The sequence below is a fragment of the Drosophila mojavensis genome, unplaced genomic scaffold (assembly GCF_018153725.1).
Source record: "Drosophila mojavensis isolate 15081-1352.22 unplaced genomic scaffold, ASM1815372v1 contig_81, whole genome shotgun sequence".
Taxonomy (NCBI): domain Eukaryota; kingdom Metazoa; phylum Arthropoda; class Insecta; order Diptera; family Drosophilidae; genus Drosophila; species Drosophila mojavensis.
Genome location: NW_025318907.1, coordinates 1,602,361 through 1,674,449, shown reverse-complemented (window position 1 = coordinate 1,674,449; position 72,089 = coordinate 1,602,361). Strand labels below are relative to the sequence as shown.

Sequence of the window (72,089 nt, the reverse complement as noted above, 5' to 3'; positions counted from 1 at the left end):
TATTTTAAGGTAAGATTAAATGGAAATTATAAAGAATAACGGATATTATATTACATTATAAATTAATAGCTATAGCTGGTATAAACGTATATGTATATGAAACAAGATGTAATTCCTAATAAAGGTAATAATAAGAAGATAAATTAAAAAATAAAAAATAATAAAACACAAATGTTTTAATAATATTAATATTGAGCAGAATATTCATACAGAAAATTTAAAAATATTTTTATAATATTAATATTATAAACAGAGTCTTATATTAATAATATTGCATTTAATTTTATTTATATAAACAGGTTTATGATTTATTTGTTTATTGAGAAGGTTAAAATTAATTTAAATTTAAAGTATTTTATGCATGAATATTGTTTTTATTTTTTTTTTATTTTTATTTTATAATCTTATTATTTATTGGTTTATTGAGGAAGTTAAAATTAATTTAAAATATTTTAGGCATGAATAATACTTCTGTGATTTTATATTCTTATGATTTATTTGTACGTTGATGAAATAAAAATTAATCTAAAATATTTTCTGCATAAATAATATAGTTAAAGGTATATATTTGACTATATATTCCACGCAATTTTTATTATTTAATTTATATTTGAGATAAAATTAAACAATAATACCAGAATTTTGTAATAAACCAATTAAAAAATTAATTTGTCTTTTGCATAATGTACACTTTAAATTATTTGTTTATTTTTGCTGCTTGATCTATTTTTTATTACAGCTCCATTACAAATGGACATACAAGTATTTTGAGCAAGAGAATTTAGTTGACTTTTATGACCCACTTTGGGTATTGACTTTCCTGAGAAAAAACCCTAATCATTGAATTATGCTCAGCCAGTAATGGACTTTCCTTAGAAAAACTACAATTATTGAATTATGCTCAGGCAGTAATTGGAATAAGTTTAGCGGCCATGACATCAAGCGCAACTATTAAGTACTACTATTAAGTAGTTGTCATCATTTAGATCATGCAAAAGTCGGACTCATTGTTGACCTGCTCTCCAATTCCAGCTAAATGCCGCTAATCGAATGGGACAGCTGCTCAGCCATAAACTGACATCATGCGCGCTGAAGATGACGTGCCAAAGAGCTTTTGTTATAGCAGGAGTGGTAGTAATAGCAGTAGCAGCAGTGGCAGCAGTGGCAGCAGCAGCAGCTACTCTCACTGCCCTCAATTGCCCTCCAGCCCCAATGCAAATTTTTGCGCTAGCAATAAAATTGCAAACTTGCCGCAATCGACTCTCAATGGAACAATGAGCCAACGTTCAGAATGGCAACTGAGCTCAGTTTTTGGCGGCAATCGCCTACGCGAGACCCATACACACACACACATTGATTGTGGCAGCCAATTGTCTGTGTGTGTGCTGTTTGGTCTGAGTGTTGGTCATGGCACTCTTTTTCGTTCTTGTGGCTGCTTCAAAAATCATTCATTGAGAACGCCAGGCACACACACACAGTCAGACAAATGGCCTCGTGTCTGTGTGTTTGTGCTTGTGTACATTTGCCTATGTGTGTAGTGTGTATAGTATATGTCGCTGCTTGTTGGTTTAGCTAGTTGGCAGAGCTAGCTGATTGCACGCGTGGGCGTTTTGCGTTCTGCGTTTTGTGTTGTTTTCCTATCCCAAATACATATTTGTACTATCCAGCAATTTGTTGTAAACTACTATATACATATCTATCTGTATGTCTATCTATATATCTGTGTGCTTGTGTGTGCTTGTGTGTGTGTGTGCCATTAAGTTTCATTTTATGACAGCGTCGCTAGTAACAGTAGCAGAAACAGTTGACGCAGCGTCTCCACTTTCAAAAACTGGAAATTCCATAAGCGCGTGGGCATCCTGTCAAGGCAACTTGCTTTGCCCTCCTCGGCCCTTCTTGCCCCCTTTACCCTCTCCCTCTGCACGTCCCCCTTTCTGCCCACATCCACTGATACACCCACTCGCTTTGCTATCCATTTTCCCGCCGGAGTTGGAAGCTATTCAGTATGCCCGTCGCACGTCGCTGATTTTTCTTAATGGAATTTATGCGAGTGTGAAATTTATGTTGGCAAAAATATTAGCGGCAAACTATTTTTAGTCATCATCTTGGCTGCAAGAAAAACAGCAAAGTTTATTAAAAGGCAATGCCGGCTCTTCGACGCACGTGTTCGGTCTAAGTTTCGACTATTTCCTCGGAGTGGCTGGCATTAATTGCGGCGCGTGGGAAAGTCGTTTAGTCGTTTAGTCAGACGGCGCATCATTTCACCCAGAACGTTGTCATAATTTGTATTGGCATATTTTCTTCATATTTTTATTTTGCTGTTTACTAGTTTTATCGATGCAGCCAGTGTGTTGAGGCTGGAGATTCCATCATCATATACGGCTCATATTGAAATAAATACACACGCGCTTGGCCAACTACGCATAAAGTTTATTTCTGTTCACGTGATTTGAATTTACGTCATTGCTTGTCTCTGATTTTTGTTTTTTGTTTTTGTGCTTTCCTTGGCGACTTCTTAATAACTCTCCCAATTCAACTGAAGGCCACTGACTAAATTCTGCGAATATGTTAGGCATAATATCATCAAATATATCATCATCAATAATTTCACTGAATATGTGTTTTCTATGCGCAAATACTCTGTGAATTTAATGAAAGCACATGAAAGGAGAAGAATTTTATGGCCTATGTATGATATTTTAATAGATTGTAATATTTATTTATTATTATTATTTATTAATGTATTCATTAATTTATATCATATTTAAAAATATATATGTAAATTGAAATTTAAGTTAATTTTAGTTTGTTAATGTTATTTTGTAGGTTATATAAATCGAATATATATATGTTTATATCATATTCATTTTAAATTATAATAAATATATCTAAATATATATATTTAAATTTAATTTGATTGTAGTTAATGCACAATAATTAATAAATATAAAAATATTATTTAAACTTTATTTATGTATATAGATTCTATATTCCATTGTAAATATTAATTATATTGAATTTTAATTAGATTATTTAATATCATTTATATTCCATTATAGACAGATTGCATTTGTAAATAAATAATTTTTTAGATATACTACAAATTTTAATTCATAGATTTAGAAATAAATATTAAATAACTATGTATATATAAAATATTATGAGTATTTGAAGAAATTTTTATTAGTTTTGATTGTTATTCCATTTAGTATAAAATTGTATAATATTATTTTCATTACCTGAAGTCCTTTGTTGCTCTGGCTTCAAACTTTGTTATCTAGAATTAATTCTTTGTAACAATTAAATAAATAAATAACTCTTAAGTCTTAAAACAGCAGAGATGAATTTATTATTTAAAATTGCTTTTAGCATTTCAGAAGCTGAATGATCATTTGGAAAGATAGGCAAATATGGATAGTAAGAGCAAAAAATCCGTTTTAAAATCTGTTGGCTTCAAACAGAATATTGGAGAGCATATTTAAACAGCTGAAAAAATGTATAAAATATATTTGTCCAATAGAATCACCTTTGCCCCTTTTATGCACTCGCATAACTCAATCGTTAACCCGTTAACGTTTTATAGGGCATCCAAAGAGCTGGGTATAGCTGGGGGGCTCGCTCGTAATGTGCCGCAACCTTTTTGGCCATTCAGTTTGGCAGCTGTCAATAAAATGCCATTGAGAGTATCTTTAAAGTGTTGTAGCCCTCGGCGAGAGCTAGTATATAACGCATACAATTGTGGCTAGAGCAAGGGAGTACACTAAGATATACTTATATGTAAATATATATATATGTGTGTGTGTGTGTGTGCCACCTAGAGGCACCTAGAGCTGCATGAGGCTGTCAATAAAAGCCATAAAATGTGAGACCCTTTGCCACAAAATGTTGCATAAAATGTCAGCGGGACAGCGAGCGGCGGGGAGGGGGGTAACAGCTAAGGCGTGGTCGCAGCGGGGGCTGCAAGCCCATTATAAAAGCCCATTTTGCAATTGCAATTGTGTGTGTGTGTGTGTGTGTGTGTGCGGGGCAATTCACAATAGTTAGATATGCGCTTTTATTGTCATCATAATTTATGGTTTAGTGCGCTCGGCGCATTGTAGCGTGTGGGCGTGGCTGCCGCCATCGCCCACTTGGCCGCATATGTCTTGTGCGGGTCGCGAGTGAGCGGACAAATTGCTTTTCAATCAATTGAATTTGCAGTTATTGCACTCAAAACTCCCCTCCACACAAAAGGTTATGCCTTGTGGGCCAAACAAATATTACACATACGCCATGTCCGCCAAGATGTGGTGGGTGTGCGTGTGTGTGTGTGTGTATGAAAGACTTGGCGTTATGTGTGCTCACAGAGTGACTTTTCATTCATAGCTGATATCGACTTTTTGGGCTTCCCCCATTGACTGGCAAAAGGCTGCAAACGCCCCCGAAACGTTTTGTATTACAAATGGAAATTTGTCGAGTCTGCCAAAAAAATATTATATAATATATATAGAACTCTTTTTTAATATATATATTTTTTTCTATTTCCATTTTGCCATACATCTGTGTGTGTGCAGACGCCGACGCCGACGCCAAATGGCGCGGGTGTTGGCTTATTTATGATCCAGTTGATAAATAAAATAAATTTCATTTAAAGCACATTTTCTAACTATGTATTATACTTATTTATGCGCGCTTTCTGTGTCCACAATTTTTTCGGCAGTAAATAATATTGAAATGGCCCGAGACACACCCACTGCTGCCTAAAGTCGTAATACAGAAGACTTGCAATCTGCATTTGACAGCGGATGCGATAAGACAACTCGGGATGCAACTACCCAAGTCCAAATTTGATCGACTGTCAGCAATTGTTGCGCACTGCAGCTGCTTATAGCACTTGTGCAGTGCAGTCTATAACCCCACACGGTTACAGCATCACGAGTAAATCAATGTATATGCGGAACATGGCGTGGCACACCTGCCTTCTGTTGAGTAACCACGGACAAGCCCTCGTCTAAGTATGAAGTATGAATAGGCATTCCCGTAACACGTTATAACAATTTTGCAACCGCATTAGGACGTGGCAAAAATCAACTCTGATGACACATTCAATGGGCCCTGATTGCGGAAGTATACGTAAGTGGATTGGGCTGAAAAGAACTACAAGTTTAGTGAGTTAACTTAAAGTTTGAAATTAGCTAATATTACTTATGGATTGTGCTTTATATTATAGTGGTTACTATCAAATATTTGTGGTAATGTAATTTTGCAAATATAAATAAAACTGTAGTAAACATAAATATATATTTATATGTAAATAGAATAAGTTGGAACAGAAAATAAATATAAAATAATAGAAATATAAAAAAAGATATATAAAATAATGACATGTAAAAAAAAAAAAAAAAAAAAAAAAAGCATAAATATATCCATTATATAAATTTATATACAATAGAAAAAAATGTAAAAAATTAAAATTAAAAAAAAAAAAGATAACAGTATAATAACTATAATTTTTTATAATTATGATTGATAATATTTATATTTTTTTACATTTTTACATTTAATATATAATTATACGTATTTATTAATTTTGTCAACAAATTGCAAATAACCATATGCATTTTTTTATGTTTCTATTTCGTTTCTATTTTAATTTTGTTTTTTACATTTTTAAATTAATGAAGAAAATATATCACTTTTTCTTTTTTTAAATATAAAAGTATCTATATACAAATTTTACATACCTTTATACATATATATTTTAACATTATTATAATTTTGTTATTTTATATATTTTTCTTGTGCAGTTTGTAGTACTTTAGGAAACCGTAATAAATTATTTGAATATTCATACCGCTCAAAATTCATTGAAAAGTGTCAACCCATTAAATTTGATTAGTTGAACTTACAAAGATTATCGTTGGAGACATTGTTAAATACTAATCTTTTAATTTACACTTTAACAGCGATAATATCAAATTATTACTATAAGACCCCCCCTCTCCACCCACTGGGGTCTATGGTCTATGCTTATAACCTGTTTGGCAATTTTATGGCCGAAACGTGTTCGCAAAATGATGACAAACAGCCATAAAAGTTTAAAGCATTTTAGCACTCATTTAGCGGTCGACCAGAAGCACTCTGAACCACCTGCAAACCACCAAAAACCACTCAGCCAAAAAACCCAAAATAATTCAAGCCTTTTTAATGGCTGCCTGTAGGTTGTAGGTTGTTAGGAATGGGCTGTTGGTTGTTGTCTGTTGGTGTTTCATTTTTCATATGGGCGACATGTTTCTCTAATTAATATTAACTGCGGAGAGAGTTTGTTTTTTGTTGTTAAATTTCAAGAGTATTAAATCTATTTCTAGTGAAATAATTATTTGCAGACTTTTATGAAATTTATTAAAGAAATATTGTTGAATCATTTAAATGTATGTAATATATATACATATATATTATAGTACTAAGTAGTAATGAGAGGCATTTGAATTATATTGTAAGGAATATCGCTTCCCCTGTGGTGGTTTGTATTGGCTCTCCCCGTGGTTGCTTCCTCTGCATTGACTGTCCTTGTACTCGCTCTGTCCAGTGCTCGTTCATACTATATTCCTTCTTTCCCTGTATTAGTTCTTCGTGTGCTCGTGCCCACTCGCTCTCCCAATACTCGTTCAAACTGTGCTCGCTCTGGCTGTACTCGCTCTGCCAGTATTGGTTCTTTCAGTGCTCGATCAAACTGTGCTTGTTCAATTTGTGCTCACTCGATCTCTGCTTGCTTACTGAGTGCCCCCTTCAGCTCAAATAGAATAAATACATTATTAAATAGAAACTAAAACCAGCTTTAGTTTGTTTTCGTGGATTTCACAAACTATAAATAAATAAAATAAAAGAATAATAAATAAAAAATAACAAAAAAAAAAAAAAAAACCGCTCAGCAATTATAAAAAATATAAGAACTCATTATTTAATTTAATCATTTAGCTGAGCCTCTAATAATATTTGTCTATGATAAGCTGCTAAAAACTTGAATTTATTCTTTAAATTTAATCATTTTGATGAGCTTCTAATAATATTTGTCTATTAAAAACCGGCAAGAACAGCTGCTATATGTGTTTTCATGTTTACTGGGTCTCACGCTCATAATTAACAAGAGCAGCCAGACATAGACAAAGCCACAGCTGGAACACACCGCAAGTCGGTAAACGATAGCATTAGAGAGAGAGAGAGAGAGGGAGGGAAAGAAGATAGAGAGGGAGAGAGAGAGATATACAGACTGAAATCAGTTGTGCGCACTTTGCTTATGCGGCTTTTGAGTTGAATTCGTTAATTTGGAGATAATTTAAGCGTTAAGCAATTTCATCGTCAGCTCTGCTATAACAAAGGGCACACACACATACACAGACACACACACACACACACACGCATACACAATAGACATACCCATTGTAAATTAGTTGGCGTTAAGCGTCTCGTATTTAACAGCTTTTGTCTCCTGCTGTGCTGGACTAGGCAAATTTCTGGCCAACTCTGCCCTATTGCAATTGGTTAGTTTACACGTTATGTGTGTAAGTGTGTGTGTGTTTTCTGTGTCCAACATGCCCAATTAAAACTAACGGGATTAGTCTAATGCCAAACGCACTCGAGCGCAGTTTGCTCTAATTAAATCGCCTGTCGCAGGAGTCTCAAGTTGTCAATTAGCCGCACAATGAAAATAGGGGCGCTGGGCTACAAACGCAATGTAAACAAATTGATAAATGTAAAATGCCTATAAATAAGCTATTTTCGGATATTTTTAGATGCCGTTGCCCATTATTATTGCACGTGTTGCGTTTCGAAGAAGTGCAAATATTTGTCCACGTAATTGAGCAACGGATTGGATTGCAAAAGGCCCAAAGTCTAGTGGGGCCAACAGACAGCTGGAGCTATACGGCTCTAGAGGTGCTGAGCCGAGAGTGGGTGGAGAGCGGAAGCCGGATGAGGAGCCGGCTCGATAGCAGCTGCGTCTAGACGCCAAGCGACGGAAGAGTCAACTGTGTAAATGCGATAAATATACCAACAGAGTAAAGTCAACAACTCTGGGGGCTGAGGCGTCAGACCCACTGTACGGAACGAGAGCAGAGCGCGTGTAATAAGTGTGTGTGTGTGTGTCCAAAAATGTTCATTGGCTAATAAAATAGGAGCAGGGGCAAACGTATGCTTTGAAAACTTATGCTTTGCTGAAACATTTCAGGAATTTCCTTGATGCCCCAGCCACAGCGCGTTGTAGTCAGCTTATCTAATCAGCAGCAGTAGATAATTGAATGATCTGAAGGTAAATGACGTCTCTCTGGTGCAAATAAATGTGCTTTTACTTATTCTGTTTGGCTGCTAGCGCAGAGTTGCTCTGTTGCTCTTTAAGAGCTCAAACAACGCCCACAAAGAACTCAAACATTTACTTATAATGATCTATGTGACTAGTTGCAAAAAGCATTGCCTTTCAGGCCTTTTCAGGCGAGCCAGACAAGGACAGTGGGGCAAGAGCGGGGAAATATGTGAGAAAGTTTATATATATATAAGATATGTTCTTTACAGTATTGAAATCTAGAATTTCAAGTGAATTGATAATATTTATAGTTAATAATAAAAAAATATATTTAATTTCAATTTCAAAATAATAGTTTTATTTTGTCTTAACCAATTTATTTTCTTAGAAATGACCTTTAAATATACAATATCAAATGTATACAGTATTAAAAATTATTTTTATACTAATATGTATTTATTTTATTTATTACTTAATATTTATTATTTAATATTTTATTGTTTTTATTTTCATTTGTATATACCTTTTATGCATTTAAAAAATTAATTAAATGCTGATATTTGTAGAAAACAGTATATATATTTTATATTATATTTTTAATTAATTTGATTTTATTATTTATTAGTAAACAAAAAATATGTTTATTCCCCTAAAATAGCAAAACAATCATTTTACAGAATTTAATGCCATTATAATTCCTATTTAAAAATAACACATTTTGATTGCTAAAATAATATAAATAATAGCTATATTTATATTATTTTAGCTTTAAAGGGTAAAAATATTGACGTAGACCAATTTTGTTATTATTATTATTATGAAGATTATGATAAATATATTTTTTAAATTAATTTAACACAAAATCCATCTTGAGGTAACTATAGCTTCATCTATTTTATCATTATTTGGCATACGTTTGCGCACTATTTGCAACCACTGTATTTAGTCGGCGTTGCTGTTGGGCGGCGTCGTTTAGCTCAAAGTGAATTATGTTGTTAGTTGTTGGGCTCTAGGCCGTTGTTTATCATCTGCGAATAGGTAGTTGTTGCTGTAATTGGTTTAGTTTTTGGCCATTGATTTGAACGGCTTAAGGAACTTAATGCGCGGTGGGCGTAATTTATGAAGTTGCCATTGTGGGCGTGTGGCAGCTAAAGGCCAAATGTTGCGCATTATGCTAATTTGGCTGGCTAGTGCTCGCATAGTTGGGCCTGACGTCACGCGCTTGATGAGTAAATGACAAGTAAAATATATTGTGAAAGTTGTTAAACGCGCGCAAATCAAATGCGAATAGAAAAAAAGTTTTGCAACGCCCACGAATTTGTGTCTAGTACCATGTCCTTGACCAGATGTGCCTGTGGCCGGGTGGCTCAAAAAGAAGCAAAGCCTAACAGAAGAGAAAAAATTACAAAAAATTATGACACAACAAAACAGTAAAGCTGACAAACAACAAAGCTGTCGACGGCATGACAACCAACAAATAAAAAAGTTTTACTGAGCCGCCGCCCTGAAGTTTGGCCATGGATGATCATGATGATGTTGATGATGAACGTTGTCAACGGGCAAATCAAGCGAACAAACAAATAACAAGCAGCTCAGCTAGAAATGAATGCTCACACATACTCACAAAACAATACGCACATAAAACTCATCAACGTCATCAAAATGGCTGCCACTTGCGCCGTTACCAAAAAGCAAACAATGAACAAACAGCAACAGCAGCAGCAGCAGCAGCAGCAGCAGCAGCAAAATAATAACTATAATGAAACGTTAGAGTTACATTTGCCATTGCTCATCGCGTCCTCAAGTGACAGACAAAAGCTGATGCCAGAGTTGTCAACGGAATGCAAACAACTGCCGACTGCAAATTCATCTTTAGCTGTAGCTGTTGTTGTTGCTGCTGCTGTTGTTGTAGTTGTTGCTCTCATTTGTATGCCCAACTGTCGAGTCTGTGTGCCAGCCGCACTTAGCATTAGTTAAAACAAATACTGCACCACAATGACCACGGCATTTGCATAAAGCGCAGCCTCGCCCTCAGCCTCAGCCTCGCCCTTAGCCTCAGCCTCGGCCAGGGCTTTTGTTCTCGCAGCAGCTGTAATTCGATTTAGCGCCAGCTGCACAAACCGCCTGCCTGTGGGCTAAGCGCCACAGCAAGGATAAAGGATACAGCCTGCTGTATGGTGTCCTGCATGCCTTGAACTTGAACATTTTGTCTATTCGGAATTCACTTGGAGCTCTTCACTTCCCCTCCTCAGTTTCCACCCAACAACTGCTGGTATAACAGTTTGTGTTTATCTTCCTTCATTTCTCTTTTATTTAACCAAAAAGTGCTTACTATCATCGCTCCCTCCAAGTTAGTTTGTTAAAACTTTGCCAACTATGCGTTTATCTCTTGCAACGCTCTTCATCGATATCATTAACTTGGAAACTGAATTTTTAATACGGTTTTGGTTATCTTTGTTAAACAATTTGTGTTTGTATTGACAGAAAATAAAATATGTTTTTTAATTATCATTATTTTTTAATTATTTCTTCATTATATTATACTTATGATTTATATCTTGTTGCTTACTTTACGGAGCAATTAACTTCAATAATTCAGCAACGGAAAAAACTAGAGAAAAAATTGTTTATTTATTTTTCATTAATTTTTTGTAAAGTATTGTGTTAATAATAAAACAACTTTTTTATATATATATTATATATATATTTTATATTTTTCATTCATTGTAGATTTTTTTTTTTTGTATGCCTTTTTTTTATTTTTATAAGTATGCCTTTTATTCTATTTTATGCATTCTATTTTTCGTCATTTTCATTTCATTTTAGATAATAATTATGCATCATTCTTTCATTATATCAATCATATTTCGAGGACGTTTGATTGACCGCTTTCAATTTATCAGCAAAGGAAAACTGAAACAATTTGTCAATCAAGTACAATATTTTATCAGATATATATATATATTTTTTTTTAAAGGTGAATTAAAAATTATAGGGCTTTATAAAATAAATTCAAACCCAACATTTGTAGGTCAACTAAGATTCACTTTGAATATTTCGATATTACTTTTTTACAATATTTAACCTTTTCTCATGCTCTATATATCCAATGTACTTCAATATATATATTTAATTAAATTCGCTTGGTAATAATAAATTATTTATGCGTTCATTCTATTTTCAGGGCGAGCCAGAGTTACTACATATATAAATGTTCTATGTTCGATGTCATTACGCATTAGCCCCGATTTACGTTCTTTTCTGGGCTGCAGTTTGAGCTCGCGCACAGCTCTGTAACCAAATACTATTTCTAAAAATAACGGCTTACCATATTTAAATTCAACTTTCAATGTCAAACGCTACACGCTTAATGCGCGCTCTCTCATCCTGTCCCAGAAAAAAAGCAGAAATAAAAAAAACCATGTAACTGGCAGGCAAAGTTTTTGAGTGCCAAGTGCTAGAGTGGTCTAGGGCCTAGGGAGTAGGGAGCAGGGCGCAGGGAACAGGGAGTAGGGTATTGCGGTGTAGGGTCTAGGGTCTATAAATCAGTCGCTGGATTGCAGTTCGTGGCAGAAATGCTTATATGTGGCATATGCCACATGGCCATGAACTGCCGCTTCAGCTAGCAGCAGCAATAATCTCATTTCGTTTTCGGTGCTATGAAGCCGTCTTTAATTACATTTACTCCATACCAAAAATCGACTTGCTAGCAACAATGACGACACTTTCTGACGCAGGCCTAGTCAGTTTTGATTGGATCTATGCAAGTATGTATTGTAATTGTACGACAGTCTACGTACAATTAATGACGATGTCTCTGACACAAAAATGCGTTATACTCATATTTAATACAAAGAGGTCGCCACCACCAATAATCAATATCAAATGCAGAGATACTTGGATGTTCTGTATAATGGTTGGAAAAGTATGCGCAATTGGATAAAAAATATATATTGTTATTTTTAAACTGAAATTTGTAAGAGAATATTAAAATTTAATTTGTATGGAATATTTGTAGATCAGTTTTTAATATCATTAAATTAAATATATGTATATTTATTGGTAAGTTTATCATTTAGTACTTAAGCATATCGAGACTAGATTGTACATATATATATATATTTTTTTTAATATAAAAACATCTTTTTTATTTAGGAAAGAGTTTTTAATTGGGCTAATTATCCCTCTAGTGTTTTATTTATTTACATCTCAGATTTAGATTATCTTCGTTTTGGGGATTAATTCTAAATAAATTACCCAGCCATGTATTGTTATGGTACTTATATAATACAAAAATAATACTAATACAAAAAATAATACTAATAAAAGTTTGATTAACGAAATTTAATGAATTTTGAATTTATAAATTGATCAGCAAATTGCTGTTTATATATTATAGTATACATATATATATATATATTTTAAATATATATTTTAATCTTATTGCTTTTTCAAACCTTTTACTTCAGTTATCACCGCATTATATCAACGTTAGCAAGAGATGCAACTAGCCTGAAGACTTTTTTAAATTTCACAATTAAGTTTTTAAATAAATTTTTAGCAAACAAAACAAATTCTTGAATATTTCTAATAAACTTGATCAACAAATGTGCCACATATCTTCTCCATTTGTATTAACCTTTAAGACCGTTTTGCCCCACTGTGCTGTGTGTGCTGTGTTCAATTGCATTTACTGCAGCAAACGAAATTAGCTTTCAGCTGGCAGCCAGGCTGCTTGGTGGCCTGGCATGTGAACAATGTCTGCTGTTTACCCGTCTCTATCACACGGTGAGGCCACGAGGGTCCGGTGAGGGGGGCATGTGGCGGGCACACTTATTACAAGTATTTCACCATTATATGTATCAACAAATAGGCATATTAGAGAAAGACAAACAAGCGCTGTCGCTGAGAGAAATCAATAAGTGAATTGAGCCCACGACGCGTGCGAGTAATCAAAAAGAAATTTGTTGTGGCCGCAACGACAGCGCATTAAAGTATGCTATAAGTTTTTTCACTGATTATCGCTGGACGGTGTGTGGGCGTGATGCCGCCGCATTGATTCGCGCAAATCAGCTAGCTAATCACTAATGAGAATGTTAATTGGATCAAGATGTAAGTGTCGCCGGTAAATGTCAAGATATATAGACGCTTATTGCCGCATTCGCGACGGCTTCATCAATCAAATCTACCATGGGTTCATATAAAAAATTTCCATGTGCATCTCAATAAAGTTTAATTAATTTTTGAGGCAGTCGCTGCGCGATGTGCGCACACCTGCAATAAATTCCAATTAAGTCAAGTGAGCGAACAAGTCAAAGACGTCGCCAAAAAAGCCGCAATACCCAAGGCCAACTCCTTGTTGTGTGTATGTGTGTGTGTGTGTCTGCGTGCATGTGCTTATATATGTATATGACTGGCCTTATTCATTTATGTGCAATTATGGTGATTTACCTGTGCCCATTGTGCGCGCCTGCTGTTCGTTATGGCCCACATTCTGCGCAAATGAACAGACAATGTGTTTTGCTCAACTGTAAATGGGCAAATGGCCAAATAGAGGAATTAACAGATTAATTTCTTGTTACAGCAAATAAATTTGTGGCTTTTGTAGGAGCTTAATATAACACAGTGTAGCCACAGTGGCAGCAAGAGTTATATCGAAACTGTTTAGAAATGTGTTTAATATGAAAAAATATATATATATATAAATATATATATATATATATATATATATATATATATATATATATTTTTTTTTTTTTAATATCGAAACTGATTAGAAATTTGTTTAATATGAAAATATATTATAAATATAAAAAAGTATTAATAAATTTATATTTATTTATTTATTTATTAATTATTTTATATAACAGTAGTACTTCAATATACATTAATTGAATTTATAATAATAATATAAATACATATTATAACAATTTACTATATAAATAATAAATATTATATATTATTTATAATAAATAAATAAATTAATATGTTATAATATTTTATATATTATTTATATATAATAAATATTCTTCATGGGCCTTTATGATGTTCTTATAAAATTAAATAAATAACATTTAAGCTACTTTCTATAGCTTCTATATATACATATTTCTATATACACTCATGATGAAAATAATAGGTACACCTCTTAAAATTTAACTTTATTGAGTTTAATTTAGCAAAACATTTTTTCTACTGCCCTAAACAACAAAGGTTAAATGCACGTTTCTGTATTAGGTATATATTATGTATTATTAGGTATATATTCATATATTATTAATATTCTCTTTGGACCTTTATGATGTTTTCAAAATATTAAATAAATATTATATAAGCTATTTTCTATATATACATTCTATAGCTTCTATATATAAATATTTTAATATATGCTCACATAAATGCATTCTTGTATTAATTTGCTACTTAATAAAAACTACATAATTAATATATACGATGTCATTCCACATAGTTACAAATATCAGTATCCCTGGCTTCAGGCAAAATAAGAAGAAGAGAAAAGAAAATGGAAGCAATGCGCCTTTTAGTGGCTGGCCGATCAGTCCGATTATTGCCGCACTGGCGCACATTCATCCTTCGGCACCTTTTCAAGAGCTCTGAGCCGCTTTCAATGGCCACTCAGGCAGGTCGCCCTGATTTGGACGCTAAGCATCGTTGCCAGCATCGCAAATGTATATGAATATACTTTTTTCGGGGAAAAAGCGAGCACACTTCAGTGGGAAAAGAGGGGGCGTGGCGTGCGATGAGTAGATTGCCTGAAGGACTCTGGGCAAAATCAGAAATGTCAATATTTCCAGTTGAGCGCTGCAAAACAAGCGGCTTGAAAAAGCGCAGAGCAACGACAAAATTTTTGCCGGAAACTAATTTAAGAAAATTATACGAATGCGTGCACCGGCTCAGCAGTTGTGGAGGCAACTGCTTCATTTCTGGATGGACTTTTGTGGACAGCGCGAACGGGCGAACGTTGGAGCTGGATGGCGGACTGGATGGCGCAGCAGATAGAAACCCGATTTGCTATTTGAAGCGGAAGTGACCCTTGAAGTTTGATTTTATTTGTACGGCGTTGCCATTGGCAAACCGATTTAAGCTGCTGCGTCTTACGACTGACTCCGGCCCGCCTCATCTACGACTAACTGGCTGCTGTTGGTTCATGTGCAGAAATATGTTTGTACATTTTTATTTATTTATTTATTTATATTTCTTTCTGTTCAATTTTTAATCAACGGCTTTGGCTTCTTGGCAGCGACTCGTACACTTTATGCAATTTCCTGTTTGGCTGTTGCTAAACTCAAATACCAAAAGGCAACATAAAATATATATATATGTATGTATATAAAAAGAAATGTTGCAAAGAAATATGAAAATAAAAGGAAGAGGAATAAATCTAACTCGGCTCTTTGCCTATTTTTAGGTGCCATCCTACAGAATTCAATGTCAACGACAGCTGCACTGGAGCGGTGTGAGTGGGCTAAGGGATGCGGTGGGTGTCGAGGCGAGGCGAGTCGAGTCGAGTCTAAGGGCTGCGGACTGAATGGCAATTGGAAAAAGCGCTCGTGTCGGAAGTCCGTAAAGCAGCCATCAAGTGCCAACTTGAACATAAATAGTTAAGACACGTCTTATAATGGACACAAATAAAAAAACAACAATCTGCTGGTGGCTGGCGTAAAAAGTGCAAAGCGCATAAAAAGTGTAGCATACTTATAAGCGCTAAATATAATTGAAATCTGTTCAGATATTGCTGGGCCACTCAATCGCTTCCTCCTCCTGAGTATATCAGAAGGTTAGGCTCTATATAATATAATCTAACTGTGTTGTTAAGGTCCTATACCTGCATTGTACAGATTCAACGCTTAAAATAAATATAACAAAAAATTGCAGCTAAATGTATGTATATATAGTATTCCAAGCACATTCCAAGCTGCTTTATTAAATTATTTTTTGCTTATAATATTATCATTTTTGTATAATATAAATATTTTATTGTTTACTTAGAAGTTGGAGCTCGATAATATAATGTGTTTCTTTTATAAGATACAATTATTATTATTTTTATTCATTTAGAAATTAGAGTTGATAGAAAATGAAACCGAATCTAAAACAAAATACTGACTACTGAAGCATTCGGGTTAGTAATATGTAAAATTATTATATTATATTATTTAATATATTGTTTATTATATTATTTAATAATTTTAATAATATTATTTTTTTCATTATTAGTAATATTATTATTTTTTTTTTTTTTTTTGTAAAACTATATATTTTCAATCTTTCCTCAATTTAATGCTATTGAAATTAAAGCTTCCTTTTGACTATTATGTATTTAAAATTATATGAAATATTTAACTACATATTTTTGTTATTTATTTACATTATTATTATTCTTCTTTGATTTTTGCCAATGCTAAAATAATAATAATTATTATTATTTTATTTTTATTTTTTTACAATGCTAAAATATTTATTACCTATTTTTTCTTGTTGAAATTTTATTAATTTCTTGTATTACCTTATTTAGCATTTATATTCTTTTAATTAAAATATGTAAAAAATATTAAACATAAGGAAATTCATTATCCTTAATTAACTGATTAAATCAAGTTAAAAACAAATAATCTTAAATTTCTGCAGAAATATTTTAGCCTAATTGCATAATCTTGAAGTGGCCGAGGCACCAGAGATTGCCTCGGCACACAGGTGAGCAGAGCTTACGCCCAATTCTTGGGAAATTCGTGCGCTGTGCCTGCGACGAGCCCAAATGTTGAAATGAGTGTCCAGCCAAGGTGTCAAAGCCAAAGACAATAGAAACATGCACTGACACCAATAAAAATACACACACTCACACACACACATAGACAGAGCGAACTTCGTGGTCGGTCATCGTGCTGGTGCTTACGTCACAAATATGCGTAGGCGTCATCATCGTGCGACAGCGACGCACCCACTGCCCCGTCGTAGTTCAGTCAAGTCGGGACTCGCCGTCGTCGTCGTCGCTCATTGAAAGAGCAGAAGGGCCACTGCCGTCGTCAGTACGGCGTGATAATGTCTCCATGCCGTACACTAGATGCTTTCCCCAACCGTGGAGCGGTGTTTGCTCAATGAAATTCGTAACTTCGATTTTTTGTTGTTGACGTAGTCGCCGCTGTTGTTGCGGCCGTCGGCTGTGCACTGCGCCGGCGCCTCGCTGAATCATCTGTTGTTGTCGCCCTGTTGCCACACCGTCCGCCTGCCCTGTCCCAGCCAATGCATTTCGCTTGTGGTAGGACAGTTTACGAGCAGCTACTGGGAGCTGGGCTGGGCAGAAGGCTGCCCTCTGCTGCGGTATGGGAGACAACTGCGTTGCTCAGCTCGCTCAGCTGTTCGCTGCGTGTGTAGACTTTTCAGCGCCACTGTAGAGTTTTGTGCAACAAATTGTGTATTGAAGCCGGCTTTTTGCTCGGTCCTCTCAATAAGGTTTTTGGTTAAAGAGTCGGAGTAGTTTTGGTAATAGTTGGGAAAAGAGAGATCTTTGAATTTATATATTGTATAATTTTAAATTATTAAAAATAATCAATTTATAATTATTAACATTTTCCATTATTAAGAATTTAATTTGAGTTTTTATTATATATAAATATATTTATTATTGCCGAGCTATTTTTATTAATTTTTTAGGTGTTTATATTAGTTCTTAATTTTAATATATTGTATAATTTTAAATTATAAAAAATAAAAATTTATAATTTATTTATTAAGAATTTAATTTGAATTTTGATTATATGTAAATATATTTATTATTGCAGAGCTCTTTTTATTAATCTTTTTAGGTGTTTATATTAGTTCTTATTTTTAATATATATATATATTTTTATTCTATTTCTTTTACGTTTATTTTTAATATAATTTATTTATATTAATTTTTCATATATTTATATATTTTACTTATTTTTTAAATTTAGTTTTTTATATTGTTCGCATTTTTACAGATTTTTTTTATTATTATTATTATTATTATTATTATTTTATTTTATTTTTTTTTATATGTATATTTACTTTTATTTAATTCTATTTCATTTCAATTTAAATTCAATTCACGAACAAAAAACTCTACACAAATTGTCCAAAAATATAAAGCAACCACAATAGCGCACATTCTCATTCAGATGGCGCGATGCTGGCTTAAACTTCGCTCCGCAATTAAACTATATTATAATTTTTTGTGCTGGCTCGTAAAACGTAAAAGCCACAGACATTGTGACGACAACAGCGAACCGAGCAAAACTATCCATGGCCGGCACCTGCCCCAATGCCCATCCCATATGATGAATTTCAGATGAGGCACACACACACACATACACGAAGGGAAAGCAGCATCAGTATCGAATCGGAATCAGCCACAGCAGCAGAGGCCGTCGATGACGATGATCCTTGCATAGTATAAGTACATAAGTATAACTGTGAATTCTCTGCTCGTAGTTCTCCTTCATTCATGTCGGCTCCATTCGGTTCTCTATCTAGATGCCTTGCAATTCATGTGCTCTGTTTTGTATTGTTGTTGCACTTGTTGTTATTGCCGTATTATTTTTCCTTTTTTGCAACTATCTCAAATGTGTGGGCGTCATCACTTTTCGAAACTGCCAATTCGAAATAGGGGCTAAAAGCTACGGGTAGAAATATGCTATTGCTTGTATAAATAGAGCTAGAGAAAAGCAACTTGGATGCGACAGTATAAGATGGATTATATGAGATGGAATGATGTCTACAAAGAATTTAATTGTTAATTCATATTTTAATTTATTAGTTATCAAGAATATGTTTATATGAAAAATTAAATTAAATAAAAATATATATATTTTAAGTGAGTACTAAAATACACCAAAACTAATAGTATTAAATTATAAATAAATATAAAAACAGAAAACAAATTTAAATAAATATTTTAATAAATAAAATATATTCATATATCTTATATTTATGTATTTAAATGTTTTTTTTTTTAATGTTTATTCTTTGTAATTTTTTTTTTTTTTTTTTTTTTTTGCATTTTGTAATAAATTATTTAAAAGCTTAAAATAAATTTTTTAAATTGCCTACGCTATTTTGGAAATTTGGAAAATTTGGAAATAATAAATCTATTGCATTTAATACTATATCCTTCTTTTAATATTTAGTATTTTATTTATAATTTATATTAATGAATAAATAAATTTTTTAAATTCATAATATAAATAAAATAATATGAAATTATATTCCTAGTTGAGTTGTTATTTCTCTTAAGCCAACTTCTTAGTCAGAGCTCTGAAATTCCTTGAAGTAATCATAGATGAACTAAAGCGAAGACTAGTTTCTACGTTTTATTAATGGGACTTTCCTTTATTATGTGGCCGCTCATCAAACTTTCTATATAAGAGCCATGACATTGGGTTTAACCACACGAAATCAATTATCAAACTAAACCGCAATCTCTTCAAGGGACTGTGGGTACTAGGTAATGTAGAAGAAGGAGCTCAAAAATCCCTGCTGCTAATAGGAAAATCCTATTAACATTATGAACTAGCTAAACGCGAAAATTCGAACAAGTCGCTGCCCCTACGAGGGACATCATATGGGAGATGCCGGCTCAATGGGCGCAGTTAGAGCGTAACGAACAAGTGCTTTTTCTCTCGCTCGCACGCTCGCTCACTTATGCGCTCGCTCTCCTTCTTTCTCCCTCACTCGCTTGGGCTCTCTCCTCGGTGTCTGTGTGCCTCTTCGTTTTCGCTCAGTTTGGCGAAAAACTCTACACATGACGCAGCGCACGGGCTGCTGGTTTGACGCGACTTCGGCTCTGGCATCGGCTTCGGCTCTGCTTTCGGCTACAGCTTCAGCTTTGGCTTTGGCTTGAAAACAAGTGGTTGAGCGTGCGGCCTGCTCAGTATTGAGCGAACAAACGTAAATGTCGTTTCGTGCTCGTTGTCCGTCGACTGAGTAAACGCACAGGAAGCAGCAGCAGCAGCAGCAGCAACAGCAGCAGCAACAACAGCAACAGCCAGAAGCAGTAGCAGACGCAGCAGCCAGCGGCCAGGACAAGTGAAATTCGAGGCACGGGCGACACAAGCAACAGCAACAGCAACAACGAGCAGCATTCGTCCGAAACGAATGCACAACGAACCTCGCACGACGACTACGACTAGAATCGACTCACACATACACAAACACACACACACACACACACACACACACACATACACATCGACACTCACTCATATAGGGGCAAGTGGCGGCGTGTATGAACATCTATAAAGTGGAAATACGAAACGCCTTGAGGAGAGCAGCGTCGACGTCGCACTCCGTGACGGCAACAGCAGAAGCAGCAGCAGCAGCAGCGGCAGCGACAGCGAACGCGTCAACCAAAAGGCAGACAAACAGGCAAAACCTGCTGAGACGATACGACGAGTCCTTGCTCGTCGGTTCATATGTGCGGAACATTGAAGAGATACACTAGAACAACTTTTCACATCAAATAAGAAACTCCACACACTCACAACAACAACAAAATACCAAAGGAAATTCAATTAAAAACAAACAACAATAACAAAACAGCATCAAGCATAACAACAAGAAGCAATCAAGTGAAATTCGTGAAAAAAATACAAGTTTTTAAAGTGCAAACTTATTTCCTTCCCCCTTACAAAAAATATACTAACAAATATTTCTAAAAAGTTTTCGAAAAATTTTCAAAAATAAACAAAACTACAGCAAAGCAAAACACGTGCAAGATCTGTGAAACAAATACAAAAATGAATGATAAAAATAATTAAAAGTATATAATATATATATATATATATATAAAACTAAAACAAAAGTGCCGCAGCTGAGCGCTAAGCAAAAAAGTGCTAACAAGTTCCTTCAACAAAAAAAAATATATATAATATAAAATATATACACAAGAATAATAACAAATATTGTTATAACTGTAACAGATATATACAACAAAACAAAACAAAAACAAAAACAAAAATTATACACAAATCAAGTTTTCTTTGCATTTTTATTAAACAAACACACAAGATCTGAGAAACGAACGAAGATAAACCCAAGTGCCGTGCGTTCAGTTACTGTCTCCTTATATAGAGTAGGGCCAACGATTTGGCAAGCGAAAGATTAAGCAGGAAGCAGCCAACGGGAAGCTATAAACGCAGCGAGCGGTCAGAGCTGAGATTTTTAGGCAGCCGCAAGTTGACTTCCGTGCCAGCAGAGGCGTCGCGAGACAGGAGTAACGGTAGAGTACGATATATTTTGCCGACGGCAGAGATTGAATACATACATACATATATGTATATGTGTGCATTGCGTGTGTGCATATAATAATAGGCAGCAACTAGTGTTAGAGCCGTGTGTGTGTGTCGCCGTCGTCGTCGTCGTCGTCGTCGTCGTCTGTCAGCAACTCCCTCGACAAAGGCCAACAAAGTTCAACAAACAACACGCCAGACACTTCAGTTGGACAAGTAGACAATTGATTATTGATTTTGTCTAAAGGCAACTTCAGAAACAATAGGAGGCGCGGAGACCGCTGCAGCCAGTGTTGTGCAGTGTTAAGCGCTAAAGCGCGCAGTGTTGAGCAGCGAGCATGAAGACTTACAAGCGCTAAGCGGCCAACACACACAAGCACACATCCACACCCACAGCAATCAAAGTAAATACTGCAAGTGAAGATAAGCAAAAGCAACAACAGCAGTCACTCTCACTCTCCCTCTCGCTCTAGCTCTTGCTACCCGCGCAGCACACCCTCTTTATCTTTCACACACTCTCACTCACACACACACAGCGCCAACATAAGCCGTCTAATTGAGAAAGTGCGCCAAAGCAACAAATCGAAAATGTTCTTCTCGCTCGTACAGACCTTGGTCTGCGTGCTGCTCATCAATGGCGGTCTCTATGCGCTGCATCTGAGCGGCAACAGCGAGAAGCAGACGCCAGGCGCTGGCTCCAGTTCGGGCTCCGGATCGGGCTCGAGCTCGGGCTCCAGCTTGCCGTTGAGCGGCGCTGGACATGTGAGCGCCGGCGGCGCTTGGCAGCCACAGCCGCAGCAGCAACTGCATCAGCATGCGGGCGGCGGAGCGCCACCTGGCGGCGGGCTAGGCCATGGGCATGGCCATCGCTCGGCCGCGGCGGCGGCATTCGATGCGACCACGGGCCGTTTGAACAAGGAAATAGCGGACATGGCGCAGCTGGAGCGCGAGCGTCTCATGCTGCTCGGCCTGGCCAAGCAGACGGCCGAGAGTCCGGACACGCCCGCCGGCCACCATGGCCGGCCCATCATAGCCGGACGCGTCAAGATGCAGCCCAGCGAGGAGCTGGACGTGAGCGACTACTCCGCGCTGATGCAGCAGGCGGCGCGCGATCTCATGTTTGGCAGCGTCCAAAAGCAGCCGCCGCCACCAATGGCCACCGACATGGATTACGAGCAGCTGCGCGAGCTGGGCCGGCGGCCAGTCAAGTATGACTATGGACGCGTTATGCAGCCATCGGAGCATGAGCTGGACGGCGACACGCTCTATGAGCCGCTGCACGGCTTTGGGGACTTTGATGACTTCTCGGAGCTGGAGCCGAACGGCGACGAGCCGCATGTGGGCGAGGATGAGCTGCTACGCGAGCTGGATACCTACCAGTATCATGGACTCGAGGAGGAGCCCTCCGCGCTGCTGGACAATCCGTATCGGCTGCAGGAGCAGCTCGAATTCGGTGCGCCCGACACACTGCAATCGCTGCTCGAGCAGCAGGAGCTGCAGCGCGATGCGCCGGCCAAGTCCACCAACCAGAAGACGCACTCCAACAGCAACTACAACATACGCATGCAGCAGAAGTGGGCCAGGAAGCGGGCCCAGCTGCCCAGGCAGCAGCAGCAGCAACAGCAGCAGCAGCACCAACAGCCAGCGCTCCAGCGCAACATCTTCGGGCAGCACTTCAAGCAGCAGCGCGGCAAACTGGCCCTGGCCAACTCGGAGGCCACAGCCAGCAAGCACCTGAAGGCAGCCGCACGTTCCGGCAGCTCCAGCAGCAGCGTCGCCAACGTGGAAAAGTCAACGCAGAACGAGAACGGCGACGCAGCGAAGAAGCAACTGCACGAATCGTCGGCAGCAACTGCTGGTGATGCACAGCAGCAACAGAAGCAGCAGCAGCAGTCGCCATCGTCGTCTTCATCATCATCATCATCATCGTCGGCATCATCATCGCAGCAGGAGCAGAACAAGAAAGAATCGGATCCATCGCTGTTGCTTCCCAATCATAAGCGATCTGGCAACGCTGCCAGCGCTGGACTATCTGGCTATACGTCGCCCCCAGTTTCCCACAGCATTGCGAGTCAATTGATGCTGCGCACGGCGCGCGGCCAACGGCAATACGATGTGCCACAAATCGGTGAGTACAACAGTTTATTATTGGAATCGATTATAAGGATATACAAATGGGGAATCAAATGAAAATTTTGATGTCCAAATAGTGAATGGATAATTTATTGATTGAATATATTCGACATTTAAGTTGAACAGAATACGAAATGGATTCGATATATCAGCATATTTTTGCTTGAATTTTAAGGTTTCAAATAGGCCGTTTTAATATATCGAAATGAATGATTTATGTTTGATATAGATGTATTTAATTTGGCTTGAGGAAAAAACTGATAGACCTCTAGACCCTTAACCATACGAGCACTTACATATTTCCTACTAAAGTAAAGTTACTATTCATGTCTCATGTCTATCTCTATGCCAATCATTATAACAATTTCGTAACTTTTATAAAATCACATTTAAATAATCGGATTTAATCTCCGTTTTGAAGTACCACATATTATTAGAATTAGAGAGAAAAATAAAGGAAGAAAATATAATACAGCAACAGAATCAAAAACATAAAAGATTTTCCATAATTCTTACTTTAGTTATTTAATTTTTATTTTTAGAAATAACGTACAATTTCTCTATGGAATAACTAATTTCTAATTCAACTTTATTTGTGCTATTATAGACCATAATAAAGGATTAGCTACCTATTTTATCTCTTCATAGAGTCTATCTATTAGAAAATTGGAGTAATGAGAAACAAATTCAAGCAGAGATTAGGTTTTATAGGAGTTTAGGTTAGAGCACTACCGTATGTTCCCTTTACAGAGTCTACGTATGAAATTAATGCGATATAAACTCAAGCTGTTTATGATATCTAATAAAGTCCTATCATATGGTATAGCTTATATATATATAATGATTATTTGTTCATCTACATGCGACCGATTTCAATAATTAATTGAAGCACTAATATTGTTATTTTGAAAGACTTCATTTACATTCCCATCGTCTTGCAACTATATTTATAGAAAATCAATTTCAACAGCTATAAATAGTTCGATTTATGATGTTTGTTTAATAATCTAGGCAATATACAAATATGGCTAAATAGATTATAAAAATCAAACATGTACATACATGCATAGAGCACTCTCGTTAAGCGCTAATAACATTTGTATTTGTCCTGGAAGCTCATTCCCTAATTTATCATTATCTCTACCTCCTCCTCCTAAAATATGTCATGCTCTTGAGAGCGGAATATACATGGTATAGCTAATTTTATACGTCGCCTGCCAGGTTGGCTCTCCATTTATTGTGAGGGCAGTCGCGCTTAGCCCTTGGCGTGTTTACGTATTTCGGTTACTTCACTTGATTCAGTTATTAGTTTTTATGACTTATTTTTATTTTGGGTCGCGACCAGCCCAAGGGCGGTCGCTAATTGTTCCATTGGTTCGCTTTTTTCTATTTTTATTTCAACATTTATGTGGTTCCCTTTATTATTCGTTTTATTCATATTGGCATAGAGCAAAGTTGGTTTCCATGTATATATGTATGTATGTTTATCTATGTATGTCTAGTTGGGACAGGCCCACGGAATTAGTGTGGGGCGCTTGCATAATTCATAGTTCAAAGACTTCCAGCGACAACAATAACAACTGCAGTGCCTTAGCGGCTTTTCGAATTTAATCCTTTTAGTCGGGCCAAGTTGGCTAGTTGGCCAAGCTCGCCATGCTGTTCGGGCCGTCATCAATCAAGAATCAGCTATCATTTAATAGATTGTCACTAAATCATTTGTCAACAAATTGGTCGGCGTGCACGGACAAAGTTTTTCGGATCGAAACGCGAATACCTACACCCATACGTGTATAGATATCTATAGATATATATAAATATATGTATGTATGTATGTATATGTGTTTTGTGGATGTTCCCATTTAATTGGCAGCTATATTTGGAAGTTTTCAACTTTCTGGCCATTGCATTTTAGCAAATTAGTCGCATTGTCTGTGAGCAGTTTTCCACGAATTTTCATTGCCGCGCACAGCTCAGTTCAGTGGCATTTTTCAACGGTCTGGCAACTTCGCTGGCAACTGGCAGCTGGCAACTTGGCTGGCGGCTTTTGGGCCAAATTACTTTACACCAACTTTTGATGGTCGCCATGAATACTGAATGGACTTGGAATTAGAACTGCAAGTGGAGCTGGAACTGGAACTGGAACTTGTACTGGTACTGTTACTGGGAACTGAGTAAAACTGGTTTGCGTTAGCGTTTCGCGCATTGTAATCAATTTTAATTTTTAATTAACACTTTCAAGTTTAATGACATAATTTTTACGGCCATGAGCTAAATGCCACGCCATCGGGACAGACACTTGAACGCTCACAGAGGCGGCAGACGAGGCAGATGAGGCGTGCGTGAGGGCGTATTATGGGGCTTATTAAAATGTCGAGAATTTGGCAAATCTTTGTTGTTATGGCTGGCGGGCCAAGCGATGTATTCATAATGAACAGTTGAGCCATTTCGCTAAGCTAATTGAAGTCGAACATGTTCCAGGAACTATTAAAACTGGAATCTTGGCAGACACAATTTGATTTTTGCCAGAGACTGAACATGATTTATGAAAATTACGTCAAATTAATTGGAGATAGAAGAGTGGGTGGGAGGACTTTTAGTGGAGGTTTAATGTCCATAAGGAGGCAAATGAAAAATGAATTGCTTAGGTATTTACTTTTTTTTTTTTTTTTTAATATCTAAATAGTACAAGAATCTTTAATTTATATTTATTATCATATCATTGTTTAATTTAATTAAAATTAATATCTGATATATATATATTTTTTAATAATAATATATGAATTTAATAAATATAAAAGTTTTTTTTTTTCAATAAAATTGCTTATCGATTTTTAAATTTTAATAATATTTAAAGCTGTGCTTCTTAGATATAAATATATCAAGATAAATAAATAGCTAGTAGTCAATTTTTCATTTGCTTAATTTTCTAATTTATAATAAAATAAATATCTTCGCTTCTTTAATAAGCAAATATTATTATTTATACATATTCTATTTTCCCTGTTTATTTCTTAAATTTTCGTTATTTCTTAATTATTAACATTGACTGCATGATTTTAATATATTGTATACCCATTTATATATTAATACATTTCTATACATTTATTGAGTTGAAATTTTATTATAATATTTTATTTACTATAATATTGACGGCTGCCCTTCTTTAATATACATATATCCCAATTAAATGTATTTTTGCTGTTCTCTTAAAGCAATTCAAATGCAAAAATACTCAAAGTCTATAAGCCAATCAATTTAGCTTGAAACTGTTATAAGCCCACTTTCCCACTCACTCTCACTCGCTCTCTCTCTTTCTCTGTCTCTCTCTTTCACTTGCTCTCTCCGTCTCCATCTTATTCTGCACACATTCTGTGTAATATCCGCTCACATCGATATAAGGAAAATTGCTGTAAACTTTATTTAAATGGATTTTCCGCTCGTCAAAAGAAAATTTTGGTTCGTTATGGTAAAACACAAAATTCAATAAGACAATCAATGAATTTTCATTTGATGCGAATTTTTGCGCAATATCTGCTGCTGCTGTTGTTGTTGTTGTTGTTGTTGCCAATTGTCACTGGCGCTTTTCATTGGAAATTTTCTAGTGTGTTTACGCACAGCGCAGAGAAAAACCTTGAGAGCGCACAGCCCCAGTCCGGCCCACATTTCCAACGGACTTTTGCTTATTTCAATAAATATATGTACATATATAGATTTTAATATATATGTGTGTGTGTGTGTCGAGCAACATGTGTGCGCTGCCCCATTGACGATGCAATAACGTCATCAACTGTCATCGAGCATTGAATTGTCGCTTTTGTTGTTGTTCGTTCACACTTTGCAGTAGTTGGGAAAATTACAATTGTTATTTCAAGTGTTTACATTGAAATTGATCACACACACACACACACGCACGCATAGAGCCACCCACACACTCACACACACACACACATGCACAGCGCGTCATTTGCCTGGCCACAGAGCCTCACGCCTGTCGCTGCGGTGTGAACTCTGCTGCAGGAGTCCTGCTGCTTGCGTGTGTCCTGTGCTGACCATACTCTACGGGCATCTCCCTCTCTCTCTCTCTCTCTTGCTATCTATCTGTCGCTCTCTGTGGGAAAATGCTCGCTGGCAGCTTCCTCATTGCCGCATTAACCTTTTCCATGGAAAAATGTGCGGCATTTATGTGATGGTCGCGTTTTTATATCATTACACCACTTATATACTTTCACATGATCCTTGATGTGTAAGCGTGAGTATGTGTGTGTGTGTGTGTGTGTGTGCAATGTGTGTTTTTCCCACTAATTTAGTAACAACACCCCAGGGGGTGCCTGCTGACGACCATCAGCCGTAGCCGTTACCGCCTTCGCCTTCGCCTTTGGCACTGCCTCCGTCACCGTCTCCGTCTCCGTCGCCTTTGCCGTTGCCGTCTCCGGCGGACATGCCACAGACACAACACTCATTTATATGGTCGCTGTTTGACATGTCCTTGCTGTGCGGGCAGCGTGCGCACGCCTTTGGTTTTCACTTTTGTTGATTTAATTTGTAATTCGAGTAACAACTCCGAGTGGCCACTGCCCGCACACTCACTCACACACACCCACACACACGTATTCACATTCACACACTCACATTTTCACATCTGGGGCACAGCGGACGCGCCTTCTTCAACTGTTCAAAGCGCTGTTAAATATTACGCAAATTAGTTGGAAACGTTATTAGAGTCCCCTCTCTCCCTCTCTCTCTACTCTCTTTCACTCTCACACTCACTCTCCTACTGTGCGTGTGTGTGTGTGTGTCTTTAGGGTGGGCTACGTCAGCGGTGTCCTGTCATGTGCGTGGGCTGCTGCAGCCGCGCTGTCTGCGTCTATGGAAAATTTCTCAAGTCGAGCCCAGCAAAGGCGACGACAGGCTGTCTGTTGGCTGCAGGCCTTCTGATTGGGATAGGTTGTGTGCCCCTCCCTCTCCCTCGCTCTCTCTCCCACTCACTCTGTCTCACTCTGGGTGCGTGTGTGTGCATTGGTGTGTACCTGAATTTCTCAATAATCGGACATTGAAATGCAGAGGCGGCAATTTGATGCGCCTCACTCGCTTTAGAAGATCAGACAAGTCTTTGATTTTCAATCATATGCAATGAGACAGCCGAAGATGTAAGCAGCTTTATTTAAGCACCTTAGACAAACGACTTATATAATATGTGATTTATATTTTTGGCCAAATCGAAATGTATAAATATAAATAAATGTTCAATATATATTCCAGAAATAAGCTTTCAAATTGCTAAAGTTGAACAGCAAGAAATTTTGATTTGACTTAAATTTTATGAATTTTATTCAGCTTTCAGTCTAAGTTTTGAAGTATTAGCTATAATTAGCTGAAAGTATTAAAGAAATAATTTGATTTAATGTTGAGACTAGTTTAGATATATTACTATAATTTATTTATTTATTATTATTATATTATTTTATTTTTATATTTTTTTTATTTATTTATTTTTATATTATTGATTATATTACTTTATTTTATTTTTATATAATGATGAATTGAAGAAACTGTACATCAATTGCTTAGATAACTTAAAAAAATGATTTTTATACTTTAAGCCAAATTAAATTAATATATGCAATATTATCTCTGTACAGTCAATTAACAACTATAATAAAAATATATATAAACAAAATAAATATTTTAACTATCTTGCTTCATACATATATTATGAATTCGATGTTTATTAAATAATCAATTAAATGTATATAATATCATATACGATATTTATTATATTATTGATAAATTGATAACAAAATATCAGGTAATACTTGCAGCTTGCCCTAGCTAATAGACCCTATTACTTGCGCTCAAGCCATAAATATAAATGGTAAAAAAAAGAACTTCAAAAATCTGTAATAAAAAAATAGAAAAAATAAATAAAATAAATAAATAAAATTTCCATCACATAAATAAAATGTAGATGTTGTAATGCAACTGAGTTCAACAATATAATTCAACAAAAAGTACTCCATATATTTATTTACATATAAGTATATACATATACATACATATATTCCACAGTTGGGCTATTGCTTGACATTTTATTTTCGGGTCTGTCCTTAGCTGTTCCATGACCTACAAAAATGTATATTCTATTTTATTTTATTTATTTTATTGTTGTCTAATTTCAATACATGTTTGTCATTTGTGTGTGTGTGCGCTGACCACAATAAGGGACACATTTGACATTTGCTCAGCAGTTTTTGTTGTCGTTGTTGTTGTTGTTGCTTTTGCCTTGCAAGGCCGCATTGCTCGCAGTTGACAAAATGTTAGTTTCTTGGCCATTGTTTGCGTCTCTCTCTCGGGTGTGTGTGTGTGTGTGTGTGTGTGTGTGTGTGTGTGTGTGTGTGTCTGTCTAGTGTCCTGTCCCACTGACAGGCATGTCCTAACAACTTTTTGCCTTGTGGCAGTCGCAGCTAATTAGCCGCAACTCAATTTGCATAAGCAAATGCGGGGCGTTTGCATTTGGGCGAAACTAAATGAACTGTAAGCGACGGCATCGCCCACGTCACACGCCCCAAAGTACATGTCCACACACATCGGTGTGTGTGTGGGTGTGTGTGTGAGGGTGCGTGTATGCGACGGGATGCTAAGCGCTATGCGAGCAAATTCGTTAATGAACAAGTGAAAAGTGTAAGTGATAGGTATAGGTGGAGCGAGAGATATCCTGTAAGATATAAATTCTTTCGACATGGGAGCTAGTTCAGGGTTGGGTGCAGAGAATTACATATATATCAGTTTTATATCATATCTTAGCATAAAGAAAATTCACAAAACATAATGTAATATTATTAAATCGATATTCGTGGCATTCCCTATATTTAATATATTATATTTTTATTGAAAATGTCTGCTTCAATGCACTCTTTGCTGCAGCCTACCTTTATTTGTACAATTTTATAGGGTATTCCCTCCTCTTTTTCATTATTTTTGGTATGCCTTTCCTTTTTCCTTTTTTTTTTTTTTTTTTTTTTTTTTTTTTTTGTTATTTTTTGCTTTTTTTATGTTTTCTTTGACAGAAAATTAGCCTTTCGAGTCAACGCAGCGCCAAAAATAAACAGACGACATTCAGAAATTAGGCTGAGGGTACATTCAGTCATGCACACACACACACGCGCGCATACACTTGCACACAAATCAATAAACAATGACATCATCAGAATGGCAGCATCCGCCTGACAGATTTTAAAACATCCACACAGGCGCCCGGCCACTTGCATATATAATTATGGCGACGACGTCGGCGACGGCGACGGCGACAGCGAAGCCGAGAGAAAATATTTACATTAGCGTAAGCACAAGACGAAGCGGCAGCCGAGGCGGGACGGCGGAACAAACCATTGAGCAGGCCAATTGTAGGAGAGAATGAGTCTGTGTATGTGTGTGAGTGTGAGTGTGAGTATTGGTGTGCCATTCAGCCAGTTTGACGACAGCAGCAGCAGCAGCAGCAGCCCAAAACGGGATACCAATTTTTTTCCCAACTGCTGCTTTCTGCTTTTTTTTTTTGTGTTGGCCAACGCTTGCGTCACAGAGCGAGAGCCAAAAGCGTCTAGGAAAACGAGTGATATATACTAAAGTGGCAGATGAGCTCGTTATGCATGTATGTGTGCGTGTGTGTGTGTGTGGAATTGCTTGCTTTTAGTGTGCGAGACTGGGATTTGCTGTTGTTGTTAAAGGATTGCAAAAGTTGATAAAACAAATGAATGAGGCAGAAACACTCACACACACACACACACATCTTCAGATGAGGCAGACACAAATTGTGCTTATGATCAAGTCAATTAAGTAGGCTATAAATGGCCAGCAAATGAGTGTGCGTGTGTGTGTACGTGTATAATAAGACCCAAAAGACCGACAAGCATATATTTACATACATACATATATTAGTAGAAAGTGGATATATGGAGCGAGTCGGCACTTAGTCATCCAAAAACTCAGCGCAAATAAATGCTGCTGAGTAATTGTGTGTGTGTGTGTGTATGAGTAAGCGTCGCTTTCGTTCTCACTCTCTCTCTCTCTCTCTCTTTTACTTTAGTTGTGTGTGTGCGCTGGAATTTTTTAGTCAATGAAGCGTCAAGGACTTTTGCTTATGATATATTTGCTAGAGATCCACACAAGTAACGAGGCGACCACCTCAAAAGATGATGCAATGCGAGGTGGGCAACAACAGCAACAGCGCGAGTGAGAAGAAGAAGAAGAACACGTAGCATACTTTTAGGCCACAGACGTGTGAGACTGTGTGTGAGACAGTGTGTGTGTGTGTGTAGTTGGCAGAGCGTCGTGCCTAATGAGTTGCGAGCTGACGAGGAATTTATGAATGAACTGCCTGAAGACAGAGATAGCATGCATACGCGTATTGTAGCAAACGAACAGAGACAGATAATAGAGAGTGAGATAGAGAGAGACCGAGAGCGAGTTCAAGTCACTTCATCATTGCCCACACCCACATTTGGTTAGTCAGCGTCTCTTAGTGGCATTGTTTTAGCTCAAAGTGCGCGTAAAATTAGCTAAGTAGCATGAATTTTGCATATATTTCGCTAAGCAAATATTATACAACACCAACAACAACAGCAACAATGAGTTACATAAATAATGGGTTATTTATTGGACGAGTGTTCGCTCGCCTCTGGTAATTGGCATGCAAAGTAAGCTGTAAACCGTCTGACTTATGCCCTGATAAATGACCTGTCCCCGAGCAGACTCTAGTGCTCACTAATTTGGCCGGGTCCAGGCTTAAATCGACTTCCGTTTGGCAAAAGGTTTCAGTGCGAACTGACATTTTGAGCCAGAATAGGGAAACAATTTAAAATTAAATTCCTGATTCGAATCGAGAATTTTACTTTAATATAGGAGAGTTTTATCAGTAGCTAATTTCTATGCTTCTGCATTGCTTCTTCTCCTTAATTGTCTGATAAATTTTTGATTGACATGGTTTGATTGCATAGCAAATATGCTCAATTTGATAAATAATTTATGCATATATATTTATGCACACTAAATTAGATTAAATGACGAATTTTGTGCTCACAATATGTGGAAAATATGCCAGCTTTATTTAAAAATTATTTCTGCTTGAATTGATTGCCTTTTTCTCGGGAAATTTCAGCCGAGAAAATTGTTTGACTATGTAAAAGTCAGCTAATAAATTCCATTAGATCGAGAATTGTTGGCATTAAAGTTGCTTTTCATATTTGATGCGAATTTTGAAACAGTTTTGTCGCTCGAGCCAAAGTTCAGGCTCTTCGATAAATTGCGTTCGCTCTGCAGTTAATCACAATTAGGATTTTCTGATTTACGTTTTTTTTTTACAAGAGTGAAAGCCATTTGGAAATTAGTTTCATGATCTTTGGCGGCCATTAATTATATAATTGGGTCATCGCGTGCTGGGGAGCTTACAATTCCATTTAATTAAATGCATTCATTTGCAGTGTGCAGCCCTGATTTAATTGAGCCGCACAATACACGTATTTAATATGTTTCCTTTTATCACGTCTATATTGGAACACGTGTCGCCCCACAAAGACAAACGCAAACACAGGACACAGAACACAGAACACAAAACACAAATAGAACAAATGACAAATAATGAGAGCAAACAACAAATATATAAACAACATAAAGAACAACTTTGCGTAGGCGTCCACGCGTCAAAACTCCAATTTATGGCGTGGCTTCGGGTCCTTCGTACGAACACAAAGAAATGTATTACAAATACATTTATGATTTTTATTTACGCTTTTAATAAACAGCGCAATGTGTCTGTGTCTGCGTCTCTGTCTGCGTCGTAAGGGAATATATTAAATTCACATTTCAAATGAAATAAAAAATTTCCGCTGAAATTGGCGCCATCGCCGAAATCGATTAAAAACGAAAATATAATTTTTTAAAGTATAAATATAAAAATAAAAAACTTTAAATTTGGTTAAAGATGACTTAGTTTTTATTTTTTTCTTTAATTTTTATTTTTTAGTCTTATTTTTATTATATATTTATATTCTATTTATCTATTTATTTTATTTTATATTCTATTTATCAATCTTTTTATTTTCATTTTTTTCTTTAATTTGCTTTATTGGTTTTATTTTTATTTTATTATATTTTTAAATTTTTATATATTATTTATTAATTTTTTTCATCGTAACTTTATTATTGTTTTTTTTTTTTCATAGGGGATAAAAAAATAGCAGTATATATATATAATTATGTTCAATATTTACAAATACTTCTTCAAATATTAGTATATATTATCGAATATTATCTTCAATTATTAAACCCGAAATTTCGCTCTCTAGCCATCGGCTGAAATAAATTAAAAATTATTTTAGCTTTCAACAGGCGGAATAGCCTACTTTGCCTTGATGGCAATTCTGAATAAGGAGCATATCCATTATAGAGTATAAATCCACAGCGCAGTTGTGCTTGTCCTTGAACCTGCTGGCTAGCTATATATAACAAAAATCATGCAAAGGAAAGTACAAGTATCCGAAAAGGAAAAAAACGAATATATATATGTATATATATTTATTGGTTGGCCCCAAAAACTGTTTCATGGATAAAAATCTAGGCGCTGACAGCGCTCAAGTGTGCACACACAAATGGCATATTGTTTTTTTTTGGGTTTTTTTTTTTTGGGGGGGGATTTTGGTCCGGAGTGCTGAGAGGGCAAGCTTTGTGCGTCATGTGCTATGAAAATCAAACGCAATAAAAATCATAGACATAGTTATATGGTGTATATATGTGCATACATATGTACCTCTGTGCACTTGTATTGGCTGTAGCGGCTCAATGCCAACGGATGCGATGAGCGGAAGTCAAAACTGGAGCAGGCAAACGAGGCATGTTAGATGTGTATATTTTTAGCAAGCACTGTGGCTGAGTGCAGAGCCATGCTAATGCAAATTATAGCCTATTTAAGCTGACAGCATATAAGAAGAGAAAGAAAGAAAGAGAAACAGATAGAGAGAGAGAGAGAGAGAGAGAGAGAGAGAGAGAGAGCAGGAGTGAAACTAAAGCCTACTTTACGGCTCGCACACTTGAGCTTGTCGCACACAGAAACTAACATGCAAAGTGCATTGAAGTGGCCGTCTCACAGAGTTTGCACAAGTGGACGACTGGGCAACATGAAGGGGTTGAGTTGGAGCTGGCAGCGGAGAGTGGGAGTGGGAGAGCGAGTGCCAGTGGATCCCTGTAGCTGTCTACTTAAAGGCTTCCGCCTGAAACTTGCACTCGCTTTCGCAGCAGCCGTGCATAATGAGGCTAACACGCGCCTAGCTGCATGCATAATTTAGCAGAAACAGACAAAAAAAAAAAAAAAAAAAAAAAAAAAAAAACAGAAAATCTAGAAGGAATACAACAACAAAATTGAGAAAAACTAACTGTAGCATAGCGCTTGTACGGCGGTTGTGCTTTTCTTACGTCCGCTTACGCTCTGCTGACCTTTTGCGCCCAGCTGGAGAGAATGGGCGAGTGGCCTCGCCCACTTTTCTGTAGAGTCATGCTCGCTGCTGCGGCAATATGCAAATGGTTTGGGTCCGCTTACAAAAGTGTGCAATATTTATACTCACTCACTTAAATTTTAATTTAAAAGCAATTTACATACTTGAATTATATGCTCAACAAAATAAGCAACAAAACAAAAAGCCCTCTCAACCCTTCGAGTCATTTGCAGAGCCAAATTATTTGCAACTTTTTAACAACTCTAGACCATTTCTTTCTCTCTCTCTCTCTCTCTATGCCTCTCTCTGTCTACTATGTAAAATGCGTATGCGTTGGTCTCTTGGCCATTGACCAGCATTCAATCAATCATCGCCTTTTTCTGGTATCATTTTACCTGGCGTCTATCCCCTTGTGGTTGTTGTGGAGCGTGGGTGTTCAGTTTTTGTTGTCGGCCCTTGGTCGGTTTGATATAGATATAGTAATACCACTGCGTGGGCGTTTCATTAAAAAGTTCACCTCAAAAAAAAAAAAGAGGATTATTTTCGGCTGTTAAAATTGAAACGCAACACTTGTGGTGGAGAAATAAAAAAAATTGTTGAGCAATTAAAAAATAAACTTTGAGATGAAAGCGAATTAAATATGTAACAAAATATGTAAAGTTATTGTTTCTTGAAAATTAATTCAGATTTCTCAGAATATAAAAAAGAAGATTAATCACTTGACTATGAAAATGTCTGCTGTATTAGCTGTATTTGTAATTTATCAAACATATATTTTTAATTGTAATAAAATATATAAATTTCAATATTGGCGTGTGGTTAGCCCGTTGAAGTGGAATCAGTCAGTGGTTAGTATTATAAAAATACCAAATGAAAATACTAGAGAATATGTGCTCGTTGGCAGTCGCAGCTTTGCCAACACTTGTTGCCTGAAGCTGGCCGAAGAAGCCGCAAGCCTTCAGCAAACAGACAGCCACACCTAACCAGTCAAGCAAACGAACGAGCTAAGCTTCGAGGTGCCTAAACAAACAGTGCATGCACACACACGGACATACACACACACACACACACACGGGTACACATAACATGACACGTTCTGTGACCACAAGACAATATTGAGACTATTTGCAGCGTAGGTAGTGTCAGCTGCTTCGGCGCAGTTATCTGGCTAATGCAGTAACAAAGCCAGCTAAAGAAGAAGGGAAACAACACAAAATTACGCATACGCCACAGTGGTTCCAATCAAGCCAAGCCGCCAACGCCAACAAATTAAATTGACCTTTTGCGCAATTTGCGCTCTCACTCGCTCTCGCAGCACCAATCGAAATCCAGTCTTGTAGAAACGGCAAGAAATTGTAAGCTGTCTTTTTTGAAAATACCCAGTGAACAAACAATCCGCCACAAGGGGGAGTTTATGCTAGTGTTTAAGTTGTAATAATGTTGGGAATAGACTTGGAGAAAAAGCTCACTCGCAATTAGAGATGGCGCATAAGTAAGCGATAGTGGCTTTAGTTATTCACGAACAGTCGATAGTAGCGATAGTTGCCTTATAATCATCGATCCTTGCGATGCTCATCTCGTAATCGATAAATATAAAATACTCATTTAAAAACCATCGGCTGTGGCGATAGTTACTTAAGAAATATCGATAGCCGTCGGTAGGGCATTTATGAGTAGTCGAGAAAAAGCTAAAAAAGAGCCGCCATTACAATTTGTGAAAAATAATTAAATACTCTTTTAGTATACAGACGCGTCGCCATGCCACATGCTACACACATACATGCGTTCCACGCTGCTGCGACTTAATGCTGGGCAAATAAATGTCAGTCAGACGTTGATTTTGTCGCTGTCCTTCTTAGACTTATCCTTGTCGCTGGCGGTGCGTTGGTGTTTTAGTTGAAATTGACAGCTGGTTTTGCAATTAAATAAGATTTATGTCGCTGCAGCTGCCGAGCCGATCTGATCCCGATATGTCTTAGTGCCCCTATACATAATATTACACATGTATGTATGTGTGTGTGTGTGTATGGGGTTTACCTTGGCTGCCCTTCGTTCCTGCATTAATATGCCAGCAGCTGCCAGCAAATGACCTTAGCTGTCAATTGTGCGTATGCGTAATGTCTACCTGTTTCTTTAAGTCTCATCTTCTTTCTTTAGTTTTTTTTCGGATGCCAAATTTCTATTGTATAAGATATATTATGGTTAAGCATCCATCAATACTGTTGCTAATGTTTCTCTCTATTTTCCTTCTTTTTTCTTTGCAGGTGAGTTTTCTTTTCGTCATGCGCTTGTGTTATTTTTAGCTAAGTATACCGATGCAATCAGGTGCGTAATTTTAATTAAAAAAATGTTTTGCTTGCCTGCTGGCTGGTGAAAATTGAAAGCTATTTAAGAGACTTAAAGTCGTATTTCTTTAATGGGAATTAACAAAATAATACTTACATATTTCTAGATCAGCTTGATAAATGAGACCATTTTTTCATTTACCTTGCCATTAGCAACGCTCACTTAAAGTAGTACGGACTCGTTTAATTTTAGCTTGTCTTTTCATTAAATTTTAATTATTTCCGTCTTTAAATTCTCATTAGAAGAGCAGCCCGTGGGAAGGCTTTAAAGTCATATATAACATTTATGCCTCGGCTAATGGGCACAGCCAATGGCTGCAACAGCTTATCTAGGGGACTGGTCAGACAAGTGGCTGCATGTGTGTCTCTCTCGGTTTGTGTGTGTGTGTGTGTGTGTGTGCGTCTGACCACCTTGTGGAGACTGAGGCTACTGGGCACCTGGGTCGCCAGGTGATGTACATGATAGCAACAGTCGCACATAGCTGCGAATTTCTCTGGGTACATAGCAACTTATCGCTTGGCTTGGGCCTGCTGCTGATGTTGTTGTTGTTGCTGTTGCTGTTGTTGTTGTGTGTGTGTATATATTTAGCGCCAGAACGCCTAGAGCTATACAACATTATCTACACGACTTACGCAAACAGACAGGCAGCGGGCATCACAGTCTGGGCAGTCAGGTGGAGTGAGAGAGAGGGAGAGAAATGAATACGCGGCAAGCGTTAAGGCTGGCTGGTTTCGGTCTTTAACCTGCTGCTTGCTGGCTAAGTGAAAGTATCCACTAAAGCAACTGGCATGGAATTATGCGTACACACATAAACACACACACACACAGCACACGTCCGGCACGTAATGAGGTCATAGAAATGGGTGTGCGGTCTTGCTTGGCCCACGCCCCGTTTCCATTTGTGCTGCTGGAAGCTTTTTACATAATTCAATTTACGCGACATTTTGTCAAATTGTAATTGATGGCCTGCACGAGTAGTCGTGCTTTATTCGACTGGCGTCACTTCAGGGTTTCGGGGCATTGCCAGTTCGACAGCTGCATTGCATAACAATTGAGCTGGATATACTCCTTCTATCAGTCTCCATCACTCGCGCTGGCAATTGTTTTCTAATCAAAAAACTAAACAAAGCTAACACAAGTGCCAAACACTTGAGCCACTGCGTAAGCCATAAACAAACAGCTACACGGCCAGGCTGCCGGAGCCACGCAGCCACGCAGCCACGCAGCCGTTGCTACAGCAAAGGGCACGCAAATAGATCTGGCCAGAGGGCAGGGCATTGGGTATGAAAATGACAACAATGCAAACTTACCGCCAGTTCCAGCATAACAAAAGGCCGAAACACATTTCCACCAACCATGAATGAATGGAACCCGGGCACACACACCGGACAGAGACAGAGAGAGAGAGAGAAAGAGAGTGAGCGAGAGAGAGTGGACTACCAGCGAGCACAGCGCCACTCATTCCATATGATATTTGAATGAAACAAAGCGTGGTCGTAAATCGCTGGCCTGGGCAGACAGTGCTGAGCAATCACGAGTCACGAGTCACGAGTCACGAGTTACGAGTTACGAGTTACGAGTTACGAGTCACTGTGATTTCACTTTTAAGTGATTTATGTAAAGTTTACTTTGAGAAATATATAATTTACATATATATTTTTAATTATTTTCTATTCATATTTTTTTTTTTTTTTTTTTTTTTTTTTATTATTCATTATTATTAATTTATATTTTATTATATACGTCTACAAACTATTATTAATTATATTATTAAATATTTTTTAAACTGCTTTAATAATTTTATTTTATTTTTAAATCGGTAAGCTTAAAATTTATATTATTTTTAAATATTTATTAAATTAATTTCTAGCTTCAACTTAATTTTTCACATCATTTAGTAATTTTTTTTTTTTGTATTAGCCTTTATCAATTTCTACGAATTAATATTTTAATATTTATCAGATCATTAACATTTTTGTATTTGCTAAAATTATTTACTTTTAGTTTAGTTTTAGTTTTTTCATTTTATTTATTATTCGTATTATTTTTTTTCTATTCTAAGTTTTATTTCTTAATAATGTCATATTTTCAATTCATTTTTAATTTTTAAAATAAATTTAAATAATTATTATTTATTGATTTATTTTTATAGTATTCACATTTCTCATCTAAGCTTTATTCTCTTTTTTGCCAACTCTACTATAAATTCTCTCATATTTATTTTGATAACACCTTGACGCTCAGCTCTGATTCGTGTTATCTCTTATCAGGCCGTCATCTGTCAGCTTGTTTTTCCCATTTGCAATGCTTCAGCATTTTTCACTTTTTTCTCGTTATATTTTCTTGTGCAGAATATGTCAAGGCATCGTTCCGTGCCACGGTCTGACTTTTAAGGTCAGAGTTCAAATTGTTTTGCTGCAAATTAAATGGACTGTGCGACGTGCGGATCTAATGAAAATGTTTGCAAAAAAAAAACACACACATACACGCACATGAAAAAAGATGTTTAATTCGGCGTCGCCATTTTGTCATTGTGCCTTGCCTTTGACTTTGAGAGCGTTAAACGTTCGGCTGTGGCAGCCCCTAACATGGCCTGGCCTCTGCCGTTTAGGGCACAGACTGCATCAGCCCTCAAGGCTCACGGGGGCGTGGACGGGGGCGCAGTCGACTTGCGTTCACCCTAACCAACTGCAGCGGCTTGCAGTGAACGCACTCGCTGCTGTCTGTGTGGCTTTAAAAAAAAAAAAAAAAAAAACTGAAAGGGGAAAATGTGGAGCTGGCGGCGTTGGCGGTGCTGTCGGTGGGGCTAGCTGCACATTTTGCCTGTTTGCTGCTTGTTTTGCTTTGCTATTAATATTGCCAAAGGTGCGCACTCTCCGGTACTTAAGTGGCTGCCGTCTGCGAACTGTCAACGGGGGTCGCCTGCTCCAGTCAGCCACCAAGTCAGCCAGTCAGCTAGACCCTGAGTGAAGCCAAAAGCCGACTGCATTGTGTCATTTGACAGTCGCAATCTCAGCCCCTTCGACTGAGCTGCAGTTGCAGTTGCAATTGAGCCCTTCCCTTCCAGCCGTTTCCTGCTTTGGCTTTGACTTTGGCTTTGTCTGCTCTGGCAACATCTTTGGGGGAGCAGCAGCCACTTGGCTTTGAATATCACGCGGAAATTAAGTAACTAAGTAGCCAAACGCAAATGCTGTAGTCCAATCAAAAGTTTTCATTATGCACGGTGTAAAAGCCGGTTCATATTTCACAATAAAAAAAGTGCCGTAACATAAATAGCATATAATCTGGGAGGCAGGCCAGGGATATGACCAGGTATATGGCCAGGTATGGCCACGTATAGCCTATGCTATACTCGGGGTATAAAAAAACAAAAAGTTTTATTGTCATAGCGCGAAAAAGCAAACGCATAAACTTGCCTTAAAAGTTGAAACCAACCAAATAACGTTCGCTCCTGCCGACGCGCTGGCTATTTTTAGCCAAGCGAACAACCTGACTGTGCTGTGTTGGCCTGGGCAAAACTTTTGCCCGACAAAATTACAGTGCAACATTTTTAATGAAACTTTTCTGCTTTCGGACAGCGCGCCGAACGTCTAAATATGTATATGTTTGCTATATACACACACATATATATATATATATATATATATATATATATATATATATATATATATATATATACAGTACCGAGCAAAAATGAGTGAATGTTACAGAACTTTGACTTTCATCACGCATAAAAATTAAACCATACCAGCAAATCAACAAATTTTTTTGTGTGTTTGTTAATTAGTGTATTCTTAACAAATACAAAAAAGTTGCAAGGCTAAATTAGCAAAATTCAAAAAATTAGAAATAAAAAACCGAAAAAATCCACATAAACTCAATTTTGCACGTTTAAAAAAAAACTACTAAAAACTAAAAAAAACTAAACATTTTTAATATTTAGTCCAAAACCCTTATTAGCAATAATTTTGTTGACTATTTTTGGCATGCTCTCAGCCAAACTTTGAATCATTTCTTTCGGAAATTGGCTCCACTCCGCTTCTACGCGCTCCCATAAGCTGTCAATGTTCGTTGGGGCTGCATCATACTGTCCCAGCCGTCTTTTCACTATTGAACACAGATTTTCAATAGGATTGAAGTCGGGATAGGATTTATATATAGACTCTATATGTATGGAGCGAAAATTAGCTTAAAATTCTGCTTTCCTATCCATTCCTAAATAATCTTTACAGTATGTTTTGGATCGCCATCTTGTTGAAAACCCTTTCTCTGTGGGGACACGCACATTTATCAGTGAATTTGGGAAGATGGGTTTGAAGAATATTCATATAATCCTTCCTCTATGTAGAGGATCAACGTTCTACCAAGAGAAGCATCCCCAAACCATAATGCTGCCGCAGCCATGTTTGACGATTTCCTTTACATGATGTCGTTGAATGCGTTCCCCAGGTCTGCACCAGCAATATTGCTTTCCATATGATTGGAAACGGTTAAATTTTAATTCATCTGACATAACAACTCGTTTCCAATCATAAATGCTCCAGTTTTTGTGATCCCTTGCAAATTTCAAACGCGCCTTCATATTCTTTTCGGACAATGCAGGTTTGTTTTTTAACGAATGATACATATCCGAAGCCACGAATTTCTCTTCTAGCAGTCCATTTGCTAACATTTTTATTAATTGCTAGAGAAACACCCTTTGGTGCTAGCAGCTTGTTTTTCTTAATTTTCGACATCATTAGGCGAGCATCAGAGCCCGAGAACAGTTTTTTGCAACCTTTGACTTGAGTTTTCGGAGTCAAATTTCGGCTGATTCAAAGCTTTTCGGCAATAATAAGCGAAGGAAATCCCTTCCCGGTCAGGCACACACCACTATTTTCAATGTCGACTGAAATTTTCCACATTTTAAAATTATATTTCACCAATTATTTTAAATTTGTTGCGAAAAGAAAATGTGCTTCAAATCGCTTTACAAATAAGAATATTAAAAGGACTAAGATAACGGTAAATCTACATGCTCAATCTACGACTAAGAAGAATACCCAAGGAGCTAAGTTATGGGAAATCTGGATGATTTCGGCTGAGAAGAGAAGTAGAAGAGCCAAAGTATTGGCAATTATGAAACGTGCAAAATTGAGTTTATGTGGATTTTTTTGGTTTTTTATTTTTCATTAATTGAGTTTAGCTGATTTAGCGTTGCAACTTTTTCTATTTGTTAAGAACAAACTAATAAACAAGTATAAAAAACAAAATCTTAATTTGCTTGTATGGTTTAATTTTTATGCGTGATGAAAGTCAAAGTTGTGAAACATTCACTCATTTTTGCTCGGTACTGTATATATACTTCGTATATAAGTATGCGCGAAGGCAGAAGGCGTTGCGCGTTTTCTTAATGAAAAGTCAGAGCTACGTGCCAGCCAAAAATAATATTAATAATGTGCCAAGCGGCAGCAGGTACAGACAGCTGGCAAGGGGTAGAAAGAGAGAGAGAGAGAGAGAGAGAGAGAGAGAGGGAGACAGAGATGGAGAGCGTATAAAGCTGCTACGTGCTGGCCAAGATTGGCTAGCCTGAGTTATCACCCCAAGTCCAAAGTGGACCATTGTTAGTGCTACTCCCGCTTTGAAAGCTCTCACAATTCTTCTCAGTTTTATCTGCTTCGCGCTGCTCCTTTTCAGGTGTTTAGATTTGATTTGCTTTTGTGCCTCTGCCGCTGCCTTTTTCCTGTTCCTTTCCTTTTCATATCCTGTCTCATTTCCTTCTGCTTGCTTTAAAATTGCAATCATCTATTATTCTACATTTTATTTTGTCATTTGCGTGACTTATTGCGATTGCGAGCGCCTTGACTTGCTTTCATTTGTGCTCTTATATAAAGTCAGGGTAAAGGGTGTTATTAAATAATGCATATATTTCTTAGAAATTGAAAAGGAATATACGATATATATGATATGTTAGTGCTGTTGTATTGTATTTCCAATTTCTACAGTATTTCTATATCTACAGTATTATTGTTTATTATATAAGATATATAATATTTTATTTTATTCTTTAGCTAAGAAAAGTGAGAGATATTATACACATTACATAATATTTGATATGCTATCTACATATATAATTAAATAGATAATAGATTATTATAATCTGATCCTATTAAAAATGGGAAATAGTTCTGTGACTCCATAAAGTATATATATTCCTAAATATATTTAATATATTGTTATTTATATTTGTAATATATGTTAATAGAATTTTTAAAAATATTTTTATTTTTTATTTTAAATATGGCATTAAATTTTTTATTCCAATGCAGAATTGCTTTTAAAATCTTTTACTTTGCTATACATCTTTTTAGAATATTTTAATATCACAATTTTAATTCTAAATCTTAGACATCGTCTCTTTTTAGCATACGCAAAATTAATCTTGAATTTCAGGTATCACTAACATATAATTCAATTGTTTTCCATGCTTGGTCTCTCTCCACTCGCTCAAAGTTTCATATATTTTGTTTTGTTTTTCCATTTTAATTTTTTTCTTTTTTTTTTTTTTTTTTTTTTTGCTACTGCGTACGCGTTGAAAAACAACTCAAAACGTCAAAAGTTATAAATAATTTTCATATGTAAAAGTGATATGTTCAAAACATGTTGACAGCGCAGCGGAGCGCAGTCCGAGTCGAGGCGAGTCGCGTCGCGTCGAGTCCTGTGGCCGCATGGCTGCCCTGTTGTCCCAGTTTCTCGTAATGCGCAAAAACTTCAAAGTAAACAAACAAACACATCAGCAGGACCCGCATCCGTATTCGCATTCCGCATTCCGCATTCGCAACGCCATCCGCAGTGCCCGGGCCACGCCCAGCTGCCGGACAGGAGAGCCCAGAAATTTATGTTGATTTGCACATGTTTATGTCCAGTTAGCGGCACCTGTAGTGATTGTACGGGATTGTAGGGGGTCCTGCCGATGGGCTGGGGGGAGGGGTGAATGGTAGGAGACGTACGTACGTTTGGCTTGTTTTGCTGTACGTTTTTTTTTTTTTGGCAAGCCAAGCACAAAGCACAGCAGAGCACAAAAGCAAAAGAAAAACAATCGGAAAAATGGGTAAGAGTCGAGAGCATTTTGTATGAAATTTGTATGGCAACGTTGCCAGGAAAACAATTGCGAAAAGTAGTTTTCCAAGTGCTGCTCCGACACGTAGCTGGCGAATGTTTACCACGGGAAATTCAACTAATGTGCGCTTAGCACACACACACACACACACACACATACATACACGCACATGGAAATATGTCTGGGTTGGGCATTAAAAATGCAAAAGCCAATGTCCGAAAATAAATCTAAAACGCATCGTATTTTATATAAATAGTATAGAACCCCTCTCTCCCCTTTTCTTTTCGTCTAACTACTCGCCTAATTTAAATTATTGACCGGCATTGATTGCAGCCGAGCGGTGGTGGTGGTGGTCTTTGTGGTCTTGGTGGTGCCTTGGCGGCTCTCGCATTTCATTGATTGCGGCCGCCTCGCATACTGACGCAAATGACCACAAAGTGCGGGCAGCGGCTCAAGACGCGGCGGCGCTTGGAGACGATGGCGCGCCACGATAATCATCATTAAATCAACGACAGGACCTAAAATTATAGCCATTAAAGTTATAAATAAAACGCAAAAGTTGGCCCGCTTCGGCCGGGCCTCCATTTGGGGGCGTGGCTGAACTTGTTGGCTCCCTCTTCGCCTTCTGTAATTATTTTGATTTTGAAAATAGAACGCGCCGAGCAGCCTGAACGAGAAGAGAGAAAGAAAAAATCGCATGTGCAAATTAAATTAGCAGCTGCTTCAACTTAAAATCATAACGTTACAATTGCTAGAATCCAATAGTAATGCACATGGGTTGACTGCAAGATACCCTGCACAATAATGAGAAAAAACTGATTTGTTGAAGCTGAAATTTCATTTTAAGTATATACATTTTTTTAAAATATATATATATATTTTTTTTTAGATAAATCTTGAATCTTTCCATTATTATATTTTATTATTCTATTTTATTATATAAAATGATTAACTCAATTTATTCCTAACTTTTTTATATCTATTGTATTTCCTTAGTGTTTTAATTTTTTTTTTAAACCTTCAAATTATATAATTTCTATAAAGTCATAATATTAATTTAATATTTTTTAGTTTTATAAATCAATGAGTTTTATTTTACTTTTATAAATGAAAATTATTTTTTATTTTTATATATTAAAATGATTTTTTATGTTTATAAATTAAAATTATTGTTTTTTGTTGAATTAAAATAATATTTTTTTTTTATGATTCCTTTCGCATTTGCTTAATAAAAACATACAAATCTGTTTATGTATTTATTTTTATATATGTATTCCAGTTGAACTCCAGATATTTGGATTATTAATTGATTTATAAATATTTGATTTTCAATATTTTAATATTTTTTTAATAAAATATTAAAATATTTTATTGAATGCACTAAATATTCAAAGTATTCTTTTCTCTAATGCCTCAAGTTCTGATAAAACTAATAGATGCACTTTTCTATCTCTCTTCTTCATTGCTTCTCTCTCTCTCTTGATCACCTTTTCCTTCCTTCCATGTCATTCTTTCGCTGCTTTTATAAGCAATTGTTTGTTAATTTTGTTAATTTTCATGAGACTGTGACGCAGTGGCCATTGGCCAATATTTGCCTAGGCTTCGCGTAGTTTTGCGCTTGATTGCGTTGTTTTTTGCGCTTGATGGAGCGCACGACACTCCTCGTGACAGTGAGCGCCTAAAGGCAATTGCCCGCCTTGCTCCGCCTAGCTGCCTACCTAGTGGTGCACAGTGGCTCGAGTGGCCGGCCATTGGATTGGCTGACGTCAGAGCAGCAGGCGCAGCAGCAACGACCTTGGGCTGGGCGGCGGGACGAATGCGATTTTAGATATTCGAATCGCAATTGGAATGCCTATTCGTTCTTTCGTGTAGGCTGGCCCAATTAGCAGGCGCTTGAGTGTGAAATTAATAACAATTAGCGGATAACAGTCAAGCGCAGCTAAAAGCTGGAGCTGGAGTTGGAACGGAGACTCATTTTAACACTCGACTGCACTCTGGTCGTCGAGCAATTAGTAAATTGCCTGCGCCATCCAAGATGCAAACAACTTGAAAATCTATCAAACTAATTCTCGCAGTGGTTGCCAAGGCGGCCATTAATGGACCCCCTTACAGACACTTTTTATATCGGCCTGGCTCCAGCTTTATAATTAGCGGCGATAATACTGAACTCGCACGCATTGATTGTTCAAATGTAAACTTTATAATGTTGTTTTTTTACAACTGAGCATTAAATATATTTTGTGGGGGCTATAATCAAGTTAATCGATATCTGATGACTATCTAAAATACTTAATGTGGAGCTGGAATAGACTTACTGGACCTCCTATAGAGGGATATTTTGTTACTGAGTTTATTAACATAGTATATAATATATTTTTATAATATTATGTATTATTAGTATCTATCTATTTGTCATTGAAAAATTTATACCTTGTGGTCCCCAATAGCGTATTAATCAAATTCTTCGAATATTATCAAATATATTTATACCCTTATCAAATTATTAAAAAATTATCTTAAGGTTACAATGTATATAGACTATAGTCTGAATATAAATATAAGTATTTAAATATATTTATAGAGTTTTATAATTATTACAAAATTATCGTAATTTTAATGGAGATAGATAGATATTTTTTTATTTTATTTATTTTTTTTTTAATGCAGGCAGTCAAATGTTATATTAGTTTATACTTCTTATATATACTTACAGAAACTATGACATTTAGTTCAGTATTGTTCATTCCACTAAGTGTATAATTTATGCCCAACTGAGCTGTAATTATGATATTAGAGTGTAAGCAAGACAGCATTGCCTGCTTCCCTCTCAGCTTATATATATGTATCGATTAAAATCTCAATTTTGATGCTCTGGCTGGTTACTAAAACGCTTAACTGATTAGGAGTGAAACGTTATTTGTGTACTTGCCAAGTCGGGGCGCTTAAACTCGTGCAGGCCGAGAGGGATTAGAGTGGTGCTAGGCCAAAGGCATTGCAAGGGAGTCAAATCTGTGATATTTAGAAGCATTTGTGTTTTAAATTATATAGATGCAGTTACGGGCACAGATATTGATATAGATCTGCTTAACACATTTTCACTTGAATCTTCTGCAAATTAGCTCAAAGATTAGAAAGTAGATAAATTATAAAAAAAAGCCCTAAATTAATTGATTTTTCACAAAAACCCACAATTCAGTGTGCAAAGCCTTGGCTAAATTGTGTATTTGATTATTTTGTTGGTGATGGAACACAATTTGCGGATAATGCTGTAGTATTTAAATGGTTAATAAAAAAGGAAAAAGATTTCATTATATGATATTTTTAACTAAATTAACGAATAGGGCTATTTATTGTAATTAAAAATAGCATAATGAGATTATGTTTTTCTTCCTTGTTTACTAACTATTTAGTATTAAAATATACAACCGCAATTTGTATTCCATCTGCAAGCAAATTAATCACATCGCACCAATATCATTAATATCAACTGCCCCAAAAAGTAGGCAACATTTTTTGCTTGGCTCATTGTCAGCACTTTTATTGGTCGTTTTCGGCAACGCATTAAACATCAATTAGTAGAGTTGGGTTTAATTAGAAACGAGCTACATATAATTGAAAAGAGCTCAACATGCTGTCATTTTGAGGCTGCCGGACTCTGAATCAGCTCGTCGCCTTTTGGCGGTGGGGCATCAACAGGTTGTGCCAGAAATTGAAAAACACCTCACAATTCCATCGCAACGGCAACAACAACAACAACAACAACAACAACAAGAATATATGAAAATGAGGCGCGTGGCAAATTGGCAAGTGTTGCCACCAGTAGCGTACACACACCCACACAATACACCTGTCGAAAGGCATACAGATACACACACACACGCACACAAATAAAGCAGCAACACACCTCCACAGGGGCATAGCATCGACCCAGCGCTAAGTACACACACCGCACACACAACACCACTAACACTCACACACATACGCACACACACACGCATACACATGTCAAGCGGAAATGACGACTACGTTGCCTTCATTTTCATTGTTTAACGGAGGTTAAAGCTTGCTGCCAGCAACCGCAGACTTTGTTGTTGTTGTTGCTGTCTTTGTTGTTGTTGTTGTCATGCAAAGCGAAACGCAAATGAATGCCACATGACGCAGACAGAAAAATTTGAGCCTGGCTAAGCTTGAAAAAAAAAAAAAAAAAAACATTAACAAAGCAAAAAAATAAAAGCGAAAACGTCGTACACCAAAAATTGTGCTTGCGCTTTGTTTTTTTCACATTTCCGTCGCTCATTTTGCCGTGACTTAATTGCTGCTGCTGCCCTGGTCTGAGCGTGTGTTAATGTGTGTAGTCATCTGTCCGTGTGTGCAAGTATGTGTGTGTGTGTGAATATAATACAAATCCGCGCTTTTGACGCTTTTCGACTTTTGTGCGCTGTGCCTTTTTAGCACCCAGCAGACAAAGCTCTTCCAGTAAGGGGTATGCCATTGAGAGCTGAGCTCTGAGCTCTGAGTCTTAGTATTACCTACTTAAAAGGGCGCGTGCCGGAGATAATATGATAGCAGGAAAAACATCTTGCTTTTTTCGATAGCATGCTCAGCGCAGTTCTTGCAATGCCCGATTCAAGCTGCTTGTGCATAAATCATTTGATTTTCATTTTAACGAATGAGGTTCATTAATTTTAAAATAAATGTATATTGCGATATTTAATGGTTCAATTAATTTATTATTGGATTGTGGATTGAATGTAATATGTATAATGCGTAAATCATTCATTTGAAATCGCTTTTGTTATTATTTATTGAAATTTGATTGAATGGAGTACCACAATTATAAATCATTTCAATGAAATTAATATTAAAAAAATTAATAATATATACAAAATCAATAAAAATGAATACTAAACCTAACAAAATGGGTTTAATTTTAATTCAAAAATAAAATATAAAAATTATAAATAATTAAAACAAAGTCAGGAATCAAGGAAGATCATAAACAGAGTTTTCGGCATATTTTATTATTTTACTAACGAAAGGGTAAAAATACAGTTGAATAATAAAATAATTGAAATAGCTAATGCACATAAATTAATACAATATTAATGAAAATAAAAATAAAGAAAAAGTAAAATAAAAGTTAATATACAAATATTCATTATTTCTAAAAAAAATAATAATAATAAATTTAAAAAAAAGTAATATAAATTTATATAAAAATTATCAAATTAATACAAAACAATAAAATATATATTTTTTTAATTTTTAATCGGTTTTTGTATATAATTAGTTAGTTGGTTTTTCTCCTTTATTTTTATATTTAATTTTTGCAGGATGTCTTAAAGTTATTCCCAATCTTACCTAATGCTCGGCTGCGGCTTTTCTTCTTTTTAAATTGTCGTGTTGCTTTGTCGCATTTTAATCTGCCCATAGCACGCGATTACCGCAACACACACACACATACACACCTACCTCTCTTTCCTGCCTCCTCTCGCTTCCACTCCCTATGCGACCGCAACACAATCCGTCGGTAGCGCTAATGTATGTAAGAATTCCGGCAACATTCGAGCAACAGCCTTTCCCGAATTAGTGTGTGTGTGTGTATATGCGTGTGTTTGCATTGTCGCTGCTTAAACGCGATTTACATGCAAATGCGACGCTGCCTTTTGCTGCCTTTTTTCGGTTTTTGTCGCACACAAAAATAAGTTTCTCGGCTTTATTTTTACACACCGCCAATTATAAACAATATGTGTGTGTGTTTGTGTTTAGGTTGCGCGCATGTTTGTTTGTTACTATTTTTAGCTGTTGTTGAAATTAAAATAAATGCAACAATGGCAAGTTAATTTGATTGTGCGCCGGTGGCCGACATTCCTCGTCTTTATGCACTTTTTTCCCAACTATTTTTAATGGAACTTTCGTCGTTGTCGCCTGCCAGTTTTATTTATTTATTTTTTTTTAATTTTTTAGTTTCAGTGTATATAAAATGCAATTTAAATGCAAACTAGACGTTGACGCGTTTTTCTTTTTTTTATTTTAATTTAAGCTTCACTGTATTTTTTGTTTATTTTTAGTTAATATACGCTATATGAAGGCAATGAAATTGGTTGTAGCAAAAGTTGACAGCTTTTTCTGTCTTGTTTTTTTTTTTTTTCACTTGAAATGCAATTTATTGAAGCTATTCGATCGTTAATTGAGTATGAATGAAGTGGGAAAAAATTGGTTAAATAAATGTGCGAGTAAATTTGATAAATAAGAAAAAAACCTGTGAAAAAAATAAATTAAATGGTGAGCATAAAACATTTTTTGAAAAATTAAAAAAAATATATATAAAAAAAATAAATACAAACAATTGGTTATTATTTAAATTAATTTTGCTTTTTATATTTTATCTCAGACTATTCTGAAATCAATCCAATTATAATTCAAATTTTATATAATGTAACTAAATAGCGTCTAAAATTAGCTTCAATCGCTTTCTTTTAATATACAATTTATATATAGCTTCGCTCATTTTAAAGACATTTGATATATATGTTGTAGTTCCATGAAGTTCCCAAGTCGCCTCAATGCAAAGCCCACGTGGTCTTTGGCCAAAGTCAATTTATGTTACATCCATCATCGTGGCCATTCGCCTAACTACCTTCAAATTAAATACAAAAGCATCGCATTAGTTGAGTCTCAGTCTGACAAGTTAAGTGGGCACCCGATGCTTGGCGCAGGGCTCATATTTCAATTATGACCGCGGGGCGGGCTGAAGGGGGCCGCGGCACATACAAAACAGTAAACAAAGAGAAATAATAATTAAGCGCATAAAATGAACGAGCAAGTTTTATTGCGGTTCGAATTTCAGACGATAAAAATGAAAATGAAAACGAAAATAAAGAGGAAAATCGCCAGCAAATGCCAAGGCCTCAAGTGCGGGCAGCCGGGCAAAAGAGCGTGACATTTGTGTTGATGGCGAACCGAATACTTATAAAGATTTCTCTCCGCAAACTTGCCCAGAATCTGTGTGGCCTATAACAGTTGCCAGTTGCCAGTTGCTAGTTGCCTGGCTGTCCAGATTAAGACAATGCCCGGTAGATTTCCACTGCTGCCGTGTCCGCTTGCCAAGCACTTTGCGCATGTTTCAGGTTCAGGTTGAGGTCAGAGCACAAATGTGCTCACAAAAATGCGCGACGAGTGGAATTCAAGCCCGAATCGTATCTGTTGCTTGGGGCTAGGTCAAACGATTGATAAAAATATTTATCCAACTGCTGCCCCACTCGTGTGCTCCCCTTTGGCAAGTGCTTGCTCCCGAGTCTCGTTGCCGTCGACGTGAGACTTGTTTGTGCCTGCAAAACAAGGCGCAAATGAGCTCTGTCCGTGCCTCTGCCTCTGTCTCTGTCGACGTCGCTGTTGCTGCGTGCGCTGCCTGCGCAAATAGGCAAACATATAAAAATTTGCTGTTGCGGCCTCATACAAAGGCAAAGAGGAGGACGGACCGCAGGCACTGTGGTTGCACCAACTTTAACTATTATATAAATAATTATCATAATCAAGAGCAATTCGAGTTTATATGAGGTGTAAGAATCTGAGAGGAATGCATAAATATAATAGTTATAACTATAAGAGTTTAGCTATATTTTTGTAAAATTTTTAGTTCAAATTTCCTATTTAATATATTTATTTATTTATTTTTTTTATTATATTATTAATTCTTGTCATGTACTTTTTATATTTTTAGTTGAAGCAATAACTTTAACTTGTTTTTGAGCCACTGTACTGGCGGGACTCTAGGGGTCAGGTGGTTGAGGTCACAACAAACAGACACTAAAAGTCCTAACAAATACAAGTGAAAGAGTCAGCGGCAGTTGGAGCGAGATGGCATGCATTGGCGTGTTGAATAGAGAGAAGACAGACAGACCGCTGCGTACGTTCTTTGCCTTCTCTCACTCTCTATCTCTCTCACACTCACTTGTTGTCATTTGCAGTGTGCGGCCTGAAAGTATGCTACATTAAAATTTTAGTGTGTCAATTGTGTGTGCTTCGGTGCGTATGTGTGTGTGACTGTCACGTAGCAGGTAAAAATGGCGCGCTGTATATGTATGTGTGTGTGTGTGTGTGTATAAGACTGTATGTGTGCCCTTTGTAATTGGCGTTTAAGGCTTTGACGTCAAACCCAAATAATAATCGTTCGCACTTTTGTTTGCCATACAGGCTTGTCCCTCTTCTTCTTCCACTTGGCCAGCCCACAGCCGCAGCAGCAGCTTTTGTTCTCTATCTCATTTTTTTTTTTTGCTGCTTGTTGGTGTTTACCAATACACATGTCAGAGCACTAAGTATATGATAATGTGTACTAACAGCTTAGCACACATCTCCGCTGCGTTCCATTTGACCTTTAGGCGAACAATTAAAGTAATTAGACGAATAATTTTAAATTGACACACACAGCAACAGAAACAAACAAAAAATAATAAAAATAAAACAGACAACTTCAAAACAACAGCAAAGGAACAGCAGAAAGAGCAGAAGACAAAGAGAGAGAGAGAGAGAGAGAAATTCTTTTAGCTAGATTATAAACGTTTTCCCTCGGCACATCATTAATTTATATAGACAAAATATGGCAACGCAGCCGAGTCTTGTTTGAGACTGCTGTCTAGCTGCATACCATCGCGCCTCGGGCTGCGTTGCCAAGCTCATTAGAAATGTATCTAGAGTGTGGCAGCATTTTATATTAATTACAATAGAATGAGCTGAGCTGAGCTGAGCGGAGCGGAGCGGAGCTTCAAACTGCCAGCAAACTGAATTCGAGAAGCTTACAGAAACCAAAAAGAATACTCCCGATTTATTTATTTTCATAAAACGCAAACAGAGCTGACTGACTGCTGTCAACTCTCCCTCCCTCCTCTCTCTCTCTCTCACCGTCTCTCTCACTCTCGCCTTGTTGAAGTAGAAAACTTTTAATAGATATCCCATGCTAGTTCTTTGCCCCATACTTTCGTTACCCATTCAATTATATGGCATGTCCTTGGGTCAGGGGCACTTTCATGTGTCCTGCAAACTTTTAATGGCCATTACTTTTTGGCTCGAACGCGCTTTTAATGCCTTTTAATTGCCAATTAAGAAGTTTCCATTCGCTTTTAAGATTTATGCATGCGAAATGCGCTGATGCCGCATCGATTGATTGTTGCTGGCCAAGAAAACCAAAGGAAAAATAAAAAGAAAATGGAATAAGGACGCCGCAGCCATTTTCTGCAGCAAAAAGTAAAAGCTAAAGCTAAAAAACCAGCGCGCGTTAACAAAATCATTTAATTTGCCAAAAAAAAAAAAAAAAAAAAAAAAAAGACCGAAACCAAACGAAGCAAAAGCAAAAAAACGAAATGAAAATATGAGTTTTTATTACACTCGAAGCGAAGAAGAAGCTGAAGTTGAAGGAAAAACAGCGAAAAGCGTAAGGAACATTTTCGCATGCTTTATATGCGTGCTAAAAATAGAATATGCCTGCCAAGGGGCACACCCAAAAAGCAGCCGAGGAGCTGGTAAATGGTGTTGCCGGCCCAGATGGGAGGCAGGAAGCACATTGGGTAGCTCTCTCTCTCTCTCACACACTCCCTCTCTCTCTGTGTGTGTGTGTGTGTATGTGGCAGAAGACAAGACAAGATTACAAATGTGTAAGCAGCAATTCCCAAAAGTTTCACTCAGGCGCGTGTCTGTGTGTGTGTGTGTGTGTGAGCACAGACGAGGCATATCAAACTGTTGATGGTTTGTTGCTTCTTTATTTGCCTCGTTTTGTTTGTTGCTATATTTGGCCATTTTGTCCTTGCCAGTCGTTGCCGTTGCCGTTGCCATTGTTATGCTTTGTCTTATGACTGTCAGACATGTATATACATACATACATATACATTATATACATATATACATACATTATTATATATGTATATATATAAATAGTATGTGTCTGTTATGCTGAGTCCTGGCCGCGCCTTAAAAGCTGCACATTGATTGTATTTAGTGTGCCTTTGTGTGTATGTGTGTATGTGTGTGTGTGTGTTAGAGACCCAAGTTAATTAAAATATATAAGCATTGCCATTTCCTTGACTAAATTGTGAACTGTTGAAAGGCATTGGCACGCTTTGGGCCAGATTAGCCAAACTTGGTCGCAAATTGCCCCTTTGAGTTTTTCAGCATGCGCATGTATAGGTGTGTGTGTCTATGTGTGTGTGTGTGCTGTCTGTGGGCAATCTTAATTTTATCTGACAGTTGTTATTTTTGATTTTCACCAACCTCAAATGTCAAGGTCAATCACAGCGTTTTCATTAATTTCTATTAATAACAACAAAATTTAGGCAGAATTCAAATTTTCAATGCAAATGAATTGATTTCCGCAGAAATAAAACGAGAGAGAGAGAGAGGGAACGAGAGAGCGAGATATGTGACGTATGCGTTATATTTGAAAAGCTAAATGAACATGGCGTATTGCACTCCACAAATCACATTTCATATTACAAATTGCGTTTTTAATGCGCGCTCATCAGCATAAAACTTCGAGCATAAAACATAAAAAAAGAAACAGAATAACTTGTCAGCTCATAAAAAGAATATGACTGTAAAACTATGGCTGTAAAACTGTGGTGGCTGAGGATGGCGCATAATTTGCTAGCCCAGTTAACAGATTTTCTGGTCAAGCCAAGGCAACAGTTTTTCCACTTTTTCCACTTTTTCTTTGCCTTATGAAACATACACAAAATGAAAAGTTTAACATGCGTGCGGTGCACATTTTTGGAGTGTGCAGCAGGCGGACATTAGCAATTTGCATATTAAGTGCTATGGGGTGGCACATCATTTAGCCCTCTGGCCTGGCAACAAGCCATAAACAAGGGACGAGCACCCAGCTGTGTATGTGTGCGTGCATGTGCGTGTGTGTGTTGCTGGTCGATGAAATGGTCTATTAACGCTGGGAATATTAATGTAAGCTCTGGGCGAAATAGTTACTAAGCTACAGTTGGAATGTATATTTCAGCAAGGCTAATAAGAGATAATCTTTCAGAGATACACAATCAAGGTTCGAGGAGAGTATTTCAGTTTTCCAATAGGAGATGATAAAGAAAGCGAAGGGAACTATTTTGCAGGGAATAAAATAATTAATAATTGAAATTTAATTGAAATTAGTAAATTAAATTAATATAGAAAACTAAGTGTAATATTTTTGTATAACTATTTCAAATTAAAGTATTTTGTTTGACATTTATTTATTTAAACTTTGAAAGAGAAATGTAAAATTTGTTAGAGAAAATTTGAAAATTTGTTGAAATAAGGTATTTTTAATAATTAAGTAAAATAATTTTAGTTTAATTTATTTTGAATTGAATTCACTTTTAATATATTTTAATTTATATCGAAATTAGTAAATTAAATTAATATAGAAAACTAAGTGTAATATTTTTGTATAACTATTTAAAATTAAAGTATTTTATTTGTTTGACATTTATTTATTTAAATTTTGAAAGAGAAATGTAAAATTTGTCAGGGTTAATGTCAAATATTTGTTGAAATAAGGTATTTTTAATAATTGAGTAAAATAATTTTAGTTTAATTTATTTTGAATTGAATTCACTTTTAATATATTTTTTGTTAATATTTTATTTCAATCTCATTTTTTTTTTTTTAATTTTATATTCTTTTCTCTAGAATTTTTGTTTATATTTGATGTATACAGATTTATATCAATTTCATATTAAGCTGAGCAACTATTGTAGGGTATCTTCTGTGCATCCTACACACTATTGGCTCTAAACCAACGATAGAAATTCAAATTGGCAGCCTGCTTGTTTTTCCTGTTTTTGTTTGAGCTGTAGAAACAGAAACTAAAAGGTTTCTCTTGTAGAACGCAGGCTCTTGAAAATATATAGTCGATAGATTGCCTGATGTAGGTTGGGTTCATCTATGGAGGCAGGAAGCGTGTGTTTGAGCCTGTTATTGTTTGCTTTTCCACAAGCGAAATATGCACATATGTAATTTCAAATGATTGCCCACACACACACACAAGCACACACACCTATACATAGAGACAGATGCCGGATGCGAGTCGAGTGTCGCATGTCTGCAATTAGCTTACAGGCATTGTTGCTTAGAAAGTAGGAGCATCAAACGAGGCATCAACTTATTAAATTTCGCTAAACGTGAAGTGGGCGTGGCACACACACACAATAAGAGATGCTGCCTGTGGGCGACAGATGTACTTCATCCGCCTATTTCAGCTATTTCGTATACATTTCCTAATTCTGCCTACTTCACGCATTGTTCGTCAAAGTGAAAATAAGACAAAAAGAAAAAAAAAAACAGAAAGAGGAACCAATAAAAAATAAAAAAAGAGAGACAGAAATTTTCCATTAAATAATACCGAAAAGTAGCTATTAGCTAATGTGTGCGAGGATGCGTAGGCTCGGTCGGTGGTTGTTAAAAAAAAAAAAAAAAAAAAAAATTGGAAATATGCTAACAGAAAATTGAAGCAAAAATCGTGCCCACAGCTGCGCACACAAAAGCCGAACGATCAAAATGCTAAAATGGCAGCCGGAGTGCTTTAATAAAAATACCGACAAATTTTCATAGAATATATTCGAGCGGAAAATTTAATCAAAACCTCATTAGAGTAGAGCCAGGCAGTCGACAACCTGTACAGTGGCAACACCTGGCAAAATTATGACAGCCCAGCATAGCTGTAAGGGACGCGCGTTGACAAAACAGGATCCGGACCCTCAATTTGTCGACAAATAAAAAAAAACCAAAGCAAAGCAAGTAGAACAGCAGAGAAGATGAATAAAATAAAACAAGTCAAGAAAGGCAAATAAATTCAATTCAATTTTTGACACAGGACTAGAATAGCAGCCCATGGCACATGGTATATGTCACGTCAAATGGGCTTTGTGCGGGCCAGACAAAAGTGAAAGGGCTGCAGGGGTCGTGGCAGGGGCAGAGGCAGCTGGGCTGCTGGTTGTAGGTGAATGAATGCCCATCAATTTGGCATTTGTCATAAATTTGCTTCTGCTGCTATTGTTTTATGCATTTCTTTCAGCAGGAGCAGGAGGAGCAGCAGGCACTGCCATTGCCATTGTCTGTTTGTGTGGGTGCGTTAAGACGCGAGTTTAATGTCCCGGCCAGGCCAGGACTGGGCAGGCCAGCATCTCGCTTGTTTTTCTTTTCTCGCTTCTCCCTGCTGCCTGTTTATGTGCGCCACATAAAACTATCAATTTATAGCTGCAAAATCGTTGCGCGCTGTTTCCTTTAGCTGGCGCTTCCTGCAGACGACGCCCTCACACACACACACACATACACACACACGCATGCGGACTGCATTAGTGTGCATTGCGCGCTCTCGTTTCGTGGGTTTTGTTATTATTGTTGGCAGCATTTGAGGCGCCATGGCGTCGAGACAACAGGCGTTTCAGCTTTGGCTTTGGCTCTTTTGGCTTCTTTAGATTCGTTTGGCTCTTTTGGCTGTTTGGCTTGCTGGGAGTGGGCGCAAAAGGTTTTCTCGCTCGAACTTTGTTACAGCACAGTTTTCGACTTATTTTTGTGGCGAACTCCACTCATTCACTGGGAACGGCGCTTGCATCACGTATACGCCATGTCACACTCGCACTCGCAGTCGTCATCTATCTCTCTCTCTCTCTCTCTCTCTCTCTCTCTCTTCATTTCTCTCTCTCTCTCGCTGTCTCTTGCCCAGTCGACAAAAATAGCAAATAGCAATTGCATGCACACACACACACACACACACCTAGCTCACCCTCCTCCTGCCTGCACACTCAACAGCTCTGGCGCTCCCTCTCGCCCGCCCCTCAACTCACCACGACTTTGGGTACGCTACTCAGCTGCGACTTGGCAACAGCCAAATCCTTTTTATGCTTTTGATTTTTTGACACTCGACGTGTTGTTGTGCTTGCGCTTGTTGTTTGTTTGTCATAGTTGTAGCTGTTGTTGTTGTTGTTGTTGCTGTTGCTGTTGCTGTTGCTGTTGCTGTTGCTGTTGTTGTTGAGTGTCTTAGTGTCAACATGCGTTGATTCTCTCAAGCTTATGTCCTGGCTTATGTGCCAGTTAGTCACAGGATGTAGGAACTTGGTACAGTTGTGTCTTATGCATGTAAGCTGCTCGCCGTCGATCTGTACGTGATTTGCATGCAGGCATCATCTCTCTGTTGGCTAAGGATTTATTGAACCTGTCCCGCTTATGGAACTCTGTCAAACTTCTTTGTCCAATTTGCATAAGCTGCAGCCATACTTATCGATGCAGCTCGGATTGCCTTTCAAGCCAGTTTCCAATTCCAATTCCCAAGTTTGCACAAATCTATTTGAATAAATAGAGGGAAACGAGAGAAAATACAAGTTTTAAGTGGTGCAGCATTCTTGTGCATAAAAGTCGAAAAGTTGATTTAGCTGTCAGAAAAACTTTCTGCTTTTTATGCGCCTCTTAAGGGACAACAAATAAACGCGCCAGCTACAAATCAGACATTTAAAAAGTTCTTATTATTATTGTAATTATTTTAAGGACTCACTTTTACAGCGATAGCTGAGTATATGCTGATGAAGTCTAATAATTTAATAGCCTTATTGGAGAATATACTTTTGCGTCCATTTGCTTTGATCAAGATATTTTATTATTATTATACTTATATTTAAGATTTAATTTTTTAATTAAAGCTCTCTTAAAAATATATTTAATAATATGAATTTTATAAATCTAAATTTAAATATAATCATAATCTCAAATGTGATGTCTCCAGTTTAGTTTTTTCTTCAATTATCTTCGGTCAAAATATTTTACGCTCGAATAATTTATTTACTTAAATGAAAAGTAAATTAAATTTATTCTAGCTAAAGAATATATTATAAAATGTTTTAAGCCTTGGCTGATATTTTATATTATTTCATTTTGGATTTTTTAAATTTGTTGTTAAATTTAAAAATATTTTTCTTTTATTATTTCTTGTTTTGGGTTTTGAATAAGTTTTATTTAAACAATATATTTTAAATATTTAAAATTTAATTATTAATATTAAGTGACGGCTTTGAGGAGTCATTAGGAAGTAATAATTAATATCAAACTGGCACCAGAATGGGATATAAATGATATTTATTTTGGTCTAAATCCAGCTTACAGTTTTATAAACATTTGTATTTTTGGCTTTCCTTTACAATTGAAAACAATCATAATTGCCTTGACAACATTTGTGGGCTACCAATGGGCGCATTTAGGTAACTGTAACTGAGACGAAAATGTAAATGAAAAGCGACCGATTGCAATTGCATCACAACTAAAACTGCATAGGAACTTGTGTGCGCTTATTTCGATTTATTGCACAAACGTTGGCAGCTCGAGGTGTTGGCGTGTGCGGGGTGGGGAGGGGGGTGGCAAACAAGCACAAAAATCAATTTAAAGTTCAATAGCCTCGCTTGGCCCATAAGCAGGCGACATACAGGAAAGAAAAAACAAAGAAGAAGTAGGAAAAGAAGCAACAAAAAACAAAAACATGGCAAATGGACTGGGAAAGAACGGGCAAGAAGCACGTCCAAAAATTTGTAGCCATGTTGCAAGTTGCAAGTTGCAAGTTGTGCACCCACTCAAGCGCAGCACCGCCTGCTCCATCACAACTCTCTCTCTCCCTCTCCTCTCTCTCTCTCTCTCTCTCTCTCTCTCTTGCAGCAGCATAGTTATTTGTGTGTGAAATTAAGTTCAAAGTACAAAATGTGGGTTGTCGACAACTGCAATGGCTTGACTCGCCGGGCTCAACTGCAATATAAATGGCACAATAGCTGCAGCGACAGCAGTTAGCATTGTGCTAACGGTTAGCTAGAATGGTCAGCCACAAATTGAGTGAGTGTGTGTGAGAGAGGGGGTGACAAAACAAGAAACCCATAAAACTAATGGGCAACGCACATAAAAACTGTTTTGGGTCAACGCTGCGTATACGCAATGCGCCTTAATTCATGCATATGCAAATGGCGTGCCGCAGCTGCAATCGAGACATGTGAAATCAGCATAAACATGAGCAGTTAGCTGGCGTGCGAGCGTGGGCATGGCCGTTGCAGCCAAACGTGCCCAAGTATCCATTGACGCAATTAAATGCGATGGCGGCGACCGCGAAGCGCATTGATAAATGGCAATCGGCGACGCCGCTGGTGGCGACATTGTCATCGCCATCATCATCATCGCCATCATCGTCGTTGTCGTTTCGGGCTCTTCAAAATGCAAATGGCTCTTTGGCACGCCAGGGACTTTGGCGCTGCGTTCCCCCCATCCCATCCCATTCAATCCCACGGCCCGGCCAATGTGCCTAACGAGGCGTTGGGCGTCACAACTTTTTGCACCTGCCTCTCATCAATTGATTTCATGCTGACAGCAGACAACTGAGAACATGATGCCAACTTCATTCGGCAGACAGTCTTACACGCACACATAGAGAGAAAGAACAACTAGACAGCGAGACAGGCAACTGCTAAGGGCCCCGGCTAGAAGGGGCGTGGGCCACCAGCTGAGCTTGGGGTTGCGCCTGCTAAACAATTGAGTGTCAAGATGCGCGCATTGCTTATGCACTTTTTGCTGCGCTTGTTGTTGCCTTTGTAATGTGCATTAATGCGCTGCAAGGTGATTCAGCAGATATGCAACTGTAAATGGGGAGTCGCAATTTTATTTTGTATGCCTCAGCGTTGACAACTTGAGTAGAGCTCGGGACTTGCGGCTGACAAGTGCTGAAGGGCAGGCACTTAGTTAGCATTCTTGTGCTTCTGTATGTGTGTGGCACTTGAGCCGTGCCACATTAATGAATGGGCTGGGTTGTAAACTACAGCTGTCATGGCTGGTGTGTAAAAGTGTTGCCTACTTTTCAGCGCCTGTGAATGAAATCTGCAAATGCTGCACATATTTCAACTGTCATCTGGCATATCGTATTACATACTTATTTCTATGCAATTACTACTAAAGGAGTAAGAAGAGCAGTGAGAAGAGGCAAGTTTTTTCAAAGCTGATTTGAGAGGGAATTTAAAAGAGTTAAGTTTATTTATTATTCTGTTAAATTGTTGCCTAAAGTCTATTGGCCACAAGAGATTCCCCATATATATTGTCAACTTAGCTGCACAAAAACAATCGAGTTAACAAAAATGCCAGCCAAAAAATCAACGAAAACAATTGATACAAAATGTTTATCAAATAAATATCCTGTTAACAGCATCATTTAGATCAAAACACACACACACATACACACAGCTGTGTTGTCGAATGAATTTCATTTGGTGAAATTGTCTATGTGCAACACAACAATGTGCCAACAATCCATGTGCAGACAGAACGGGCAAAAAGCGCAGTAACATTTTTTCCAATCGCTGGTATAAAAATAGCGCAGCTAAATTGCAAAAACTAGCGTGGAACGGCAAGGGAGGGGAGAGGGTGGCATATAGGTGGGGGCAAACCTATATGGGCAACTTCAACAAATCTCAATACGCAAACATGTAGCCAGGAGCAACAATAACAATGCCAACAAAAACAACAAGTACACACATGTGTGCGAGTGTATGTGCGAGTGCATGTGTGTGTGTGTGCATGGCAGAATGGCTGAAACTAAACCGGAGGCGCCAACATGTCCTACAAGTGATTTATTTTTATGTATTTGTTTGTAGAGCGCAAAAAAAAAAAAAAAAAAAAAAAACTGTCGAGAAATGCCACAAAAAATAAAGTTTTTCTCTTTATTGTTGTTGTTGCTGTTGCTGCTGAGTCGGTGCAAGCGCCGGCTGATTCGCCTATCCTGTAAACGGCGCAATGGGTAGCCAGCCAGCAAGGAAAGTAGTAAAGTACCAAACGTGCAACTATTTATAACAGCGTGCCCCGCTAAGCGGCAACATCAACAGAAAGACAGTCGAAGAGAGAGAGAGAGAGGGTGCGAGAGGGAGAGAGAGGCAAATAGGGACAGCGGAAAGGCAAGCCAAATGGCATAGCATACTTTTATGCGGGCGTCGTTGCAACTTGCAACATTTAGACGCAAATCATGGCGGACATTAGCGTGCGCAAAGCTTTGCCACGCAGGGCAGGTTGAACGATTTATGTGAAAAGTTGTTACCTGATTTGGCTTGCCAGCCATTATGCATATAAAAGTCTTTGGTCCAAGTTAGCAACCTGTTTCATTTTCCGCATATTTCAACTTCTTCTTCCACTTTGCAGAGTGCCCCACCGCAATGGATGGCATGGAGCGGTTCGCTTGCCCCACACCGGATCTGCAGGGACGCTATCGTTGCATAGATGACCATGTGCTATGCGATGGCTTCATCGATTGTCCGGAGGGCGAGGATGAGGACAGAAGATCCTGCATGTTCTACAAGACGGTAAGCATAGCAACATATCATATCATATGCCAATTCCAATTGGGGTTTTTCCTCTCTCATTATTATTCATGTCATTTAATCGAATTTTCCCAATTCTGTCTTTTGTTTCGCTGCAGACGAAAGCTCATTTGGATGTGTTAGCGGATGCGTTACTACGCTGGGCGCGGGGGCGTTAAGTCCACATAATACACACACACACACCAGCACGCCCACACACACACACATGATAAACGACACCTAGAGAACCCACGTTAAACATAAATTACAATTAGTTTTATGCTACATATTTAACATTAATCGTGCAAACCTATTAAGTTTAAACATGAACAGACATAACACTCACACACACACACACATATTAACCACCCCGCCTGCCCACACACCCAAAAAAAAAAATAAAAAATAGAAACTCATTGATGAAAATGCTAAGTTGTGGCATGTAAAAATTCCAAATAAAAACAAAAACCTACTAATAATGGCAACAAATATATATGAAAAGGTATGATTTGTATTATTATTACACTATTAAAAATTAAAGATAAAAATACAAAATTAAAAATCTACAAATCAAGCAGCTATTCAGAAACAAAATAATAAAAAACAAAATAAATTTACTAAAATGGCGTTAAAATTTCGAAAAGTAAAAAAACAGTAATGAAAAAAATGTCGTCTTTTTATTATTGTTTTGCGCATTAAATCGGGCCTAAGCTATTTTTAGTATTTATTAAAAAGTATTCAAATATATATTTAAAAAAAAAAAAATATATATATATACATATATATATATATATACCTATATACATCAAATGCATTTGTATATCTATATATATATATATAAATATATATGTGTATAAATATATATATATATATATATATATATATATATATATATATATATATATATTTCGTGTACATTATTTAACTATACGTGTATTAAAGTTTAAATGTTAATGCAACAAACGAAAACAAAAAAATATATATAAACAAAAACAAAACAAACAAAAATAAATCAAAAATGCATAAATGATGGCAGAGCAAGCTGAAGAGATCAGGCAGTAGGGGAAGAGCAAATTGGTTATATATACATATACACAACTGAAGAATGAAGAATGAAACAAAAATATAAAAAAAAAGTGAATAAATAAATAAATATGAAAAAATGCAGACATTAATTATATATAGTAAATATATACATATAACAAATAAATATACAATTAAAAATTGGCATAGGTTTTATTGCAATGATAATGCTGATAATATGAATACGAATGCGAATATCTGATGACCGATTATCATTCGACTCGATATGACAGCTAACTAAAGACGCCGAAGGTCTACGAATGTATAAATGATAATTAAATATATATAAATATATATATATATATATATATATATATATATATATATATATATATATATATATATATATTTAAACTTATATATGTATACAAAACATTGAAATGCAAGAAAGAGCAGGAAAAAATTTACAAACTAATACAATGAAGGTATAACATTTACATAACAAAAAGACTTGACTTGATTATACTTATTATGATTGATATAATTTATTACCAAACAATTATGCATTTGATTTACAATTATTACTATACAGAGCTTTTCTACATTCGAGATATTTTGTATATATATTTTATATACTTTCCATATACTTCTTTGAGTCATTTTTTTCTATTTTCAATTGTGGGCTTTAGCTTGACGTTTTTCTCATATGTATGTAGAAATCATTTCAGAATCATTTTGTATGTTTTTTACTGTGTTCTGTATTAAGTATTCAATTTTTAGCTCACCTTTTTGTTTTTCTCTCATATGTGAAACAGTTCTCATGGAAATGGCAGCTATTTGTAGTTAAGAAAATTTATTTAAATCAAGTATATTTAACTAACAATGGACTTATAAATATATAACGAAACAAAACTTTACCCTTATAAAAAAAAAAAAAAAAAAAAAAAAAAAAAAAAATTATATATATTAAATACTTTAGTTAAAGGCCTGTAAAAACGCTATAAACTATATTAAAATCAAAAGAATGTATATTTATTTCATACTAACATTGCTTTGATTTGATTTCGCTGATTTCTGTTCCTCGGCTGAGATGAACGCAAATACAACCGTTGACTGTGCTGAAGCTAAACGACAAAGAAACTATAAGAATATAATATTATTAACCATTATCGTTAAAATGCATACAGAGTTCCAACAAGCAATCAATTAAGAAAACAATCAAGCAAATTTTTAAACAGGCGGACAGCAGTAAAAAAAAAAGTAAATTAAACAAAAAAGTAAAAGTTAAAAGAGACAAAACCAAATGTTGAAACGGTTGTGTATGCGACATGGCAAAACAAATTTAAATAAAAAAAATAAAATAAAAATAAAAATAAAAAAAAAATTAACCAATTAAAAATAAATGATTTAATTTGTAAAAATTTCAAGGCAAAAATTTGAAAGCTTATTAATGTCTTTTAGAGAGCTATTAAAAGGTTTTTTTGTTTTGTCCTTTTGTTTTAAAAATACTTCAATGCCAACTTTTATGTAAGCATTAAGCATAAAACTAACAAAAAAACGAAACGAAATCAGTTTTATTTACGAAAATAACATATGAAATTGCGAGCAATAAAATTTCATATCTTATACACAGTACGTATAAAATGCAAAGTAATTATAAACAATTATTGAAATCTTTATGGATAAATTTTGGATTTATTATTTCCTATTACGTGCTGATACACAGCTCAAATGCGCAAAGAAATGCAATTTACAATTAAACAAAAAACCAAAAAATAATTAAAAATAAACGGCAAATTAAGTTCCCCAGTCTGTAGACCCCCCGGTCTGAGCTCTGTGTCCCTGAGATAGCGACGATCTTCGTTAAATATATATGATATACTAAAAGCCAATGTTTTCAAATTAAATCATAAATATCGAGTATTCTTGTGTGCTTATCGTTTCACTCTAGTTTAATCAATTGATATTTTCGTTTTCTATTAATAACTGCAAAATAACCCACCTTTAAATATAAAAGATAATATTAATAACAAATGATATAATCGATTTCTATACCGGTATAATAACTCTACATAAATGTTGCTTACTACCAGAAAACAAAATTCGAATGAAATGATTAATAAAGTAAAATTTAAAAAAATTAAATAAAATAAAATAAATTAATTAAAATATATACATATATATATTAAATATATATATATATGGATATTATCCTGGCAAACATTATGCACAAAGAAAAATCCTTTAACATACATTAAAGAAGAAGCACACTAAGTAAACTCCGAATAAAACAAAAACCAAACACAAATCAAAGTAAACCAAATGTAAAGCGACAGATGGAAATTTTAAAGACATTTTTGAATGAGAATTGAGAGAACGAAAAGAAGGAAAATAAAACCAAAAACAAAATGGAAAATATACATATATACATCTATTTTTGGCCTATTTTTCTATAACCGAAACAAAAACGAAAACGAAAAAAACTTTTTAAACTGCAACAAAAGCAAAAACAAAAATCAAATGAAAAACTTTTATAATATGAAATAGAGCAACATAAATATCTATCGTTAGTTTGGTGTGCGTTAATGTAAATACACATAAGTTAATTCATTTTGATATCTGTCTATATACATTTATTTTTCTAAAATAATTTTTATTTTCATCAATCATTCTTTTTAGCTGTTTTCGAGCCTAACGAAGATCGTTTTAATATATATGTATATGTATATGATTTCTTTGATTTCCTTCACTTGAATCGAAGCGGCAACCAAATTGTGTGTACAAATTTGTATATAAATGTTATTAACTAAATATCAATGAAAAACAATTATTATTTTTTAATAATTTGTATGAATTTTGCGACAAGTATTTGACATTTAATTTATTTTAGTACAACATATTAAATACATTTAATTTAAGCATAGCGAAAATAAAAGAAACAAAACCAAAAAAAAAAAGAACTTAGCAAAACCCAAAGAAAAAAAGTAAATAGTTTCTTAAAACATATAACAAGCAAATATTATAACAAATAATTGTTAAATGTTTAAAGTAAAACACATATACAAGTGCATAAGCAAAACACACACAACAAACACACTCACACACATACATACACATATACAGTAAAAATTATATACACATACCGTTTAAGTATATAGAAGACACTCATGCCACACAGTCAGTCAATAATGAGAAACATAAATGAAATAAAGTAACACTAATTGTATTTATTTGTATTTGTATATTAAAAAAAAAAAAAAAGAACAGAAAAAAAAAACACAAAAAAAAAAACGAAAATTAAATTTAACTATTAATGTAGCAAATGGTCTCAATGCAATGCCATTCGCACAATTTTTTAACAACTATTGAGAAAGGAAAATGAAAATGAAACAACAACAAAAATAACAAAGATCAATCCGAACTCTTATTTCAAACTATTTATACTTTGTATGTATTTGTATTTGCTGTACATAAGTTTAGCCTGCCTCTGTCTCTCTTCTTCTTTCACCCTCTCTCTTTCTCTCTGTTGAAGTTTTTCATTTGTAAAAGAAACACGTTGACGATGATAATGATAACCATGATGATGATGATGTATAATGTGCGCATTTTTTGCGGCCATTTTTTTAAAATATAATTATAATTCCATTATAATTTACTGTTTACATATTAGAAGTATATATATACATATATATATATATTAATTAATTATATATACGAATATTATAATATACAGAAAACAAACAACAACAAAAACAACAAAAAACTATACATGAAGAACAAGAAAACAAATACACAACTTAATATACACTGAAAACAAAACAAAACCAATGCATTTCTAATTTCATACAGATTACCCCTCTCTCTCTCTTTCTGTCTGTCTCTGGTTCTCTCTTTCTCTCTGTGGACACTTTTCTCTTCTCCCCACAACAGATGCGTTTCTGTTTTTCAAACGTTGCCAACAATTCCAATTGTTTCTTCTCTTTTGTTAATTACATTTTGTTTACTAGAGAATATTCACAGAATTCCAGTTAAGAGCAAGTTTTTAATTACTTTTCCAACAGTTTTTAATAGTTTTCATTTGCATTCATTCGAGTTATTTGAGCATTCAATGCTCGCAAGTTTTCCATTTTTTCTCTCTCTCTCTCTCTCTCTCTCTCTTGTTATTTCTCGATAGACCTAACCAAAGCCTCTCCACTACAACAACAACAACAGCAACACAAGCAGCACAAAGCAGAGCATATGGCGAGAGCTGTAACAGACTCCACACACACGCACACCTTCACACACACACATGCAAACAGTAAGTTTTCACTAATATGAAACTTTACAATAATACAATAATACTCTATATTATGCACTCTCACATCTTTAATTTGTACGCTTTCATAATTTCTGTTTAATTTTCGGCTGCCTGACATAATTCCAGAACCCGAACGTGAAAAGCAAAACTTTACAGTGAAGTTCTGCTTTGAAGTAGCACTTAAGCATTTTAGCCAGCTCGTAGTTAGTTATTCAAACAGTTGAAGTGCAATTCAAAACTCAAAGCTTAGCTAATTTTAGCGGCAACTTTCAAAGTATTCAAGAAATCCTCCAAGGGCCGCGCCTTGCTGACGCATTCTCCGAGTCGGTCTGTCCGAAGGTCTTCTAGGCCAGGCTAACCAAGCTATAACAAGCTCCGAGTGTCTGTCTCAGCTGACGCTCTTCAGCAAGAAATGACTGGCTGGCAAACGGGCAAACTTTTCAACAATGGCAACGCAGGCTAGATTTTTTCATTCAATTTGTAGAAGGTAAACGAAAATAAATTAATAAGCAGCCATTGGGCGTAAAATTAGATTAGTTTATGTATTTCATGAACAAACAAAAAATATAAATATATATACACACATAGTATATACATATATGTGTAGTGGAATCTTTGACCAGATATCAAACACAGGCGAGTGTTAGAAGAGCGAGCAGCTGGTTTTTTGGAGCGAATATTTTGAATTGGAAGGGTTTTTGGCATTTAGCAAAAAGCAAATGCAGTGAACGGTAAGGAAAAGCAGTTTAGGCACTATATTTGCAAATATATGCATAATATATATTCTATAGATGTTACTTAGTAAACGAGTGTAAAGAACACAAATAATAGCCAACCAAGGCAAGTAAATAGAATTACAATTTTGCTGAGCACTAAAGCGAAGGGAATGAAGTCAAACAACAAGAGAAAAAATAAAATAAAATAAAAATAATAAAAATTAATAAAAAATTAAAGTATTACACACAATTTTAATGTTTATATTTAGTATATTTATGCATAATTAATCGAAAATTATAATCAATGTGTTAGGTGTCATCCAGCAGCTTTTATCTAGACTTTAAGCGAGCCTGGGTTAGTCTGTTGAAAAGTTTGGCCGTGTACAGGGTATCTATTAGCCGGAAACTGCGAGCACGATTTGTTAACGCTTTGGAGGCTGCATGCAGAACACATAGACAGCAATCAGTCCGTCAAATGGCTGGCAGTTAACCCTTGAACTATAACTGTAAAACTGTAAGCCATAATTACGGCCGCAATGCGTATATCGTATTCCGCGCATCGTATATCGTATCGCCGGCGGCTCTTTGGCAAAGTGGCCTTCAATGAGCATCAGGTGTTGTGTGCCATTGATTCGGGCCTGCTTTTTGCTCACAGCCAAACACACACACTGATATGCATATGCATACGTGTATGCATCTCGACTTACACCATACAAAAAGAATTTAAAAAAAGCTGCACTCAATGCGCACAACCAGAGCCACTGATGCAATTCAATGCCACTTTCAATACCCTACACTCTGCAACGATTGCCGCCCGCGATATGAGCTATACACACACACACACACTGAGCTCAACCTGAATTATACCCCGATCTGATCTGATCTGATCTGATCTGAATAACGTCAATAAACCGAAGCATATCCAAGACTAATAACTGCAATCTGTTTTGCATGCAAATTGCTGAAACAAATCGTTGTCCAAGCAGTTGGTTGGCATATTAAAATAACAGAAAAACAACAACGACAACAACAAACAACTGTCATACAAATTATAGTGGATTTGGCCATGCCAAAGCAAAATACAATTTAAATAAGAGCTAGAAGTTTCGCCCACAGCATAAACTTGCCTTTCGCAGCGAAGCAGCCAAGGGGATTTCCTTTGTAAACCAATTGATTTACTTTTTGTATCGATTCTAATGCCCATTGAGACTATGAGCTGGGGCAAAGAGAAACAGAAAAAAACGAGAGAAATTATTGCACTTCAGCTTTATGTAGAATTTAGCTTCATTCTATAAATATAGAAGTGAATTGGTTTTCTTAACTCTTTTTTGCAGGCGCTGTAAAAGAATTTATTTACATTTATTTTCAGTTTTTCCTGAGCTTGAAAAAAGTTTGCTGGGGAGTATTAAAAGAAAACTTGAGCTCGACTTGCAAATTCTTTAATTGTTTTTAAATGGTTCATTTAGTTTTTTATTACTCAGCAACTCAACTTTCAACATTAAACAATTCTATTAACTTTAGCAGCAGAGAAAAGAAATTTAGTATTTATATATTCTTATTGCTAAAATTAACTTTTAATATCTTCCAAGCAAACAATTCCATTAATGAATTCCATCAACATTAACAACAGAGAAAATAAAATGAATATTTATATATATTTATTGCTAAAATTAACTTATAATAACTTGCCTTTACTTAACTAATTTCTAAGCCAACAATTCTATTACCAAATTCTGTCGCCTTTAATAGCAGAGAAAAGAAATTTAATACTTTTACATACATTCAATTTATTCTATTCTATCAACTTTAACAGAAGAGTTATATAAATATATACAGAGACATTTTATAATCAGACTTAATTTAATTTATACATTTTTTAAATAGTAACAAAATCCATTTAATGCTTACGTTTAGCCAACATTGACTATAGTTTCGGGATATTCACAAATTTAAATTCAAGGCTTAGCCTCCATCTCAATGCTCACGCTATGCACTCTACGAGGGAAGGAACGGAGCCGTCTCCTTGACACGCAGAGTTTTTAGCTTACCGTTGGCTGTTTGAGTGACCCAGTTGGAGAGCTCGGCTTACAGAGTGCGAGCTAAGGCTCTGCAAATGAGCGACACGAGTGCGTGTGAGTGTGAGTGTGAGTGTGAGTGTGAGTGTGAGTGTGCATGGGAGTGTGAGTGCAGATGAACATGCTGAGGCACTGTGACAGTCATGAGATTTGACTTGAGTTTTGTTTCATTTTATTTGCATGGCAGCGACACTGATTTGATGAGAGTTTTAGTTGGCGACATTTTAATTTGTGTAATTCGCTTGACTCGAAGTTGGACGAGTTCATTAGAAAATAATTATACTGTGCAGATGTAGTACGGTAAAAGTTATTCAAGCATCTCAAGCACACACAAACAAACAAACAGACAAACAGCTAAACACACACACACACACACACACACACACACACATTGAGTTACATCAACTGCATGCACTTGTTAAATGTTAATCAAATTTAAAAAACTTTACTTTATATAAATACAATTTTGAAGCGAAACTTTGTTGCAGGCAAAAACCCCCCAAGTGGAACTCGATAAACTTTAAACATGCATTGTTAATGGCACATATACTATATATATAATATTGATGCAATTCATTGAAATTGCAATTGCACACATTATTCATAAATTTATTTTCAATTATTATAATTAGCACTAGAGCAAACTTGCAAAACAATTAGCGTTAACAAACTGCACCAATGCACATTTATGTGATAATCAAATACAAACGAACATACAATTTTTTTAGAATTTATATAATGCACCATAATTGCACTTACCTACATATATATTATAATTAGAGAATCAAAACATTTTATTAGATGTATACAACAAAAAAGAAAACATATTTTCTATTCGTATTAGCGCCTAATTAATAAAACATTTTACGTTTCAATTAGCATTTTAATTTTTTCTTTTATAAATTTGTTTCCATTTATGTGTAGTATGTAGCACTTTTTGCACAAATATGCACAAAACAAAAATGAAAACAATATATATAATATATATATATACCTATAGCTAATACGAATGCTAATGAATTCAATTAAA

General features: G+C 36.2%; 1 protein-coding gene across 2 annotated transcripts; it reads left to right on the top strand.

The window, feature by feature from the left end:
* Positions 1 to 21,249: 21,249 nt before the first annotated feature.
* Positions 21,250 to 63,450, top strand: LOC6580458. 2 transcript variants are annotated; one of them, XM_032730194.2, is made up of 3 exons: positions 21,250 to 23,674; positions 62,788 to 62,948; positions 63,065 to 63,450. In XM_032730194.2, the coding sequence occupies exons 1-3, from the start codon at positions 22,135 to 22,137 to the stop codon at positions 63,122 to 63,124; spliced, it is 1,761 nt and encodes a 586-aa protein (XP_032586085.1). In that variant the 5' UTR covers positions 21,250 to 22,134; the 3' UTR covers positions 63,125 to 63,450. The 2 variants fall into 2 exon arrangements, with proteins under 2 accessions (XP_032586085.1, XP_043867151.1); XM_044011216.1 differs by lacking the exons at positions 62,788 to 62,948; positions 63,065 to 63,450 and adding an exon at positions 37,424 to 37,548.
* Positions 63,451 to 72,089: the final 8,639 nt, after the last annotated feature.

Bases quoted from the DNA above. Each gene is read 5' to 3' on its own strand.
- LOC6580458 (XM_032730194.2), top strand. From the start codon at position 22,135: ATGTTCTTCTCGCTCGTACAGACCTTGGTCTGCGTGCTGCTCATCAAT. The intron at 23,675-62,787 runs GTGAGTACAACA...TCCACTTTGCAG, and splicing joins ATACGATGTGCCACAAATCG to AGTGCCCCACCGCAATGGAT. The intron at 62,949-63,064 runs GTAAGCATAGCA...GTTTCGCTGCAG, and splicing joins CCTGCATGTTCTACAAGACG to ACGAAAGCTCATTTGGATGT.